General features: G+C 34.8%; 2 protein-coding genes, 2 long non-coding RNA genes and 2 pseudogenes across 7 annotated transcripts in view; 1 reads left to right on the top strand and 5 right to left on the bottom strand.

Moving 5' to 3' along the window:
• LOC131651715 (uncharacterized) overlaps positions 1 to 4,596 on the bottom strand; it is an 8,052-nt gene extending 3,456 nt beyond the window's left edge. The window contains exons 1-3 of the long non-coding RNA XR_009298482.1: positions 4,495 to 4,596; positions 4,236 to 4,395; positions 1 to 2,637 (exon numbers count right to left, since the gene is read on the bottom strand). The exon at positions 1 to 2,637 is cut by the window's left edge and continues 1,290 nt beyond it. This is a non-coding gene — a long non-coding RNA (uncharacterized LOC131651715). The remainder of the gene's footprint in view (positions 2,638 to 4,235; positions 4,396 to 4,494) is intronic.
• Positions 4,597 to 13,925: 9,329 nt separating this feature from the next.
• On the bottom strand, positions 13,926 to 15,837 carry LOC131646537 (putative pentatricopeptide repeat-containing protein At1g26500; annotated as a pseudogene).
• Positions 15,838 to 41,257: 25,420 nt separating this feature from the next.
• LOC131649677 (uncharacterized) lies at positions 41,258 to 42,008 on the bottom strand. The gene is made up of 3 exons (XM_058919427.1): positions 41,748 to 42,008; positions 41,414 to 41,668; positions 41,258 to 41,305 (listed from the first exon to the last, which is right to left on the bottom strand). The coding sequence occupies exons 1-3, from the start codon at positions 42,006 to 42,008 to the stop codon at positions 41,258 to 41,260; spliced, it is 564 nt and encodes a 187-aa protein (XP_058775410.1).
• An 8,591-nt stretch (positions 42,009 to 50,599) lies between these two features.
• LOC131646536 (uncharacterized) lies at positions 50,600 to 52,519 on the top strand. Its single transcript, XR_009297512.1, has 3 exons — positions 50,600 to 50,760; positions 50,891 to 51,048; positions 51,137 to 52,519. It is a non-coding gene; the product is annotated as an uncharacterized LOC131646536 (long non-coding RNA).
• A 3,433-nt stretch (positions 52,520 to 55,952) lies between these two features.
• Positions 55,953 to 57,801, bottom strand: LOC131651713 (delta(3,5)-Delta(2,4)-dienoyl-CoA isomerase, peroxisomal-like; annotated as a pseudogene).
• A 421-nt stretch (positions 57,802 to 58,222) lies between these two features.
• Positions 58,223 to 60,139, bottom strand: LOC131651714 (gamma-glutamyl hydrolase 2-like). 4 transcript variants are annotated; one of them, XR_009298481.1, is made up of 5 exons: positions 59,864 to 60,139; positions 59,581 to 59,670; positions 59,201 to 59,295; positions 58,481 to 59,079; positions 58,233 to 58,357 (listed from the first exon to the last, which is right to left on the bottom strand). XR_009298481.1 is itself a non-coding variant. In XM_058921392.1 (5 exons), the coding sequence occupies exons 1-4, from the start codon at positions 59,946 to 59,948 to the stop codon at positions 59,010 to 59,012; spliced, it is 336 nt and encodes a 111-aa protein (XP_058777375.1). In that variant the 5' UTR covers positions 59,949 to 60,139; the 3' UTR covers positions 58,237 to 58,357; positions 58,986 to 59,009. The 4 variants fall into 4 exon arrangements, 2 of the variants coding, with proteins under 2 accessions (XP_058777376.1, XP_058777375.1); XR_009298480.1 differs by having other exon boundaries at positions 59,868 to 60,139; XM_058921392.1 differs by having other exon boundaries at positions 58,237 to 58,357; positions 58,986 to 59,079; positions 59,868 to 60,139.
• Positions 60,140 to 72,089: the final 11,950 nt, after the last annotated feature.

Here is a 72,089-nt window from a genome sequence, read left to right as displayed (position 1 = left end):
AGAATCAAGCTACTGCTTACTCTGCCATTCCATATAGTTCATCTACCATAACTTAGGTACACGTTTCATCCTCAGGACATTGAAACCCAAACACTCACTGACTTAGAGGTTCGTCCTTGTCACTGATTTCCACAGTGTACATCTGCTATGTTTTTCATTCCAAAAAATCTTTGTTGCTCAGCCGGTATATCAAACCCTTCACGACGTACTGCAGCTCAAGATAACTCTAGCAGTTTTACACAACTACTACCCAACCATACACCTTCATCCTCTTAGCGTGGTATCACCTCTGATACCCGTGCGACTTATTGATATAACGATCCTCCCATAGCCACACTCCATTCACACAGCCATCTAATGTATGTTCCACCTCTGAATCAGACACTGAACTGACTTCCTCAGCGGCTGCATCCTTCATTGCAGTGCTTCCAACGGTCTGAGTGTAGCCACAATGCAAGAAATTGCACTTTGCACTTTGCACTTCGAACATCTCTCCTATAAACTCCTTAGCAGTTCTCAAACCAAAATGTCCATGCTTTACCAAGATTAACACTTATCCACTCAGAGTATCTACAGACACTCTACCAGATACGTCACACATCAAACTAGTCCAAGATACAATTCACATATTCCATCACCGGTTGCCAATGATACATGATAGCCACTCACTATGCTGACCAGGATATCATGACCGCACATGAGTCCCACCCTAGACACTCATGCAAAATTGCCAACTTAACACTTCATGAAACGAGAACGTCCCCAAGGTACAATATGATACTAACTCACGCAATCACGATCAATCAGGGTCTCCATAAGTATAGTATTGGATCTTGATCCATTTCACCATCGGCTGTCTAGTCATTCCTCTACTATCGAGCGTGACGTATGGATCCTTATCCCACATACCTTATGAGAGTCTGGATCTGCATCTCACAAGTTCCAAATCAGAATTCTACCTTGAGCTTCAGATCACCTTTGTCCCACACATGTCGGAAAAAGATGACTCACGCATCTTTGTGCACGATAGCGATACTGTGGCATTATACCCGTCTGGTAGTACCAACATGGTGGTCTAACTCCGAGGCCATGTATTCAGGTAACCTACCTCAGTGGCGTATAATGATCCCCACACGTATCCTATAGTTGTAATCGACAAGTGTCTGAACAGGCCTCCAACAGGTTCATCGTTCCTCAAGTCCTTCGAATCACACTCCTCAGGATGCTAAAACCTGAGAGTGCTACACATCAAGGTTACTTACTCGGAAAGACAAAACGCCAAGCACGAAGATTTGAAGTTCAACTTCGGGTTACCATGCAGTGCGCGTACCCACTCGTCCCACGCATGCATGAGATTCCAAGGATAATTCAGTCCAGATAGGAATACTATGGTTCCTAACAACCAACTCAACAACGATCATCCTACTGACGTTCCAGATAGATCTTAGTTCTTACTCGCCTGAACGCCCAACGCCAAGCGTAATTCCATGGCTTCACTCAGGGTCAGACGAACAACCACTAACAAGAACTTAGGTTATTGTATTTCACGCTTCTACATCATTTCATATTCCATCTAGCGTAGTTCTAGAACTTAAATATAAAATGATAAGAACGGAAATGCATGCCCTCTTCCATCGACAAGGTATTCAAGCTTCGTCCAATCTTAAGTTACCACACTCATACATTCCACCAACATCTACTAGGTAACTACTCTCTCTTAGGGTACTTCAAGTTGTATCAGGATCTAATACTCTGCCCATCCAATCACTCTCCGTACCAGTGTAATCAGAAAGGTCTAACTCTTCTGTCCGCATTTCCAGAGGCCACTCTGTCCTATCAGCTCACCCGTCACACTTAACACCGGCAGCATTATCAGTACTGAATCCTACTAATTCACAGCTCAACACCTTCGGAGAATCTCACTTACAAGGCTCCTACTCAATCCCATTTGGATTTCCCTTGCTATTACCAAGACTTAGAGAAAGCTTCACTTCGTCCAATCAAAATCCTGGGGGTTTTAGCTGCCTCAATCCACACCTTGACAGTTCGGGTAACACTACTTCGCGTCAAACGCTCTCCTTAAGCTTGACGACTCCAATATCCCTTCTACTCACGTCGTCCAATAAATCCAGATTCCATATATAATTCACCACCCAACTAATCCTTGCTACTTGGGTTCACGACACTTACAGGTTTTACGAGTCCTCGTGGCGGCTCTGCCGTAATTCTACTGTCTCACACTCAGTCGATGAGTTGATCAAGTTCAACAACTGAATGAGATTTCAGTAAAATCAGGCTAGAAACGCACACTTGAGAGGAGGAAAAAAGGAATTGCTAGTGATGTCTCATGGCTCGGCCAAGAATCGACCTGCTCTGATACCAACTGTAACACCCCATACATAACTGACTAGTATATTATGCATGAAACGTTAAAATTGATATTGAGTACATACAAAAGCTATAGTTATAGAAAGATCCATATAAAATACAACATGAAATTCTACTAAGAAGCATAATACATGAGTCTTCAATGGATCTTGCACAGCGGAATGTCAAAACCAACGAGGTCTTCGAGCCAACACCACTTCCAAGTCTTTAGTATGAACCTGCTTCTGACCAAACGCTACTAAACTGCACCTGAAAAAATATAAGTTGATTGGGGTGAGATTACTAAATCTCAGTGAGTCCTCCTATCCTATGGGTCCACTCGGATCTACAGGGTACATGCATCAAAACCGAATCCACCATTGATCCGGGGTTTATCCTCACATCCGGTACAAGTACGGAGAAAACAAAGTGACTCGTCCACCATTGGACTTGTCTCAAGCAAATACACACTGTATAGCAAACAAGTATGCAAAGCCGCATCCACACACGGGGAATCCAGAAGTGTAACAACCTCGGCTAGATTATGGAATAAATGCATCCTCGATGAGTAACCTCCTGCCTATATGTCAAGGGACTTGTACAAGCACACTGCAAGACGGTTAAACGGGTTCGCACAAGCCTAAATGGCCGCGAGATGACTTTTGCCTAAATGGCGTCATTGTTCCATTAACCTTCTTCACGCTAGTGAGTTACGCCGAGTACAAACCGCCACCTTGACGCCTGAGTCCATCGGGCGAAAGCCTAGTATTAGTCTACGTGACTTTACTAGAGGTGAGTTACCACATTATGCATTAGCCTACATAGCCGCATAACCCCACCATACTGAGCACGCAAGTGTGTTAACGGCAAGTGAGTAAAACCCCGTACGGAAACCCACGAGCACACTGCAACGGTAGCTCAGATGCACACCATATCGAACAATACACATGAACGGGTTATTCCATTGGACTACACGGTCCGGGAGGGCTCATAGACTACATAGTCGGAGCAGTGTCCCAATCTAGCCTTCCGGCCACTTCGATTCAAGCATACGGAAATATGACGTAATGTCAAGGTCACAAACAATACAATCAATACCGATCGTTTAACCAAAACGACGGTGTCTATAGATTTTCATGTATAAAACATAATGGCATAACGCTTTCAAATATGGTTATCACAATCATAATAAGCAATAAACAAATATGCCATGCTTAACATAAAAATTATTAATCAATTGGTAAAGACATAAGTTCCCATACTAATTCATTGATTCACTAAGTGGGGCTCCACTATTATTAAATCAAACACTCTGGTTTGGGGACTAATTTTATTAGAAAGTACACGTTGCTAGCTTTCCAACGATATAAAGTTTGCGCAATTCCGATACCCGAGCCGAAAGTTACGAATTTCCGAAGTTTGCTGATTTTTGCACTTTTGCCCAGTGTAACCGGTTACCCAGAAGCCAGTAACCGGTTACTGGCATGCAAAATGCCCAGTAACGCAATTTTCTACAGAGTAACCGGTTACCCAAATGCCAGTAACCGATTACCCTGAAGCAGAATCAATTTTCTGCATTTCTAAGGGTTCTAAACCTAATACAACTTCAACAAAACACCTCTAACATCTCAATATTATATCAAGTCAAATTCTAAACCAAATCCAAACATCTCAATGTTCTAAAGGAGTCCAAATCATGTAATATCAGCTATTAGTAGTAATTAATATGGAACACAAACATACTATCAACATGCAATATAGCTTTATCATCAAAAACTCATATCACCAACTAGTCTAACATGCATCAAGTGTATCTCACCATAACCCCATTACATGCAACACCCCCAAGTCACTATCTAAGGACTCACCTTGCATCAATGGAGCTTTGGATGATGAACATGCTGCAATTGAGCTCCTCACTTGACCAAAACTCCAACTCCAAATTCATCAAACCCGTATCCACTCTTTAACACACAATCAGCATGCATATCCCAACTTCAAGCTCAATTTTCTCCTTCAAGACATAAGCTATGAACGCAAACCATAGGTGCAAATCGAAGATAAATTCGTTAGCTATCCAACGGGACCAGAATCGTTACAATCAGAGTTACGAGCAAAGAGATATACCTGATTTAGTGGAGGCTGCCATGGAATACGAAAATGGAAAAGATGAACATGATTCTTCTTTCTCCCACCAACTTCTAAGCTCTTCTTTCCCCAAAATTCTGGTTTGGTAGTGGCAAGTATGGGTCTTCACCAAAACAAGACCTAATATTCCATGCATTTATTCTTTAGTGCCCATGATGCCCTCCAACTTAGTGTTAATTACCATCATGCCATATGGCTGCATCCCAACTAAACACATGTGATTCTAACTACTCCACTAATTCTTGTTATTAATCATTCTTTAGATTAATAGAGAATAAGACCAATGCTTTCTCTCTAATTACCATTTACTCATTTAAATGATAATTATCGGTGTCGAAGGATCGGGATATTACAACTTTATTTAAAAGTGAATTTTTTCAATTTTTCTAACAGAATATAATTATTATTATTTTCATCTTCAGATGGAATTTCAATTTCTTCATTTTCTATTCCTTCTAAGGAGCAAATACTCCAAATTTCAGAGTTGTCTGAAATATCTGAAGTTATTTCTAAGATATCTTCTTTTATAGTAGATACAAGATTTGATTCTCTTGTAAATAAATTTTGTTTGTTTGGACAAACAGAAGATAAATGTCCAGGTTTGCTACAAGCAAAGCAAGTAATTGTATTTCTATAAGTCTTGTTAGGGTTATATTTTCTAACATGTCTTTCTTTGTTTAAATACGGTTTCCTGGCATTAGATTTTCTTAAGTAATTTTTCTTTACATAATTTCTTTTAAATCTAGGCTGATTCTTTTGATTTTTATCATCAGGATGCTTGCCATATTGTTGGGGAGTATAAATTTGTTTACAGAACCCTACATTCTTTTGTTTTAATTCTTTTTGAATTTGAATATTAATGTATTTTAAGTCTTTAATTCCTATGGTAAAATTTGGACATAAATAATGGATTCCACAGTTATTATTCATGTCTACTTCAATTACTCCCATGATTTGTCTATTTAGTTCTGGATACCTAGTATCTAATATGGCTATTAGTACTTTGGCACCATTTTGTTTCATTACTAAACCTCTTACACCGGTTGTAATTAATCCTAAATGTACATAATTCATTTGTTTTTTATTTAATTGATTTATACTGTCATTTGTTAGTAATCCAAACTCTTCAATATGACCATCTGGTAATTCTAACATTTCTGACCTATGTGTTCTAATTAGGCTTGAATTATTTTCAAGGAATCCAGACCTATATAGTTGGGTTGGTCTTAAGAGATTAATGTGGTCATTTGTCATAATTTCTAAGTCTTTATTAGTATCCACAATTTGTTCTAATTGATAAGCATGTTTATTTTCTTTCCTATCTAAAAATTTATTTAAGTAGGAAGTGTTTTGAGTTTGGCTTAAAATGGTAGTTCTAGATGAGCCAGCCTCCTCATCCATTATTGTTCTAGGTCGGCCAATAAAGGAATTCATAATTTTAAATGTTTTTTAACTTCTTCTGTGTTATAAGTTAAGAAGTTTTTGGTTCTAGTGCTCTTTGTCTTTCTTTCAATACTTATTTGTGAAAATTTTTCAGCTAAAGAATCTATAGATACTTTTAACTCTTCTGATCCACTAATTGGAGTTTTATTATTTACCTGCTCCTTTAATATATTTAAATTTTTTTTATTATAATTTATATTTTCTCTTAATAATTGTTCTAAAATTTCTAATTTCTTTTGTTTATCTAAACAAGTTTTGAGGTAATTTATATTAGATTCCATTTATGGCTGGTATCTCAGGTTTTGATACCATTAAATAGTGTGGTAGGTAAAATTGTAAGTAAATAGTGTGGTAGGTAAAATTGTAAGTGTAAAGTGATGTAAATGTCAGATACATGTGATCAGAGTTATGTTGAGATAATTTAGTCTGTCACATATTAAATAGTGTGGTAGGTAAAATTGTAAGTAAATAGGTAAAATTGTAAGTGTAAAGTGATGTAAATGTCAGATACATGTGATCAGAGTTATGTTGAGATAATTTAGTCTGTCTCATATCCATCTTCATCAAAATTTATAGAACCATCAGAATTTGTTGGATTAAACCTCCTAAAATTTAGAGTTACTCTTGGTTGAATTTTTCTATGGTTTCTCATTCTGTAATATACCTGTGAATGATCTCCATAAAAATGTCCTTCAAAAAAGTCTAAATGAAGTGAAGTGGAAGTGAATTCATTTAGATTACTAACTAGACATTTCAATTCATGTTCTTCAAAATCTTTTTCTATTATGTCTTGTAATGTCTCTAATGTTATTTTTTCTTGAAAATAGGAAAATTTTAATTTCTTTAGAATAATTTTAACTAGATCAGGGTATGGGAATGCCTGAAGTAAGTATGTTATTTTTTCATCAAAATTTTGGATAAAAACGAGTCCTGATAATTGTTTGGTGGAATTAAGTTCAGAATAATCAAATCCAAAATAATTTGAAAAATACCTCTGTATTTTGAAATTAGAATTTTTATTTTCTAGTTCCATAATGTAAATTTATTTTCTTTTGAGTAAAAGGTGTTTTTGTTTTATGAAAATATTCCTTCTTCTTATTGCTTGTTTCTCTTGAGGTATAAGTTCTTCACACTTGTTTAACTTATTTATGTATGTTTATTCATATTAATAGTAATTAGTCCTTGTTTATCTAAGAATCTCACCTTTTCATCCCTAACCTACTTCCACAGAGTTTCTTCCAGAGACAACCTCTGCGTCAATGTTCCTTATCGTCTAAGAACTTCATCCTAGCGGTACTATTTTTCTCTCTGGATTTTCCCTATCGGATTATTTCTTTAGACTAGAACACATTCGGTTCAAACAGGATTTACGTCTTTTGATTGTAAGATAAACATGAATTAATACTAGTAATAAGATAATAATTTTCTCTCTGGATTTTCCCTATAGGATTAAATTTAATTTAACTAATGCCGATTTTATTTTTCATCATAAATTTAACCTGAGCTAAATCTTTCTATACAAGATATTTCATTTCTACATTAAAATTCTGGGGTGTAATAATTGTTCTTCTCATTTCTCATTCTAAAACAAGAATCAAAATTCAATCTAATGTGAAAATAATCCATCGAATGCTCCACTTTATTTTCTTTCATGGATCTATTGTCAATTTTCATTTTTTATTTTTTCAGTTTCTATACTAGCAAAAGCAACACATATTAATATTTTAATAGTGAATCTTGTAATATTTCTAACTTATTGGTTCAATCGAGGGGAGGGAAAGGATTTTTATCGAGGGGAGGGGAGGTGAGGGGAAGGGAAGGGAGGAATTTTAATTGGTTTGGTTCAAAATATGAAGGGGGAGGGGAAGGGAGGAATTTTATTTACAAATTTACATTTTTAACCTTATAATTTTACTATAAGATTCACGATATTTATCATTTGTCATTTAAATACAAATTCATTGATGAAAAAAATTTATAAAAACGTAACAGTTATAATATATAGTTTAAAAAAATTATCGAATACAATAAAATCTAACTCAAATATTTAAAACAAAAATATCATAATAATTAAAAAGTAACATAAAAATATAAAAAATAAAATAATTTTTTTTAATTATAATTATAATAAGGGTAAATATGTAAATTTAATTATAATTAGTATGGAGCACCTCCCCTCCCCTCCGAATCCCTCCAAATCGGGGGGAAGCAAAAAGTGGCTCGGGAGAGAATTTGGTCCCCTCCATCTACCTCCCCTCCCCTTCTTAAAATTTGAATCAAACACATAAACTATTAAAAATCCCCTCCCCTCCCCTTCATTTACCTCCAACCATATCAATAGCAACTTTTATAATTTCTTTTTTTCTTTTTGACAGACTTCTTTTCTCCTCTTCATGATAAAAATCAAAATTCCTTTATCTTCTCTTTTCCAATTTGTTCTTGAAATCCTAACTTTTCCTGCCAAAAGCCTGTTGTGATTCTGCAAACATGCTCAAATTCACACGCTACCCTTTGTTTTATTTTACTTCATACACAACCCTACCATCTGTCTCACCAACAAATATTGAAATATCTCTCTACAACAAATATATCCATCTCTTCTCCATCTCTCTCTACAACAAAGGTCTGTAGCTCTCTCCATCATTTCATATGTTTTGTTTCTTCCAATTTTTTCCTTTCATCTCTCTCCACTAGGTTTCAACGAAACCATTTCTCTCCAGATCTTCTTCTCTGCTCCAACCCCAAACCTATTCCTCTTCCAAAATTTCGTTTTGTTTGCACATCAACATGGCAAAGGCTTTTGAGAAAGTGAAGGACATCAATGAAAGTAAGGAGCTTTGGAAGGTTGCGGTCATAATCTATTACAAATGGTCAGTTGTATCGAAGACTAAAGAGCACTTTGAAATGCTTTTGGTTGATAAAGAGATGGATTTTCGTTTTTATGGTATTTTTACTTTTAATTCGGGATGAGATTTTTTATTTTAGGGGTTTTTTAATTTTCATGTTGGTTACTTTGAATATTGTATGTTATTGCAAATGTTGAAGTCTGCCGATTTTATGTTTTCGTTGAAAAACCAAAACATCACAAAGTGGTTCAGAAAACCAATATTTCCAAAGTTTTGGTTTCTTATACAACTGGTTTCTTTAAAAAAAATCTTGGTTGAGACCTAACTACTTTTGTAAAACACAGCAGATCTTCATCAAAAGTTTTGGTTTCATACACTTTTCTGCAGATCTTCATCATTTTTATGTTTCTAAATACTTCAAATAATATATGGTTTGCAGATTTTGTGTTTTCGTTGAAAAATCAAATCATCTTCTTCGCTGAGAGCTAACTGGTTTTGTAAAACACTGATTTTCTGATTTTTTTGGTTTTTCTTATTTTTTGTGTTCCAGTTAAACTATTTCAGGTATGTGCGATTAAAGTCCCTGTTTTTGGTGAAAACGGGAAGTCTGCTCTCCAAGATCTTGCAGTTCTTACAGGAGGCCAAGTAAGTCATCTGTTAGCAACTAAACTATTGATATGTTTTAGTATAATATATTAAACACACGTGAGTAATACGTTTTATCTTCACATTCAGCATATCACAGAAGAGCTTGGCTTGAATATTGAAAAAGTCGATCTTGAAGTGTTTGGCTCTTGCAAAAAGGTACTGGTTTAGCTTATTATTGTACCATTTGAATGCTTCTTCTACTAAATCAAATTATATGATTCCTAATAACAATGGAGCAAATATATGGCTTTAGGAAATGAACCTTATGATTCCTATGGGCTCCTAACCACCGCATACTATCTCACAACATTTATTTTTGTATGGTATGTGAATATTTTTTGAGTGCAAGTTTATTAAGGAATTGTAAAGTCACTAAGCCTAAGAATATGCACTGTGTTTGTTCAGTGTTGTCAATGGCAAATAGCAGAAAATAGTGTTTCATTCAAATTATGGTGCGCAATAGTGCTATAGTACCATTATTTGATAACATATTATACTAAATAGTGTATCGTGAAACAATAACAATATGTTCAAATTCTACTATGGTATATGTAGTATAGCGCCCGCCGCCATTTAACAACTGTGTGTTAGGAATTGTAATCTTAACAAATTCTACTTTGATTTCATTTTTTGACACATCCAAGAAAAATCATAATTTTAAACCGGCTTATGAAATATGTTCTTCCTTCAACTTCTATTGCCTTAATTACATATTATATTCTTTGCTGCTTTCTCTTCTAAGATTTTGATATCAACTCCTGTCATGATCTAAAGGCAAAGTTACATGAGCATTGGATGGATGTGTCAAGAGACCATTCTATCTAAAAGGCCTAAAAGACATAAGCATCATGGATGCATACATAATGCATTCTGTAAGAAAATTTTCATTTCATTCTATATAAAATATGGACTGTTTACATAATTACTTAATAGTTGTTTTGCACAGCTAAATCACGTCTTCCGAACTAGAGATTATGTTAAAAAGAATGACGCTAAACTGTCTAGGCTTGAAGAGAGTACGGATAGTGGGAGCTTCTGAGATCAAGGGTTTCTTCGTCCTAAGGTAATGGATTTTTTGTCTTGACTGTTTCCTCACATGGTACTCTCCAATAATTATTTCACAATGAAGCACAAACACGATACGAGTATCGGATATGATACGTATCCGATACGTAGATACGTTACTAATCAATTAAGACTAGATACGATACGATACGTTTAAGATACGTATATAAAAATTAAAATAAAATACTTAATTAAATCAAAATCTTCATAACAGAATTTTAATGCATTACGATATTACTGAAAAATATTAAATCTAAAAAAATAAAACTCATAATTAAATATGAGTAAATTTCTAATAATGAGAATGGAAAGAAAATAATTTTACTATCGAAATTGAAATGAAATACTAAAAATTAAAAAGTCATCATTATAGTAAGAATAAATATAAATATTACATAGTAAGAATATATATATATATATATATATATATATATATATATATATATATATATATATAATACATATTATTATTATTATTATTATATGAATTGAAAATAAAAAATATAAATAATAAATTGGATAGGACAAAACTTAGGTACAATTCTCTAGGTGTGGTTTTTACTATTTTCCAATGAAAATATGACAAATATACGTAAATATTATTTAGTGAGTGAAAATAGGAGAAATCTGCATACGTGTAAAAGAAAATTATACACTTGTCATATTTTCATTGGAAAATAGTAAGAACCACACTTAAAGAATTGTACATAAGTTTTGTCCAATTGGATATATTGAGAATTGGAAAAAAATTACGGGGATATGAAACAGTTCTTGGAAAGTAGGAATTGGTGAGAAAGAATTTAACATCTGCTGTAATAAGAGTTAAAAAGCATTAATAACAGTGATTAAAAAAATATGAAAAAAATTGAAAAGTCACGTATCGGAGAGTATCGGAAGCGTATCGCTGCCGTATCCGAATTTATTTATTTATTTTTTTAAATAAATAATTTCGGATACTCCTCCGATATGTATCGGTGCCGTATCGGCATATCGGAGCGTATCGGATACGATTCTTACAACATATTTTAAAAATTATTTGTTAAAACTACTATCACATGCTTTTTTTTAAAAGGGACTTGCTAAATTGTGCCATAAAGACACAAGTTAAATATATCATAATTAGAAATTATGAGTAGAATAAAATCATATTTATAGTTTCAAAATATAGATTGCATTCTTTCCAAAAGAATATTTTTACAAATAATTTATTAACTTTTGTTCTTGGAGCACTGATCAGTGCATTTTGATGCACGTTCCTTTATGTTTGTACTTAGGCATGTCTACGGTATGGTTTGTTTATTTTTCTATTTTATTATGTTTTTATATTTGAGTTTATTTTTATTGTTATTTGATTTTCGTACTTATTTTTCAGCTTTAGCAGTATGCATTAAAACGATCATAACTGGAGTTCCGGGAATCCGATCGACGCGTTCTTGTAATCTTCGGAAAGCTAAGAAAACGAGCTACAACTTTTGTGTTGGAGTGGAAGTCAGATTCGGAATGATATTTTCCAGAATTTTGTTTTAAGTTGCAGCCTTAGTTTATTTTAATTCTGGGTCATTATTTTTGGGCTTGGGTTATGTTTGTTTGACCCAGTTGGATTATGACCCGAATTCTTGTTTCTCCCATTTACCTAGGGCTGGCCGCTACTGTTCATGGTTACTTAATTTTGAAAGCTTTTGTACGTTTGTAATGGAGAACTAGTTACAAGGCAAAATCTGCTGATTACAGGTTTCATCATACTTTGAGGTTATAATAATTTTAATCAAGTTTTTATTCCGTTCAATTATATTATATGATTATTGTTTGCTTAATTCAATTTTCATAGAGTATATTGATTTAATTCGATTGTTGTATGATCCTTAACTATAAATACGTTAGCGTTTACTTAATTCGTTATCGTGTTTGATTAATTCGCCTTTGCTTAATTCGCGAGGGCTTAAATCCGTTTGCTTAATTCGGATCATAGGAACTTTCATCACATAAGATTCGTTGCGCTTATCAGAGAGTTTTGTAGTCGAATAGGAATGGATTAGGAGATTGAAATTATAATAATCAATGATAAGTCGGAATCGAAATCAGTAGATTAGCCGTTTTAGTTTATTTGATAATTAATTATTTACTCTGTTTTACAAATTGATTCTAAAATCATAAACCCCCAATTAGATTTCTATTAGTTAATATCAAAACAAGAATCCTTGCGATGCGATACTCGAGTTGTCGTTACTGTTACTACAGTTTTCAAAATAACTCGTTTTTATCCGTGCGCGACAACAGATCAAGCACATATTAACATTTTCCTTTTTTAAAGTATATGAAAATAAGAACAACTTCATTATAAGCGACAGCTTTATTTAAATTTGATTTTTATTAGAAATAATTAATATAGAGTAATAAATAGTTATTATTCAATTGTTTCAACATAAAAATTACTATTATTTTTTTAAAAAAAAATTAATAGTTTACATCTCTTCATTCTATCCATGTTTTGACTACAATGGGTAGCTATTAATGACTTTGAATACTCTAAAACATCATTAATTCCTTTGCTTTTATTTTATGAAAGGTGACAATTTCTAAGTTGAGAATGGTACTCTCAACCAATCACCTATTAGTATTTAATTTTATTATATTTAATTATTTCTTAAATAGTATAATTTTTTTATTATTTTTAATGCATTTTATTCTAAGGTACTTGAATCCAACTTTACTTATATTGGCAAATAAGAATTCACTTTTATGAAATCTCCGTATTAAATAATAAGTAAAAAAAATTTATTAAACAAAATAATAAATGATAATTTTGGATAATCAAGATTACGGATAATAGCCAAATGAAGAGTGATTGATTTTGGACAATATGTTTCATATATCAAGTCATTTTGTCGATCAAGATTAGTCTTCTGTTTGTTAACGTTAATGTCCTAGTTTGTAGGAGTTATTTTCTGTTGTTAATAAGTTATCTAGTCTTTAGGAAGTCCTATTTTTTAGGCTAGTGCGGATTGTTCTCTAATTCTGTTATGTAAGGGTTTTGAATAGCCAACTTCTCAAATGAAATAAACAAGTAGTGTTTAAGGATTACCCCCTTAACATGTTGATTCTACAACCAGAAGTTGTTTTTCTTGTAGTTTGATTTGATACACTTTTGGTACGTTGATTCGACAACAAGAAGTTGTTGTCTTCTAGTTTGATTGAAAATTTTGGATCGAATGAATTGTGCAAGGAAGAATTGGAGTTGAAAGAGGTGACAATTTGGGATGATTGAACATGTTTACGAGATGCCGGTGATTCGGGTTTTGTTATTAGAGCTTCTCTAAGCTTTTTCGATGAGCTTTTCTGAAGCTTTCTTATACAGACCTTAGTTGCGGAAGTGCGAAATAAGATTAAAGGTTGACACCATACTAGAAACCTTGTATAACCATTGAAGCTTGAATTGTACTGTTCTATTCTACTTCATTGTAGTTAGATACAAAAGCATTTATACTGATAGAGTTTTTTTAGTTTGTTACATATAGTTCTAACTAACTGATACTCAACTATTACAAGGCATTGCATTTTTACAGTGTTTAAACTAACTTTTTATTCTTTCTTCTTGAGTTTTTTAGTGATATCTATTACAAATGCATGCCATAGATTAATATTTTTTTTATATATCTATTATAAGAAAATGTTTGATATACATTAAAGACCTACAACCAGCCTTAGATCATCTCTTGAGTTACACACATTTAAACAAACATACATCTATAACTATTAGTTTGTGTCCTGAGTCAGATAGTGGTATATAAAATACAGTTGTCAATAACTCAAAATTAACCTTTTTATATTGCTCCCACTCAGTTCCTCCATTAACTATCTTAATTATTCAATTAAGTGCTCTAAATATCATAGACCTGCCAATGATAACTTAATTTCACATTTGAGATAATTAAAAACCCTTACATGTGTAATATTAGGTTCAACACCAAATTTATTATACCATTTTTCAAATCAGAAATCACAGCTTCAATGAGGAAGCTTCCTTCGAACTTCTCCAAACCTCCAACAAATATAGCATCAAGATTTATAAGAGGATCACTCCCTTTCCTCTCTCCCCTCCCCAAATGACCCTGCAACAACATTATATAAGTATGCATATTCGGTTCGCAACCTCTCTTTATCATCTCCCTAAACACTTGAGTCGCTTCACTTGCTCTTCTCAACTTCAAAAGCCCTTTTATTAATCCATGATAAACACTTATATCCACAACATCAATCTTCTCTCCAACTTGATAAGCCTCTCTAACTCTATGTTTTGCTAGAAGCCCATACACAACATATCCTAACGTCAAATTATCAACCCTAATACCTGTCTTGCACATTTCATCGAACATTTCATGAGCGTGATTCATCATCCCCTTTTTACACAAACACTTAATCACAAGCCTGTAGGTTGAAACATCAAGTTCATTCATTCTCTTCAACCTCATTGTTTCAAATAGCTTCAAAGCCTCGCCGAATTGATTAACCTTGAAAAACGTCTCCATAAATTTCTCAACGGCATCAACATCAGGAACCAAACCTTCATCCACCATCAAATTCCATATCTGGAAAGCTTCAATCAAATCACCCTTTTCACAAAACCCGTTAATCAAATGCTTATAACTAACCCCATCAAGTTTAATCCAATCTTTCATCTTGAAAACAACAAATTTTGCTTCCTCGGCAAGCTTAACCTACACATTTCATCAACAACTTTATTCAATCTCTCAACACTATAACTACACCCATTACAATTCATCAAGTGGAAAAACTCCACGCACTTTTTCAACTCTCTAGCACCACCAAGAGTCTTCAAAGCAATCACAAAGGTCTTATCATTAGCCAAACGACGAATCGCCGTTTCGTTAAGAATGTTCCAGAAGAGATCAATGTTACGAGACTTTGAAACAACATCGAGCATTTTGTTGAAGGAAACAGAGGAGTGAGTGAAAATTGGATTTTTTGTTGTTGTTGTTGTTGTTGTGTGAAAAGGAAGAAGCGATAAACGGGTCGCCATGAATAAGGGGAATTGTTGCAAACTTGGAGGAAGAATTCGTGGGTGAGTTGGAAGTTGGAAGAGGTGAATTTTGAGTGGAAACGTGACTCGGGCGAGTTTTGTTGTTGGTAGAGAATGGTGCAGACTCGGAGGAGATCTTTCTGGTTTACCGCTGAAATGGGGTTTGAGAGGTGGCGGCGGAGTGGTTGAACGATAAGGTTGTTTGTGAATATAAGAGTGGTTGTTCCTCGGAAAAACATCTTCAGTGATGTAATAAGAAAAAAAAATAGAACTGAGGTTTAAGTTTTGAAACCTCGTATAACATCGTCAAATCCATTGAGGTTTAAGTTTCAAAACCTCGTATAACATCGTCAACTCTATTGAGATTTAAGTTTTGAAACCTCGTATAACATCGTCAACTCTATTGAGATTTAAGTTTTGAAACCTCGTATAACATCGTCAACTCTATTGAGATTTAAGTTTTGAAACCTCGTATAACATCGTCAACTCTATTGAGATTTAAGTTTTGAAACCTCGTATAACATCGTCAACTCTATTGAGATTTAAGTTTTGAAACCTCCTATAACATCGACAACTCGTTCAAGTTGAAACCTCGTATAACATCGACAACTCTGTTGAGGTTTAAGTTTTGAAACCTCGTATAACATCGACAACTCTGTTTAAATGATGTTAAACAAGTTCCATGTTGTTTCCAAAGAATGTGACGCATATATTATTTTCAACGGAAGTGATAAAAAATTGCTGGAAAATCCAGTTTCCCAAGAGACAATGAACTTTTCCTTTTTTTTGTGTTGCTATTTTTTTTCTATATAAAACTAATACAACTACAATTGACATAGTAAACATAATTATTATTTTTTTAAATTTTTCTAAACTTGCTCTTAAAATAATTAATGATATAACAAATTTTTATAAAAAAATAACACTATATGATAAATAGGTAATGTAAATATATTTTTTGAATCTATTTAGTGTCTATAATAAAAGAGATATAATAGGATAAATTATTTTATCTATTTCAAATTTACATATCTACTTATAAAAAATATTTTCCTCAACATGAATAACTCTTTTGAATTTTAATAAAATATTTTTTAATTGTGTTGACAAATTATTATTATTATTTACATCATTCTCAATTTAATAAATTTAATTTGTATTAAAAAATAAAGGTGAATACAACGATATATGTTAAAAATATTTTTTAGCAAACGGTCATTCTCAATCAACGATTTTCTATTTTAGATTAACACCAACTCAAATCTTCAATATTGGATCGTCCACAACGTGCAAAATGGACTAACAAACATAGAAATTTAAAATTTTAAACAATTGAACTCTCGAAGGTCCACCATCACCTCCCTAGATCACAATTCAAAAGTGTCGCAGTAGAAATGGACATTCTCAACTAAATTTTTGCCACCCTGGGCAAACACCGTGTTTACCTCGGGTTTTGGAAAACTTCGCTAGTCTCTTTTTAAAGGTTATTTGCGAGATCAAGTAGAGAATCTCAGAATAATGTTTTTGTTTGTAAGAGTTTTTTGTGAGAAGTTCTTTTGTCTTAGTTATGAAAACGAGGGTGTTCGACACGGCGTCTAACACACTTAAGCGATATTTTTGGTAAAATGTATTTGGTGAAAATCAAACCACAAATAAACAAAGGAAAACGACAAGAGTAAATTGTAAATGACACAACATTTAAAGTTTCCAGAAAAAAGTAGATGGTTCAAACATACATAGCGCTTGCTTGACTCATTTCGCTCGTTCGCTTGGGTACTCTGAGTGTACAACATGCATGCGTTTGTAAAATTGTGAACCATTAAAACTATGTACAAAGTCCTTTATTTATAGTGCATAAAACTAACTACTTTGTGGAGGTTGTCGACCTCCTTAAGGACCTCACGTTCTTTAACTTAACTTCCACCCCACGCCTCCACGTTCTCCATTCAGATGTTTTTCCCTTCAAAACTTAATCTGCGTGAAATATACTTTTTATTTGAACCTTTTGGGCCCTTCGTCTGCTTCTTGGGTTTTTTGAGTACTTCTGGGCCCAATAAGCTTATTTTGCCCTTTTGTTTCTTGGTCGACCAAATATGGTTCAACTTGAGAATATTTCCCTCACAATGCTTTTCTGAGTTCTATATTCTCTTTGGCTGAATTTTAGTCCAGGTCAAAAACCCCAGTCGACAAATTTCCCCCTAAAGTGTCCCTTTCGATTGGAAGAAGAAACACACATTTTCAATTGTCGCTCCTAGTGCATGCTGACGTCATTTTAATCATCATTTTCCTTTTAAACGTTAAGTCAGAGCACATGCGGACACTTCCCTACTTTCCTGGTGATTATGCTCTCATTTAAACTCTAACTCTTTACCTAGACGTAGTAAAGGAGAAAATTCCAAAGTCTTGCCACTCATGTTTGACACAAATCGTCTCAAGAAGTTTATTTTCCCCAGCAAAGACTGCAACTCCTTCTTGGTAGTTGGCATTTTGGTATTCAAAATCACCTTGGTCTTGTTTTGATTTATCTCAATGCCTTTTTTATGCACCACGAACCCTAAGAAGTCGCCTGCACGAACATAAAAGCATATTTTAATGGATTCATTTTTAATCCATATTTCCTCATTCTTACAAAGGATTGTCGAAGATGGTCTAAATGACCAGTCCTTGAGGATGATTTAACTACAATGTCATCAATGTACGCTTGCATAAATGTGCCTATGAAATCATGGAACACTGAATTCATTGCTCTTTGATATGTTGCCTCAACATTCTTCGATCCAAAAGGCATTACTACCCATTCTTAGGTTCGTAATTCCCCAGAACATCGAAACAATGTTTTAGGAGTGTCTTCTTAAGCAATAAATATTTGGTTATAACCAGAATAACCATCCAAAAGACTTAAATACTCATGATCTGCGGGTGAATCGACCAACATTTCTACCACATGCATTGGGTATTCATATTTTGGAGTAACTTTGTTCAAGTCCCTAAAATCTATACAGACTCTAAGTGTTCCATTCTTTTTAATCACAAGAACTATGTTAGCAAATCATTTGACATACCTGGCCGTTCTGATGAATTTGCTCTTTAATAAACGCTCAATTTTAGTCTTTATTTTAGACAACACTTATGGGGTGAACCTCCTTGGCTATTGTTTAACTGGTCGTTTGCCCTCACGGATAGGTAACCTCATTTTAACCATGTCTCTACTCAAACCAGACATTTCTTTGTAATCCCATGCAAAATAATCCTTAAACTTCTTGAGCAACTCAATTACCTGTTTTTTCATTACACCGTCGACCTTGGTGTTGATGCACGTGATTCACTTTTTTATTCCGTCTCCCAACTCGACTTCCTCCAGGGGATCTTGCGCTTGCATTTTTTGAATACCATCTCTTGGGTCTTTTTCAAACCCTAAAGGCTCATCATCATAGACGTAATCAAGCCTCAGACTTTCTAAAGTTGTTGGTTGGCCCATTTGGCCAATATTTCCTGTTAATGTGGATTTAGGTGCCATATTTATCATGTTATTATTGGCTTCTAAAGCCACATTTAATCTGTTTTTGGCTACATGCGCCAAAATCCTTGCCAGAGCTTTCGACTCAGACAGTGTCACCATTATTTTCAGCATCCCACCCTGTGGGTGGTAAATCCTTTTCAGCAGCTGAATGTTTGTCCAACTTTTATTGGTCCCAAATGAAACCATGTGTGGGGTGCAAGGTTAAAATACTTTTCACGTCCGGATGTGGCTGGAAAACTTCATGTTCTGGATAACACTGAGGTATTGTCGCCAATGCTTTGTCAAAGTTCCTCCAATTCACCATTTTTGCCTCACCAGGGAAGTAACCATGATCAACTTCTATATTCATAACAATGCCATCTTCGTGCCAAATTGACACTCTTTGATGCAATATTGATGGTAAAACTCCTATCCCATGATTCCATTCGCGCCCTAAGAGCAAACTCACTTGAATACCTCCCATGATTCCATTCGCGCCAATCGACAAACTCACTTGAATACCTCCCAAGATGTGGCTTCTCTTCCCTTCATAGTTTGATAAGACCATGTTGTGTGGGCGCAGGTCTGTGTCGACCTTGCCAATTCTTTTCAGCAATGGTTGAGGCATTAAGTTCATTGTGGCGCCAACAACAACAATGAAGACTTTGTTTACCGAAACCCGTCCACTTTCACCCTTATAAATAAAGGATTTAGCTAGTACACCATGCCTGTGGTTGGTTTTTCAAACACAACTTGTTGCTCTTCTATCACTCTATTACCCATTACATAATATTATAGAGGCTTTTGGTCATTAGCCTATTCAGTTATTACCTCATCTTCAGCTTCTTAAACTTCAGACACATAATTGTATTCCATGGGCAAAACTGACACAATGTTACAATGGATGATCAAGTTATCTTCTGAACTATCCTCGAAATTGTCAGATAACATATCATCATCCTTATTATCGATTGAATTTTTACACTTTGTCGATATCGAACCTGTCGCGCGCTCGGTTTTTTGCCATACCTCTCGCGGAGAGATACGCGAACTGACTCTTTTTGTTTCTGCTTTTGTGCTTGAAAATCAGAGAGTCGCCACCGACCTTTTATTTTATCCAATTAAGGAAAGGTTTATAAAAGAAACAGAAAAAAGACCTTTAAGAAATTCTGGGTAAGGGGGTAAGTTATACAAAGGGAAGGTGTTAGCACCCTTTGTATCCATGGTTATCCATGGGCTCTTTAATTTGCTTAGCTCACTTGTTTTCAATTGCTTTTAAATGCTCGTATGTGGTTTCAAATACCTTTGTAAATTGAATTTGTAATGATCCTTGTGCGGATGTATACAAAGTGTTTTTATCTTTCAAAAGATGCTTTGGAAAAAAGAGCGTTAACTTCGTAATGATCCTTGTTTGGATACATACAAAGTATTGTCTTTTTGAAAGTTTTATTTTGAAAAAAAAAACAATGATATATGAGAGATTTGTTTGTTTTGATTTGAGCAAGCAAATTAGGAGATCTACCCTGAGTTATAAGGTCTTTATCCTATTTCCTTTAAAAATCTATCCTTTCACCGGATATAAACAAAAATTCGATTTTGCGTTTGAAATAATAGAATTTGAGTTTGATTTTGAAAAGAATGAGAAAGGGATTACCCTAAGAGGTGCAAGTGTGATTGTGTTTGGATTCAGATATTTTATCTTTGAAGTTAGTGATCTAACGATTCTATTTTATCTTTGGCATACACGCAGTTTATATGTGCTGGAATTTAAAATGCGGAAAGTAAATCTACGCTATTACATCGATTGTGCAGGAAATGTAAACTACGCTATTTACATGAATTTGACAACCTATACATTTATCTAGGAATTTAAATTGCAAGAAAATAAAAGAAGTGTTTTTGGTTTTTTTATGATTGATTTTAATTATAATTAATGCATGATTAATTAAATTAAAATGAAAAAAGATGAAAATAAATTTAAACCTAAAAATTAAGCTTAAAATATGTTCAAAATGTTTGTTAATTAATTTTAAAACAAAACTAATTTTTTTTGTTTTTTTGAAATTGATTTGAAATCTATTAAGTTAATTAATACATAATTATATAAATAATTACACAAATAATTAAAACTTAAAGAGAAAATTATTCAAAATATGTACAAAATTAGTTCACAATATATAAACAATATTTAATATAAAGAACAATTTTTTTTATGATTTTTGATTGGTTGAAAATAATTAAAAGATAAATATATGCATATTATCTAATTAATTATACAAAATATTTAAATTATGAAGAAAAATAAAATATTTTTATATTAGAAAATAAAACATTATTTTAGAAACTTAAAAATATTTTCATTATATTTTTTTTATTTTTAAAACAATTTTTAATTAATTTAACAAAGAAATTAAAAATAAAATAGAAAATAAAACAAAACAGTGATCCTGTGTGGTGATTTATGAGGGAAAATGGTGTGGCTGCGTGTTTTGGAACGTTGGATGAGATTATGAGGTGATCTATGGCTCAGATTGAGAGTCACATGAGGCGCATGGATAAAGGTGTAGCATGAGATCATGCTGACTTTGAGAGTCCAGCGTGGGGTCCACGCTGGTTGACCAGCGAATGGGAAGAGAAAGATATGCCACGCGTGCTGTCAAAGATTCAACCTCACTATTCATCATCTTCTTCCTTGGTACCTGCGGATTTTCTTGCAGACTTACCTGCGGGTTTTCCTGCGGATTTTCTTTCAGATTTCCCTGCTTTCAAAAAACCTACAAAAATGGTTATTAACAAAAACAAGGGGCACCCAGGTCACCTTAAAATGACCTCCTGAACATGATGGTGGCATTAGTTTTGGCTAAAAACGCTTGCATCATGGGATTCGAACGTTCACATATTTGAAACTTCAAGAATGGTACATGTGTATTCTCACGTTAAAACTTGCATGTAAGTGTTCAAATCTTCCCTAAACCATCTTAGCAACTTGTTAGAAGTGTTAGTTGGTATTAAAACATGTTAAGTTGTGAGATTCGAAAGTTAGAAAAATGCATGAATATGTAACTTTTAAAGCATGAGTTTTATGTACATGTAACCATGAATTATGATCTCAACTTACTATATTAGATCCCAGGAGATGATTGGAATGATTGGTTTGTATTAATAATGGTTGGAATATAGAATTCGAAAATTACAAAGTGTATGGAATTTTTGAGAAATTTTATGGAGTTTATGACTATGCTCTTGCTATATTCGTGTCCCCCCTCTTTTTTTTTTGATGGAGTTTGCAGCTTCATTTATAGGCCATGTTGTGCTTAGAATCCAAGCCAAGAAGCATTGATTGCCTTTGTTGAATTCTTGATTTTTAAATATTAAAAACCTTTGAATTGTTGACCAAGTCTTGCTCCTCTTCAATTCTCTTGCCTTGTACTTCAATCTTCTGCAGAAAATTAAAGATTCTTTGGTGACTCATGCTTAGAAACTAAGCTATGCATTATCCTTCCATTTTCCATTTTCATTTAATCTTAAAATAGGATAAAATTAAACCAAAAATGAATAAAAATGGTGTGGGATTTGTCTTGGTCGTGGGAGGCCCATTATATCATGGCAAACATGTTTGAACTATGAAAACTTGGTCCCAATTGGAAAAAATACATTTTTGAGCAATGTTGGTTTTATGCATTTTCCCAAAATTTAGCCAACTTCAACAAGGTGTAAATCCCTCAATTTTTGTCATATGAAGGAGATCTTGCACTTTTTGGAAACCTAAAAGAGTCCTCTAACCAATGTCTTTGGTCTCATGTCAAAATGATTTTTGATGCTCCTTGTGTATCCTTTTGAAACAAGTGTCTTTTCGTTGACTTTGAAAATGACCTGTAATGTCTTGATTCATATTTTTCAAATGGTGAATCAAATGGCCATGGGACCAATTGCATTTGAAAGATAATTGAATTTCCTTCAAAATGAGCTTTGGTTTGAATTTTTTGGATGAAGGATGAGAGAGTTATGACCAGTCAAAGTTCAGTTGACTTTTTTGGAGAAAACCCTAATTTTGAATCTTAGGGTTTTGTTGATTTTTGATCTTTCCTTGATGAATTATGATCATCCAATGATGAAATGATGAATCCTTTGACAAAATATGGATGTTGACAAAAAATTTCATTTTTGACTGTCTGTTGACTTTTTTTGTCAAACGGGTCGTCTGTTGACTGTTTGAGCTGCTGACGGTGCGTCTGAGTGAATTGAAATTTGAAAATTTGTATGATGGTACTTTGAGATGTATGGAGGTCCATGAAATCCATTTGAGGTCTCAAAAACTTGTTTCTCCTGAAAAAACAATAAACCCTAATCAGGGACTGTTTGTGTAGGAGACAGTTAAGCGTACCTAATTTTTGTGCAGTGATGAGTCTCTGCTAATCATGTGATATTCAGAAGACTTCTAGGACAAAAATCTTGGAATTTTGAAATGCAAAAGTTTGATTTGATTGATGGTACAAAACACGGAGAATTGTACTGTCAGCAGTTTGACTGTCAACTGACTATTCAGGCATGTAACAGTTAGAGTGAAAAATCAACAGTCAAAGTTAATTTTCTTTTTGTTGTTTTTGTTTTATGTGAAAGATGAAAGTTTATTTACATGACTTGTTAAAAAACACAGACATAATAAATAATTAATATTTACTGTACGCGAACAAAATTACCGATAATAACCCTGAAAATCAATTAATGCACAGAAAAATAAATATTTGACTGGCAGAAAACACACAAAATATTATCTGAATAATTAAGCAACAATATGACAAATAGTACAACATTTAATACTGACAGTACAAACATTACATACTATAATGAACAGTACGACGAATAAACGGTACATTTAAGAAAATAAGAGATACGACAAACTTTAAGAATGACGATTAATAACCCATGCTATGACCAACAGAAAATAGATGATCGGGAGTGTAACCATCGCAGGTCCATATTTTTCAGGACTATGCAGACAGAAGAAGGACATGATCACCGTAGCAATGGTGATGACTATAAGAAAACATGTTTCCATCCGCTTCGCCATTTTGCCGGGGAGGAAGAGAGAATGGATATGAAGTAGAAATTTGAGAAATGATTTAGAATTTGATGTGAGATTTTATGAAAAAAAAGGAGAGGTATTTATAGAATGAAAAGAGGGATAGAGACGTTGGGGAATGAAGTGATTTCGTACAAAAAAGGAAAATTTGAGTGGAAGTAAGATTTGAAAGAAAGTGTATGGTAGTGTTGGGAAAAAGAGAGATGTGTGGAATAAAGTTAAGATTTGATTTTTGAAAAAGGGATTTGAAAAGAGATTTTGAAAATAATGGAATATAGTACAAAAGTTAGTGGGAAACAAAAATTAGTAATAATTTACTTGTTACCAGTACAGTCTGAATCCCGGACTCTGCGCCTGCGAAAGATTTAACTCTGTACCAATTGTGTCAGTACTATTTATTTGTAAACAAATATCAAATAAATAGCGTGTGTGAAGCAATAAACAGTACTTGGCGTTTGCGTAAGAGTAAATCCAACAGCGAGCCAAAATACTGTATAAAAAATTCTAAAAACTAAGTATTTCATATGTCAGGATATTTGTGAAATAAAAATCCATGATTATATGAAACTCCTAATTTTTAGATTGGAGTTTTGAAAAAATATGCGGGCAAATTTTGGGGTATAACAGTTGCCCCTATTCAATCTTCTTAAACCTGAAGAGATTGTTTGAAATCTGAAGGTAGAAGGTGATTGAATATTTTAGATGCCCTGAAAATTTGCACTTACCTTGATCGGTTGTTTTTGAATGTTGTCTGAGAAATGTTGTTGGCAGATCGGAACATTACCTGGGATGGGCTTTCAGATGCCACCTGGCAAATGTGTTTGATGGTTTGTTCATCAGAATGAATCCATTGATTATATTTTGATGAAGGGTTTGAAAGTCTTTGTGTTGACTGTTTCGGAACCGTCCAAGGTTACCGCTTTAAGTCTAGGAGGATGATCGTTATGGAACTGTCCAAGGTTTTTCCGCTTTAGATTTTGAAAGTTGATCGTTGTGGAACCGTCTGAGGTATCAGCTTTAGATCTTCGATGGTAGATCGTTCTGGAACCGTTTGAGGTATCAGCTTTAGATCTTTGATGGTAGATCATTCTGGAACCGTCTGAGGTATCAGCTTTAGATCTTTGATGGTAGATCGTTCTGGAACCGTCTGAGGTATCAGCTTTAGATCTTTGATGGTAGATCGTTCTGGAACCGTCTTAGGTATCAGCTTTAGATCTTTGATGGTAGATCGTTCTGGAACCGTCTGAGGTATCAGCTTTAGATCTTTGATGGTAGATCGTTCTGGAACCGTCTGAGGTATCAGCTTTAGATCTGCGATGGTAGATCGTTCTGGAACCGTCTGAGGTATCAGCTTTAGATCTTTGATGGTAGATCGTTCTGGAACCGTCTGAGGCATCAACTTTAGATCTGCGTTGCTTGTTTTTTTGAGTTGATAAGGAATTTTAAAGGAGAGGTCTCTTCAGAACGAATCCTTGGCTTGATTATATCTGAGAGGACCGCTTATTTGAATAGAGTTCAAGGGGAACACTGTATGTGATTGAGAACATCTTTGTTGAAGACATCCGTCTGCCTGAAAAATCAAGTTAGTGATATGCAATGGCATGATGCATGAGATTCTCTAACTAAAGGAGAAATATGCATGTTATGTATGCGTTTGTCATGAAATATTATATGCTGTGTATGAATATGCGTATGACGTATGATATATGATGTATGATGTATAATGTATGATGCATGGTGTATGATGTATAATGTATGATGTATGATTGGGAAAATAAATCCCAGCAAGTCAGTCATTTGGAGATGAAGGTATTGTGATTGTTGATGATCTTTCGAGTGGGAATGAGGAAGATGCATAATCCTCCGATGCACTATTTGACCAAGTCCTGGTGTGGAGACCACACCTTCTGGAGATAGTAATCTGGAACAGCCCTGCTGGGGGATAAGATTTCTCGAATCACTTCGTTTGGAGAGAAAAATCTTATCGAGGAATTTGCTGAGAAATGTATTTCTCTTGGGGATTTTCTTCTGATGCTGGTTTCAGGATGATGTCCAAATGATTGGGACATTACCTGAATGCTGTTCCTGTTTTTCCTGGTAAACATCAATCATATTCAAATGCACATGTTCATTCAAAATTATCATTGGGACGTTTACGTATTCAAAACAAAAAAAAGTGAAAATGTTGATTTTGAGCCTAAGCTGCATTGATTTTTGAAAAAGAGCCATGATAGGCTGGTTAGTTCAAGGAAACAAAAATCCTAGTAGTAGGAAAATATTTATAAAGATAAATAGCTATGTGAAAACAATCCAGTCAAGTTTCAATTCTGCTATTGTCAATCTGTCTTCGAGCATCTCATCCCTCGCTTGTTGGAAGAAAGTAATTGGACTGATCGGTGTCTTTGATGTGTTGAATCTTGAAGGTGAATAGGCAGCTATACAGAACATAGTTGTACGCTTTATTCCCTAACTTTTGCCTAGGCTGCCTTTTCAGGTTTTCAGCCTACCGGGATAGTATTATTTAGTCTCTAATTTTTGCCTGGATCGCCCTTTCGGGTTTTCAATCCACCGAGACGCTCATTTTTGTTGTTGCCTAAGTTGCCCTTTCAGGTTTTCAACTTAGAGAGCTTTTCTTTTCAAGCGAAATACTTTTTGACTATGTCCGCATTTACAGGGTGTGGGAAATCCTCGCCATCCATGGTGGTAAGCAACATGGCACCGCCGGAGAATATTTTCTTGATTACAAATGGTCCCTCATAAGTGGGAGTCCACTTGCCCCTGGGGTCACCTTGTGGTAAGATGATGCGTTTGACAACCAAGCCACCAGTTTGGTATGCTTGACTTTTGACTTTTTTGTTGAAGGCTTTGATCATGCGCTTCTGGTACAATTGACCATGACAAATAGCTGCGAGCCTCTTCTCATCAATCAAGTTTATCTGGTCCAACCGGGTCTGAATCCAATCGTTTTCGTCTAGATCGGCTTCTTTCATAATCCTTAGGGAAGGAATCTGAATTTCAATTGGAAGAACTGCCTCCATACCATAGACTAAGGAGAATGGAGTTGCCCCTGTTGAAGTACACGCAGATGTGCGATAACCATGAAGAGAAAAAGGTAACATCTCATGCCAGTCTTTGTAGGTTACTGTCATTTTTTGTATGATTTTCTTGATGTTTTTATTGGCAGCTTCCACTGCGCCATTCATCTTTGGTCGATATGGAGAGGAATTATGATGTTTGATCTGGAATTGTGTGCAGAGTTCAGTAATCATTCTGTTGTTTAGATTTGTGCCATTGTCCGTGATGATCCTTTCGGGAATGCCATACCGAGAAATGAGATTGTGCTTGATAAACCGGGCCACAACATTCTTGGTGGCAGAAGCAAATGAAGCTGCTTCTACCCATTTTGTGAAGTAGTCAATGGCGACCAGGATAAAGCGATGTCCGTTGGAGGCAGTAGGTTTGATTTCTCCAATCATATCAATACCCCACATTGCGAAAGGCCAAGGATCCGTCACCACGTTTAACGGGGCTGGAGGTACATGTACTTTGTCAGCATATATCTGACACTTGTGACAGGTTCGGGAATGATGATGACAGTCCGTCTCCATGGTAGACCAGTAATAACCTGCTCTGAGGATCTTTTTAGCCATTGTATGTCCACTTGAATGAGTACCAAAGGCACCATCGTGTATGTCTTCCATAATCCGTTCTGCTTCCTTCTTGTTTACACAACGAAGTAAAGTCGAGTCATGGTTGCGTTTGTATAGGGTTCCATTACTTAGAAAGAATTTGGCGGCAAACCTCCTTAGAAACTTTCTGTCGTTGACGGACGCCCCTTCAGGGTACTCCTGAGCTTCGAGATATCTTTTTACTTCATGGAACCATGGTTTTTCTTCTGTTCCTTCGGCATCGATCTCATTGCAATAGGATGGTTCATCTTGTCTGTAAATGGTGATTATCGGCGCCTCATTGTCCCACCTGACTTTGAACATGGATGACATGGTAGCTAAGGCATCAGCTAGTTGATTTTCCTCGCGTGGGATGTGTTCAAAAGTGATTTCTTCGAAATAAGGAATCAGACTCAGCACATATTCTTTGTAAGGAATTAGATTCGGGTGCTTCGTGTCCCATTCCTCTTTGACTTGGTAAATTACCAAGGCCGAGTCTCCGTAGACCTTCAGGAACTTGATTCTTAGATCGATTGCAGCTTTGAGACCCAGAATACATGCTTCGTACTCGACTATATTGTTAGTGCAGTTGAAGCATAATCTGGCAGTGAATGGTGTATAACCTCCTGCAAGAGAAATGATCACAGCTCCGATGCCATTGCCAAGTGCGTTAGAAGCTGCGTCAAAAACCATAGTCCACCGGGATCCTGGCTCGGGTCCTTCTTCTAGTCCTGGTTGTTTGTAGTCATTGACTAGCACAATGTCCTCGTCTGGGAAGTCAAAGTTCAATGCTTGATAATCATCCACTGCTTGATGAGCCAGATGATCAGCTACCACACTTCCTTTGATTGCTTTTTGTGAAGTGTATTGAATGTCATATTCTGTTAGGATCATTTGCCATCTTGCTATTCTTCCAGAGAGAGCAGGTTTTTCGAACACGTACTTGATAGGATCCATTTTGAAGATTAGGAAAGTGGTGTGATTTAGCATATACTGTCTTAGTCGGCGAGCCGCCCATGCTAAGGCACATCAAGTTTTTTTGAGTAGTGAGTATCTTGTTTCACAATCGGCAAACTTTTTGCTAAGATAGTAGATTGCATGCTCCTTTCGGCCGGACTCGTCATGTTGCCCCAGTACACACCCCATTGAATCTTCTAACACAGTTAGGTACATTATCAGAGGTCTTTCTTCCACAGGTGGTAACAAGATTGGCGGTTTTTGGAGATACTCTTTGATTTTGTCAAAGGCTAACTGGCATTTGTCATTCCACCTTTCCACTTGATCTTTCTTCAACAGTTTGAAGATCGGCACACAAGTAGTGGTCATGTGGGTAATAAATCGGGCGACGTAATTCAGACGTCCCAAGAATCCTCTGACTTGTTTCTCGGTACGAGGTATAGGCATTTCTTGAATGGCTTTGACCTTGGCAGGATCAACCTCAATACCTTTGCTACTGACGATGAAACCTAAGAGTTTGCCAGATCTTACTCCAAAGGTACACTTATTTGGATTCAGTCGCAACCTGTATTTCTTGAGTCTGTCAAACAGCTTGTGTAGATGACCCAAATGTTCTTCTTCGGTGTTGGACTTTGCAATCATATCATCGACATACACCTCTATCTCCTGATGAATCATATCATGAAATAGAGCCACCATTGCACGTTGATAGGTTGCTCCTGCGTTCTTTAAACCAAAGGGCATTACTTTGTAACAAAAGGTTCCCCAGGGTGTTGTGAAGGTTGTTTTTTCCATGTCTTCGGGTGCCATCTTGAGTTGATTGTACCCTGAGAATCCATCCATAAAGGAGAATACCTTGCATTGTGCGGTATTATCAACCAGTACATCGATGTGAGGTAAAGGGAAATCATCTTTGGGGCTTGCCCGGTTCAGATCTCTGTAGTCTATACACATTCTGACTTTCCCGTCTTTTTTAGGTATGGGAACGATGTTAGCTATCCAAGGAGGATAACTTACAAATTTCAGGAAGCCGGCATTGAATTGCTTTTCAACCTCGTCTTTGATCTTTTTTGACATATCAGGCCTACTCCTTCGTAGTTTCTGCTTGACTGGAGTGCTACCTTCTTTGATTGGCAGGCGATGAACCACAATGTCCGTGTCAAGGCCTGGCATATCTTCATAGGACCAGGCGAATATCTCGACGTAGTCTTGCAACATTTGAATCAGTCTTTGCTTGACACTGTTTTCTAAATCAGCCCCTATTTTGACTTCTTTCTTTTCTTCGTTGCTGCCCAGGTTGATAACCTCAATTGGTTCCTCATGAGGCTGTATAGCCTTCTCTTCTTGTTCTAGCAGCCTTATAAGTTCTCTTGGTACTTCACAATCTTCCTCACTTTCGTCCTCAGTTTGGTAGATCGGATTTTCAAAGTCATGACGGGCAATAGCAGAATCGTTATCGACTGGATCCAACGTGAATGTGAATCTGCATCTTATTTATGTGAGTGTGTGTAAGAAAACATAGCTATTTGAAAAGAAAAGAAAGAAAAAGGATCATAAATTTTGAATATGCAAACGTCCCATGATCTTATTGAATGCACATGCTCATGATATGATAAACCCTTATAAAAGGACCAGTGTGCTTCGGGCCAGGCACACGGCTTTCAAGCTCATGGTTCGATAGTACAGGAACCATTTTTATCTTTGCACAATATACACGAAGAAAACAGGAAATTGCACTTACTCCTGATCGAAGGAGATCACATCCTCAGTTTTCCAGTTGTTCAATCCATTGTTGTGAGCAGGGAGTATCCAGCTGTTCCAGTTGCAATTGTCTTCTTCATCCTCCACAGCATTGATTTCATTAGTGGGGAAATGAGCCGGTGATCTTTCGGGATAAGTGATATACTCTGCTGGATACGAGAGCCCAGGCTGAGATATCTCTGTTGGCTGAGCGAGATGCTCGATAAGGCCGTCTCATCCAGTCGAGATGATGTCTTTGAGGGAGACTTGTGCAGTCTGCTGAGTAGTGTACTGTGACAGAAAGTAACCCTCGTTATTTGGTGTTTCCCTGGCGTTTTCATGGGTAAAATTGTCATCATAATGTTCATCCCATCCAGTTGGGATAATGTCTTCCATGGCGATTTGTGAGCTCGGAGGAGCGGAATATTTCACCATAAAGTCATATTTGCCACTTGGCTCTCCTAGCGTATCCCAAACTTCTTTAGGTGGATTTTGATATTGCTGAGTGCTGGGACTTGTGAGACTTTTGTCATTTTCAAATTGATCACCCCATCCAGTTGGGGTAATATCTTCCATAGCAATAAAAGAATTCTGAGGTGCGGTATATTGATAATTATATCCGCTGCTTGGTTCTCCCAAAGTATCCCACATTCCCGTGGAAATGGGTGGAATTTCATCTGGATATGGCTGAATGATATGGTTCAAGAACACTCCATCGTCTTCAATGGCGTTTACTCCCTGGATGATGAAATGTGACATTAATCCTCCAGAACAAGGACTTTGATCATTCTTTTGATTTCCACTATCATAGCCCAAGCCAAGCTTGTCGGACTTGTAAGGTATATCGAGGAGCTGTCCCCATACTGTGCAATCACCTTTTTCGATCACAGCTTTGGCATCTTTGAGAGAAGCCATAGTTGTAGTTTGAGTAGCAGAAATATGCTTGGTAGTAGAGACATCTGGAGAGACCACCTCAAAAGATTGGCAGGGAGTTTCGATGAATTCGTCATCCAACTCAACATACTTGGAGTTACTCAGGTGACTAACCAAATATTCCTCTTCGCCATAAACTGTGACAATTTTTCCTTTTACTGGATACTTCAACTTCTGATGTAGGGTAGAAGTTACAGCATTTGCCCCATGTATCCAAGGGCGTCCTAGTAAGCAGGAATATGCTGGGTGAATTTCCATTACGTAAAAGGTAGAATCAAAGATCTGAGAGCCCACTCTGATTGGGAGATTCACCTTTCCGTATACTGTTCTTGTTGACCCGTCGAGGGCTCTTACCACAACATCGCTTGGTTGTAACATAATTTCTTCGAAGTCAAGCTTTTCTAGTACTGTTTTTGGTAATATGTTCAAAGAAGAACCTTTATCTACCAGCACATGAGATAGAGTGGTGCCATTACATTCAATGGAGATGTGTAGGGCTTTATTGTGATTCTTTCCAGCAGGGGTTAGATCAACATCAGAGAAACCGAGGCCATTATTTACTGTTAGACTGGCAACACAATTTTCAAATTGATCGATTGAAATCTCTTGTGGTACATGTGCAGCTTTCAGGAACTTCATCAGGGCTTTGGCATGAGCTTCTGAATACTTTAGCAGAGACAGCATTGAGATTTTTGAAGCAGTATGCCCCAGTTGTTCGACAATATTGTAATCACTCTTGCAGATGATTTTCAATATTTCCTCCATTTCTTGCTTTGATGGATCCTCAACAGTGACTTCCACCGGTATTTGAACTGGTTCAACTCGTGGCTCTTTGCCTCGAGCGTTGATATCTTGATTAGGAATTGGGACCTAGACTGGATTAGTAACCACATTTGGAGAAATTTCTGGTGAAAAGATCCTTCCGCTTCTCGTAATCTTACTGGTACCCACAATATTATCAACAGTTGGAGTAGTAAAATTCAGGGCCTCTTCGGTCAAGGTATTCTGTTTAACTCCATGGACATAAACATTAGTGTCATAACTCCACGGGACAGATTTGTCTGAGGAGTATGGAAATGGAGTTGGACTAGCAATGATTACTGATGCCACTTTGAGTGTAGCGGAAATTTTGAAAGGAGCCTTGGCAGAGATTTTGAATGGTAAGCTGGAGATCACTGAGACATCCTCTATTCTCATCCCGTTTGCAAAGACTTCGCATAAAACATCCATAGAAGGGAGCCTCTCAAACATAATGATACGGCGATCCATGCATTTTTGAATTCCCATTCTCAGATTTTCACAACCATTGGGCAGGTATGAGCAATAAAAGCAATCAGGGTCACAACCTGGAAAGTAGCCAGCTTGGATTAGCTTTCCTTTGACTTCGAGGAGCGGAGTTGACAATTCGGTCACATCATAGATGTAAACAGTGTCTAGGATAGCGTTGACAGTTTTGTCATGCTTCGGCATGGGTGCCGTGATGACATTTGGAGTTTCTGGAGGATCGAACTTAATTTCCCCAGCATCTATCATGTCTTGTATTTTATTTTTCAGGGCCCAACAGTGATCTGCGTCATGTCCTGGACAGTTTGAGTGATACGCACACGCTGCATCGGGGCGATAACTCGGAGAAGAAGTGTTGACATTCTTTGGAGGATCTTTTAATGTGATCAGATCTGCTTTTAGCAAATGCTGCAATGCCTGAGAGATTGGCATATTGATTCTGGTGAAATTTCTTCTTGGCGCATCTGGTCGACGCGTATATTTTGGCTGTTGATCTTTTTGAGGTGCAGATGCGGAGATCAGAACTGCCCCCACAGATTGGTGCTGCTCACTTTTGCGACCTTTCTGAATTTGCATTGTATTGACCTCATTTCTCCCATCAATGGGCCTTTTTGTAGTACCAGAGGAAGAGCTTATTTGAATTTTTCCATTTTGAATGCCGCTTTCGACATGTTCCCCAGTCAATATCAGGTCAGTGAAACCTGATGATGAGCTTCCCAGCAAATGACTATAGAAAGGGCCAGTTAAAGTGCCCATGAACATGTCGACCAGCTCGCGATCAGATAAGGGTGGTTGAACCCTTCCAGCCATATCTCTCCACTTTTGTGCATATCCTTTGAAACTTTCTTTTGGTGCCATGGACATGCCCCTTAGTTGAGTACGGATTGGTGCAAGATCAGCATTGTATTGATACTGTTTGTAAAAAGCAGCAGCTAAATCTTCCCAGGTATGAACTTTTGTACTTTCCAGCTGGTAGTACCACTCGAGTTGTGTACCCGACAGACTTTCTTGGAAGAAGTGAATCCACAATTTGTTATCTGTTGTGTGAGGTTGTATCTTCCTTACATAGGACCTCAGATGTAGTTTTGGGCAAGAAAATCCATCATATTTCGCAAAGATAGGAACTTTGAACTTTGGAGGGATAACAACATCTGAGATGAGTCCTAGATCATTGAAATCTAAGCCAGGTATTTTTTGTATCTCCATAGCTTTCATGCGTTCCTCCAACTGCTGGTACTTGTCATCATCCTGTTTGTCTCCAGAATGATAATCTTCTTCATTAGAAGAGAGAGGGTTTGGCAGAACCCTGGTTGCTGTGATTGTCTCCTTGTTCACCATCACCGACTATTTCAGGGATCGGTGGCTTTTTGAACTTTTTGGCTGGGATTTTGATCTTTCTTTTCAGTTGGCTCAAGCCTACAGATCCTTTGGGCTTCTTTTTCTTTTTGATTATCAGGGCTTTCAGTTCTTGTTGCCCCTTTGCCAGTTCCAGAATTGCCACTTGAACTTGGGCGTTCTGTGCTTCGAGATTCTTGATGCTTAATTCAGATTCCATCTCTTCTGACTGAAATAAACAGCGAGGAGATGAGAAATCCGTCATGTGAACCTGTTATGCAATGTGTATGAATGCAATGTATATGCAATGAATGAAATGTATATGCAATGAATGAAATGTATATGTAATGTTTTCAAGGATCTTAGAGTTTAGATTTGTTAAAACAAAAGAAAAACAAACATTTGTTAGTCAAACAATTATTATTATTTCTTCTCCTTTTTTTTTCTTTTTCTTTTGCCTCATTCGGGCTTACAAAACAGAAAATAAAGAAAATGAAGGATCCTTCAGGTCTCCCATGGACGCTTTCTCTTTGCACCCAAGAATGTGTTGATCTGCTGTTCTTCTTGGAGTTGTCCGGTGAGCTCCAATAATCTTCTCTCATAGTCTTGACAGTGTGCTTTGAAGGTATCTCTTTCCTCTTTTAGTTGAACCCAAGATTTCTGCAACTCTTCCAGGTCAGTTGGCATATCCGGATGTAGAATAACTTGAGGTTCGTCTCCTTCGACTTCTGGCTCAATAGTCATAGGTAGAATAGCAGGATAGGGCATGATGAGTCTCTGAGCATGAGCCCGCACCCATCTGAGGTAAGGTTCCATAGGGATAGAATTCCATTGCCCCAAAGTTTTGCTTTCTATTCTATAGACACTGCCCCACGCATGTATAAACCTTCGTCGGTGTCTATGGGAATCATCCTCGTAATCAAACACAATGCCACGGATAATCATGTCATGAGGACCGTTGCTCCGTGCATATCCGAATTGGCGTAAAGCTAAAGAGGGATTGTAAGTGATGCCCCCTTTGATGCCAAGTAGTGGCACATTAGGGTACTCTCCACAATGATCAATGATAGTAATGTCTCTTTGAAAGAAGTTGTTCCACCGGATATCTGAATGAGACAAAGACATAATCCTGCGAGACCATTGCATCCTTTGTTCATTTCTCAACACTTATCGGGGAAGATGAAATGTAAACCACCTAGCCAGTAGTGGTATACAGCACATAAGAGTTCCTCGTTTCTTCATGGTACGAGTGTGTAGAGAATGTAGAATGTCTCCCAGCAATGTTAGTACCGGGTTACAGGTTAGGAAAAGATTGATAATGTGTACACTTATGAACTGGTCGGGATTAGGGAATAAAACCAACCCATAGATCAAAAGAGCCACAACCTCCTCAAAAGCTGGGTAACTTTTGTTTTCTAGTAGTAATCGAGCCTTTTCTATTAAGAACTTAGCAAGCAAACCCTTAACTCCACTCTTTGTTTCCCAATTGGACTCGATTTCTGACTTTCGCAAATGTAAGGCAGCGACAATGGTTTCAGGTTTTGGAATCCTTTCTAAACCAGTGAAAGGTAATTGATTTCGAACAGGTAATCCAATTAGTTCAGAAAACTCTTCCAAGGTGGGTACTAACTGGTAATCAGAAAAGGTGAAGCAATGATGTTCGGGATCAAAGAACTGGAACAGGACCCGTATCATGTCTTCTTCAAATTTTGAGGTAACCAAATGGAGTAGGTGACCGTGCTTTTCGGTGAATTGCTTAGCTCACTTGTTTTCAATTACTTTTAAATGCTCGTATGTGGTTTCAAATACCTTTGTAAATTGAATTTGTAATGATCCTTGTGCGGATGTATACAAAGTGTTTTTATCTTTCAAAAGATGCTTTGGAAAAAAGAGCGTTAACTTCGTAATGATCCTTGTTTGGATATATACAAAGTATTGTCTTTTTGAAAGTTTTATTTTGAAAAAAAAACAATGATATATGAGAGATTTGTTTGTTTTGATTTGAGCAAGCAAATTAGGAGATCCACCCTGAGTTATAAGGTCTTTATCCTATTTCCTTTAAAAATCTATCCTTTCACCGGATATAAACAAAAATTCGATTTTGCGTTTGAAATAATAGAATTTGAGTTTGATTTTGAAAAGAATGAGAAAGGGATTACCCTAAGAGGTGCAAGTGTGATTGTGTTTGGATTCAGATATTTTATCTTTGAAGTTAGTGATCTAACGATTCTATTTTATCTTTGGCATACACGCAGTTTATATGTGCTGGAATTTAAAATGCGGAAATGTAAAATGCGGAAAGTAAATCTATGCTATTACATCGATTGTGCAGGAAATGTAAACTACGCTATTTACATGAATTTGACAACCTATACATTTATCTAGGAATTTAAATTGCAAGAAAATAAAAGAAGTGTTTTTGGTTTTTTTATGATTGATTTTAATTATAATTAATGCATGATTAATTAAATTAAAATGAAAAAAAGATGAAAATAAATTTAAACCTAAAAATTAAGCTTAAAATATGTTCAAAATGTTTGTTAATTAATTTTAAAACAAAACGAATTTTTTTTGTTTTTTTGAAATTGATTTGAAATCTATTAAGTTAATTAATACATAATTATATAAATAATTACACAAATAATTAAAACTTAAAGAGAAAATTATTCAAAATATGTACAAAATTATTTCACAATATATAAACAATATTTAATATAAAGAACAATTTTTTTTTATGATTTCTGATTGGTTGAAAATAATTAAAAGATAAATATATGCATATTATCTAATTAATTATACAAAATATTTAAATTATGAAGAAAAATAAAATATTTTTATATTAGAAAATAAAACATTATTTTAGAAACTTAAAAATATTTTTATTATATTTTTTTATTTTTAAAACTATTTTTAATTAATTTAACAAAGAAATTAAAAATAAAATAGAAAATAAAACAAAACAGTGATCCTGTGTGGTGATTTATGAGGGAACATGGTGTGGCTGCGTGTTTTGGAACGTTGGATGAGATTATGAGGTGATCTATGGCTCAGATTGAGAGTCACATGAGGCGCATGGATAAAGGTGTAGCATGAGATCATGCTGACTTTGAGAGTCCAGCGTGGGGTCCACGCTGGTTGACTAGCGAATGGGAAGAGAAAGATATGCCACGCGTGCGGTCAAAGATTCAACCTCACTATTCATCATCTTCTTCCTTGGTACCTGCGGATTTTCTTGCAGACTTACCTGCGGGTTTTCCTGCGGATTTTCTTTCAGATTTCCATGCTTTCAAAAAACCTACAAAAATGGTTATTAACAAAAACAAGGGGCACCCAGGTCACCTTAAAATGACCTCCTGAACATGATGGTGGCATTAGTTTTGGCTAAAAACGCTTGCATCATGGGATTCGAACGTTCACATGTTTGAAACTTCAAGAATGGTACATGTGTATTCTCACGTTAAAACTTGCATGTAAGTGTTCAAATCTTCCCTAAACCATCTTAGCAACTTGTTAGAAGTGTTAGTTGGTATTAAAACATGTTAAGTTGTAGATTCGAAAGTTAGAAAAATGCATGAATATGTAACTTTTAAAGCATGAGTTTTATGTACATGTAACCATGAATTATGATCTCAACTTACTATATTAGATCCCAGGAGATGATTGGAATGATTGGTTTGTATTAATAATGGTTGGAATATAGAATTCAAAAATTACAAAGTGTATGGAATTTTTGAGAAATTTTATGGAGTTTATGACTATGCTCTTGCTATATTCGTGTCCCCCCTCTTTTTTTTTGATGGAGTTTGCAGCTTCATTTATAGGCCATGTTATGCTTAGAATCCAAGCCAAGAAGCATTGATTGCCTTTGTTGAATTCTTGATTTTTAAATATTAAAAACCTTTGAATTGTTGACCAAGTCTTGCTCCTCTTCAATTCTCTTGCCTTGTACTTCAATCTTCTGCAGAAAATTAAAGATTCTTTGGTGACTCATGCTTAGAAACTAAGCTATGCATTATCCTTCCATTTTCCATTTTCATTTAATCTTAAAATAGGATAAAATTAAACCAAAAATGAATAAAAATGGCGTGGGCTTTGTCTTGGTCGTGGGAGGCCCATTATATCATGGCAAACATGTTTGAACTATAAAAACTTGGTCCCATTTGGAAAAAATACATTTTTGAGCAATGTTGGTTTTATGCATTTTCCCAAAATTTAGCCAACTTCAACAAGGTGTAAATCCCTCAATTTTTGTCATATGAAGGAGATCTTGCACTTTTTGGAAACCTCAAAGAGTCCTCTAACCAATGTCTTTGGTCTCATGTCAAAATGATTTTTGATGCTCCTTGTGTATCCTTTTGAAAAACGTGTCTTTTGTTGACTTTGAAAATGACCTGTAATGTCTTGATTCATATTTTTCAAATGGTGAATCAAATGGCCATGGGACCAATTGCATTTGAAAGATAATTGAATTTCCTTCAAAATGAGCTTTGGTTTGAATTTTTTGGATGAAGGATGAGAGAGTTATGACCAGTCAAAGTTTAGTTGACTTTTTTGGAGAAAACCCTAATTTTGAATCTTAGGGTTTTGTTGATTTTTGATCTTTCTTTGATGAATTATGATCATCCAATGATCAAATGATGAATCCTTTGACAAAATATGGATGTTGACAAAAAATTTCATTTTTGACTGTCTGTTGACTTTTTTGGTCAAACGGGTCGTCTGTTGACTGTTTGAGCTGCTGACGGTGCGTCTGAGTGAATTGAAGTTTGAAAATTTGTATGATGGTACTTTGAGATGTATGGAGGTCCATGAAATCCATTTGAGGTCTCAAAAACTTGTTTCTCCTGAAAAACAATAAACCCTAATCAGGGACTGTTTGTGTAGGAGACAGTTAAGCGTACCTGATTTTTGTGCAGTGCTGAGTCTCTGCTAATCATGTGATATTCAGAAGACTTCTAGGACAAAAATCTTGGAATTTTAAAATGCAAAAGTTTGATTTGATTGATGGTACAAAACACGGAGAATTGTACTGTCAGCAGTTTGACTGTCAACTGACTATTCAGGCATGTAACAGTTAGAGTGAAAAATCAACAGTCAAAGTTAATTTTCTTTTTGTTGTTTTTGTTTTATGTGAAAGATGAAAGTTTATTTACATGACTTGTTAAAAAACACAGACATAATAAATAATTAATATTTACTGTACGCGAGCAAAATTACCGATAATAACCCTGAAAATCAATTAATGCACAGAAAAATAAATATTTGACTGGCAGAAAACACACAAAATATTATCTGAATAATTAAGCAACAATATGACAAATAGTACAACATTTAATACTGACAGTACAAACATTACATACTATAATGAACAGTACGACGAATAAACGGTACATTTAAGAAAATAAGAGATACGGCAAACTTTAAGAATGACGATTAATAACCCATGCTATGACCAACAGAAAATAGATGATCGGGAGTGTAACCATCACAGGTCCACATTTTTCAGGACTATGCAGACAGAAGAAGGACATGATCACCGTAGCAATGGTGATGACTATAAGAAAACATGTTTCCATCCGCTTCGCCATTTTGCCAGGGAGGAAGAGAGAATGGATATGAAGTAGAAATTTGAGAAATGATTTAGAATTTGATGTGAGATTTTATGAAAAAAAATGAGAGGTATTTATAGAATGAAAAGAGGGATAGAGACGTTGGGGAATGAAGTGATTCCGTACAAAAAAGGAAAATTTGAGTGGAAGTAAGATTTGAAAGAAAGTGTATGGTAGTGTTGGGAAAAAGAGAGATGTGTGGAATAAAGTTAAGATTTGATTTTTGAAAAAGGGATTTGAAAAGAGATTTTGAAAATAATGGAATATAGTACAAAAGTTAGTGGGAAACAAAAATTAGTAATAATTTACTTGTTACCAGTACAGTCTGAATCCCGGACTCTGCGCCTGCGAAAGATTTAACTATGTACCAATTGTGTCAGTACTATTTATCTGTACACAAATATCAAATAAATAGCGTGTGTGAAGCAATAAACAGTACTTGGCGTTTGCGTAAGAGTAAATCCAACAGCGAGCCAAAATATTGTATAAAAAATTCTAAAAACTAAGTATTTCATATGTCAGGATATTTGTGAAATAAAAATCCATGATTATATGAAACTCCTAATTTTTAGATTGGAGTTTTCTTGAAAAAATATGCGGGCAAATTTTGGGGTATAACAGAACCCCTTGCATGAGTTGGAATTGCCAACCTTTCTTTTGCAGGCTTGCGTTGTGCCTCTTTTTTATCTTTTTCATTTCTAGGTGCAGATGCAGTTTCTTGACTTTCTTTCTTCGCATCCTTTTTGTTTCTTTGAAACCTTCTCCACTGAGTTTGTTTCATGGGGTTCTTCCCCCTTGCATGTTGGAGGTATATGATATTTGTTTGAGGTGTTTCATGTTCCGCCAGCTTGAGTCGAACTTGACCCTTTTTCCAACACTTGCCACTTCTATATAGACCCATAACTTATCTCCACTCTTTTCAAGCTATGTGTTACCCCCCAGAATATGTAGGGCGAACCCATTTGTCTTGAGGTGCATTAGTAGGTGGTACAAAAGTTCTTTGATAAGGGAAATTTTCCTTACCTTGAGGTTTTTGGATTTTATAAGTTGCTCTTGAGTGGTCGAACACCACCTTTGGTCCCTTTATTCGTAGGTGTCCCTTCTTAGACTCCTCTTTCTTAAGATCTTCAATATTATTAGCAGTTTTCTCATCATAAATCACGTTGCAATTTGGGCACAACATAGTCCTTAAATTACCCATCTTGCAACAGTTGAGAAAGACGATCAAATCTTCCTTAGGTTTTGGAAAAACTATCTCCATTGATTCTTCCATCTTTTCTTCTGACATTTCTTTCTATTTTCCTCACACCCCATCTTTTATTTGTCGCCTTTATGGTTTTTAGGAACCTCAGTAATCCCCACCATCATTAGTTCCAATGGCTTAACAATGCTTACTTTCCCATCCTCAAGGCCAGTAACCTTTATTATGTTATCTTGCTCGCCATTGAGACTCTTAGTAGCCCCAATCATCTCACTCATGTCATCATCGAAACCATCAGTATTTTCGACCATTAGTACTTCCACTGGTTCGACGAAATTTGCGTTGGCAACATGCAGGGGATCATCATCGGTTTTCATGGAAGCCTTTAGTTTTTCACCAAACTACAACCTTCCATATTTCAATGCTTTCTGCACCAAATTCCTGAAAAGAACATATTGAGAAGTATTATGACAAAAAAATATGATATTTGCAAAAACCTCATTTTTGTTTCTGCTCTAATGGCAGATTTTTAAGGCCTGGGAGCACTACAATCTGCCCATCTGAAACTAAAACATCAAATATTTCATCACATTTAGTAATATCAAACGTGTATGTCTTAGTAGTGACTCTATCATTTTTTGGTTCTTCAACACTTTTTCCTTTCGATGGTTTTAGCACCTTACACACGTATTCATCAACCCATTCTAAAGGGTACTCATCATTCTCAACGTAAGCAATTTTCTCTCTTTTACGACTCTTTGATGCCCTAACTTTTCTATCTTTAGGCGTTCGATTTGTCGAACCCTGTTAGCCAACTGGGCCATATCCCTAAGGTATTGGGTGTCTAATTTCTTCCTAAAGGAATAATCTAACCCCTAACGACCATTTTGATTAACTCATTTTCAGGAACTTTGATAAAGCACTTGGCTTTCAGCAACCTGAACATATTCAAATAATCATCTATGGACTCAGACGATTTTCTCTTAACTAGAGATAACTCTTTCAGACTAATCTTAGATTGTCCCATGTAAAACTGCTCATGAAACACGCGTTCTAATTGTTCCCAAGTCCTCACAGAATTTGGAGCTAACATGGTAAACCAAGTAAAAGTGTTCTTGGTCAGTGAACTAAGTAAGTATGTCATTTTTAATCCCTTATCATTGGCAATGTCGCCAACTTCGGTCTCTCACCTAGCTATGTGTTTTACAATATACTCATTGGTCTCACCTGCAAACTTAGTAAATTTTGGTACTTTGCAACCTCTGGGTATTTCTGCCTGTCAAATATAATCAATAAATGGTGATGAATAGTTGGGCCTGTGTAGGCCAACGTTAACCGCACTACGAGCCAAGACTTCTTCAACTACATTTGGTATGTTATTACGACCTACCATATTATTGGCATTTCTAAGTAGGTGATCAGCATCTTGATACCTCCTAACCACTATCGGCCTAGGCTCATATTGCTCAATAAATTCATCCTCTTCATATGTAGCTGGTTATACCACCTGAGGTCCAACAAGACGCTCTTGGTTTTCAGGAGGTATATTGACCTCTAGTCAATCAATGTTTAACCCTAGCGGCCTATGGCGTGCTGGAAATGGCTGAACCCCGGATGCCTTCAGCATCCTTCCTATCTGGTCAACCATGGGAGTGAAAATAACCCCTATTTGTTTTGTCAAATTGTGCATCAAATCTAAGTTATTCTCATCCATTTGCTGCCTTAAAGCCATAACAGATGTGGTGTTTAAGGATGGTCTCGATTGGGGTAAATAACTGACTCCACCTAAACAACCACTTAACCTTGTGGTTAATGAAGGCATTGTGGCATAACCTCCTTGATGGCCCGTAGCCATAATATTATCAGTGTAAGTAGAAATATTTGACTGAAGTCCAACCATCATGGTTTGGGGCATACAATATTGATATTGTTTGTTAATGCTCTGAATTATGTGATTGGCATTTATGTTTGGCTAAAATACAGTAGCAGCAATATGTAATAGGTTGTATTGAACTTGCAAATAGAAATTTGTACAAAACATGTACAATAGAAAGATGTTCTATGGAATGTTGAGATATGCTCTGTGACAACATGTCTTATGAGATGTCATATACAGAAACTCATGACATTGCGCCTGCTAAGCTGAAATATGAAGATTCAAAATGTAATCAACAGATGTAGAATATTCTATGAAATATTATGCAATCATATGTGGCACGGATGTAAAGGTCAAGAGAATCAAGTCAGGATATTGAAAATTATGTAGTTCCTAATTATGGAGACAATTTAGGAAACTTATGATTAAAGACCTTGCTTTTAGCAGAAGTTTTCTGCTAACTTGTAACATGAAGAATGGTAATAGAAAGAATACTTCACAAATGAAATTGTGAATTAACACAAAAGTAGTATGACATATCATGTACCTTAATGATATTGATGTATGAGAATTGATGTCCTTAAAGTATGATTGACATGTCTTTGTATTGAGAATACACATCATCCTCATCCAATATGCTTAGTTCTCTTCGAATCTTGAAGAACAATTTCTTTGCAAGCGGTTTTATGAAAATATTTGTAAGTTGGTTTTGAGTATCCACAAATGCCAGTTTAACATCACCCTTAAGTACATGATCTCGGAGAAAATGATGTTGAATGTCTATATGTTTGATTCTTGAGTGCATGACATGATTTTTGGTTATGTTTATAGCGCTAGTATATCACATTTCAACGAAATGCATCCAAGCTTAGGGGGTTTTAGAAGGCATAAAGCTTGCTGTTAGAAGAAGTTTCAGCAAGATACATATCTAATCAGACAATAAAATAGTGAATGATATCATTAATGAGAAGAAATCTCTCATAGGAGCTTTCAGATAACATCATAGTTAAATTCATCCATGTTTTCAGAGAAACTCATCAATGTGTCGATGCCTTAGCTAAATAGAGCTTTCAACATGATCTTGATCCTGATTACCATGTTTATAATATTTATCCAGAAGATCTTTTAAGTTTGTTAGGGGTTCCTACCCCACATGAACCCTACATATTATTTCCTTCTAATTTTTTCTTTGGGATTAGACCCTTCATTTTAAAAAATAAATAAATAAGAAAGAGATGTAATCTATTATCTATTATCTATTATAAATATATAAAAATTAAAGTACCTGAAAATTACACATTAACCCCTCTAATTAAAAGCATTATCTAATATAATTATAAGGGTTAAAATTAACTTTTTGAATATTGCTAGCTTTATATTCATTTGGCATTAAATGTCGCTGATGTGTCAACACCAAATTTATTCCAATAATTTTTATTTAATTTAAATCATAATATTATTCCACTATTAATCATTAATTAACCCTATTTTACTGATCACCATTTATTGTATACCACAATTTTACGTATTGAACAAAACAACTCCATTATTGTTTGCATTTGCATTTGCCTTGGAAACGTAACACGCAGTCGTTTTTTTTTTTTGAACTTCCCATTGAAAAGGCACACAATATTCAAATGCAACCACTCTTTCCCAAGATTCATTCAACTGATTTTTCTTCTGAAAAATCACATTGAAAGTCTATAAAGTAAAGAGAAATTGGAACTTAGATCCAATCACTTTTTCCTATTCACAAATCCATCTCCATACCCACATCGATTTTCCCTCTTAATCGATTTTTCTATGTTTTGTTTTTGCCTTAATCGATTATGATTTCACCTCAAAATCTAAATCTAAATGGATTATGACACTTATTATCAAAATCAATTTTGATTTTCTCCAGAAAACTCAAATTGATATCTACCCTCACATCCTTTATAAATTTCTATTTCACTTCGAAAGTTGATTTCTATTTCATATTATTATTGCTTTACCCATTTGTTCCATTTTGAAACACAAATTGATTTGTTCCATCTGTTATCCATTGTTTTGATTTTCGGTTTATGAATTTGTAAGGCTTTTGTTGATGATTTTATGATTTTCTTCCTTTTAAAATATGATGATGTTAGTTGCAGAAGCCCAAGAAAAAATATTGGTGGTTGGTTGCTTCGGAAAGTAGTTTTATTGATATTATGTGATAATAATTCTATTATATTTTGGATGTTATTGGTGATATCAATTGGTGGAAAATAACTGATACTAAGGATGAAGCTATAGAAACAATTTTCCTCATAATGCTGCGTCTAAAATCATTACAAAGATATTAACATGTTGTATCATAGGTACATTATATTAGAAAGTTGGTTATGTTAATCACATTTTAGCAACCTTTTCAAGGTAGATTTTCTGTTTATATGGAAGTCTCTTACCATCTTTAGATACACTTGAAAATATGTGCGCCTTGGATTGCATGGAGGTCTCTTACCATCTTTAGATACTTGTGTGTTACTACTTTGCTATGCTTGCCACATTTTTGCCACACTTTTCTGGACTCTTATTATCATATCATATTTATATGCTACAAATGATTTCAATGTAATATGGGTATAGCACTATAATATGGGTATAACACTCTAACATGGTGGTAATGATTGTATCTTCGGATGAGCCAAATAGTTGGATATGCAGTTAGCTGTGTTAGTTGGAGTAGTTAGTGTTTGTTAGTGAAGTTGGAGTGGAGTAAAATAAGGTCACATTTTGTTATGTTATAGTTCATCCATGCCACACTTTTGTGTACTTGCCACACTTTTGTGTACTGTTATTATTATATTTATAAGCTACAGAGATGGTTTCATTTTTTGGATTATTATATTTATATGTTGCATATGGTTTCATTTTTTGGATTATTATATTTATATGTTGCATATGGTTTCATTGTTTGGATCTAGGTTGTTAATCTCAGATAGTGGCGCGTAGCGCCGGACCTCCCAAATGCTATAGCGGCATAGCGGATAGCGGGATGACCGCTACTGTGAGCTTTTAAAAATCAAGGTAAATACGAAAACATAAATACTAAATTAGGTTCCAACAACATACATAAATACTAAAAATAGGTTCCAACAACATTCATAATGACTTGAAAACAAAAGTTGCAACATACATAAACCAAAAGTTGCAACATACATAAACTAAACATAATCACTCAAATTAGGAATGTACTCAAAATGTCCAAATCAAATTCTAAACGTAAACAAAATGACTAGATCACATCCGCCTCATCTTCACTTCTAAGTTCCACCACATTAATATCATCTTGGAAGCGTGAGAAGGATAAGGAGAAGTTCTTGGAAGAAAAAAATGGAACGTGAATTGAAACTAGGGCAGAATGGAATGGCGGCTGTTTTTCCAGTGAAGAGAGAATATTTATGACCTAATGCTTACTTTTAGCTTTTATAGTAGTTAAATAAAAGGTAAAAATACAAATTTTCCCTTAAAAAATTCAAAGTTACGGTTGTGACCCTATCTTCACAATAGCGGTCTGAAAAGCGCTACATAACTGCTATTGCGCCGCTATTCCACTGCTACGGCACATGAAATCGTGGCCGCTATTTCAGATAGCGCTTAACAGCCCAATAGCGTCGCGGCGAGGGTCTCTACCGCTACGCTACACCGCTATAGCGCTACTATAGCGCGCTATTGAAAACCTAGGTTTGGATGGTTTCATTGTTTGGATTATGTGGTTTTTGGTGTAGAAATATTGGGAAGCAATCTTTGGTGTAGAAATATTGGGAAGCAATTAGGAACTAGAAATATAAACTCTATTCATTTATATTTTTCATAGGAAGAATGTTAGGAATTATTTTATCTTGGTTACACTCTAATATGAAATAAGCAATCATATTTACACTCTAATATGAAATAAGCAATCATATATAAGGCACTACGAGTGTATACACCATTATTGTTATATTTGCAAAAAAAGTTATTTTTTTAATTTATAAACGAGAATAAATTACTAATATATTTGTAAACGAGAATAACTCTACTGTTATATTTATAACCGATTTTTTATTAAGATTTGTTAAAGTACTTTATTTTTAATATTTTATTATAGAATAGTTTTGAAAAAAAACCATTATATGTATGGTAACTTTAAAATTATTTTTAAAAGTTTAATTGACTCTTTAAAATTAATTAATATAAATAAATTATATAATGTTGATATAATTTTAAATAGCATTTAAAAAGTATTTTAAAAAAAATTATATGATTTTGAATGCTATTGATATTTTTTTAAAAGTTGAAACTTTAACCATTACCATAAAATACGTGAATATATTTTTTATATGGACAACTTTTCTACCCATCTTAAAAAGTTGGGTAATGTACATTCAACCAATTATATAATGTCATCTATACACTATAACTATAAATTATGATTTATGATTATAAGTATATTAAAAATCATATAAATTACTACATGATTTATTATTTATTCCAAAATGATAAAATAAATTTATTGAATAACTTGAAATTAAATATATAAAGTGAACCATTGAAATCGATAAAATTTTGTATCACTTTTAAAAAAAAAATATTTTAAAAAAATGAATTTCTTATTAATAATATAAAAAAATTATATTTTTCTCAGAAATATTAATAAGAAAGATATTATTTTATTTTATTTTATTATTTTAGCAAAACTATGATTTGTTTAAAATTAAAAGTAAGTATTATTATAGTTTAAATAACATTTTGTTACTAAAAAAATATTAAAAATGATGTATTTTTATAAAATATTAATAAAAATCACGTATTTTAAAGAAATATTAAAGGTAAGAACTAAAGTATTTGGAAAAACTACTATTACTCTTCTTAATGTAAGTTATAACTTTTTTTGATTCTAAGATTAAATATTTAATTTATCATTCTAAAAATATAAGAATAAAAATTATTTTATAATTATTTAGATCCTTATTTGAGATAAAATATATTTTGAAACTATTTAAATTTTTATATAAAGGTTAATAAAACAAAACAAAACCAATTGAGATTTTGTAATTTTTTTTAAACTTATAAAATAATTAAAACTTATAAGAATCTTTTCAAATTAACTTAATAATTGTAATCATGATAAATAAATGTAAAATGGTAGTCATGAAAATTTAATGATAAATGCTAATCATAAAAAATAAATGATAAAAGGTAAAAATTTATTGATATAGTGAATTTTATAAACCAAATAAATTACCATTGTTTTTATAAGTGGGAATAAGTTACCATTGTCTCAAAATACTTGGTTTATCTAGAATATAAAAAGTTATATTATAATTTTAATCTCCTATTTTATTTTATTTTATTTTATTTACGAAAGTAGTCTCTCTATTTTAAATTAAATTTTTTTTTGGTTATTCTCCTGTTTTTAATAGAAAATTAATGGTTTTTTTTTGGTTTTTTTTATTTTTATTTTTTATATAAAATAGATTAAGTTACTATGTTTGATTTTAATCTCCATGTCGAATAGTTTATTATATTTTAATAGAGTGTTGTCATATATTTTATGTTTATAAAAAATTTAAATCGGAAAGCTGTTATACATTGTAGTTGTAAAAAAAATGTTCATATGATATAATAAGATAGAAAGTTTTAAAACTAAAATTTAATGGGTAGCTGTCATATATTTTAGGATTGGAAAACTCATTTGGATTCCTGGGTAGATGTTAAAGGTATCTATGAGATATTAGTTGTAGACGGTTCATTTTAATGTCCATGTCTAAAAAATTTTTTTTGATGGTGTTTATATAATTGAAGTTAAAAAATCGGGTGTACGATTTATTATAAGTACAAATGAATGCTTAAAAGTTGTAATATATTATTAGCATATATTTACAACTATGTGAATATCAACCAATTAAAAAATAAAATTTATACTTTATAAATGATGATCTACTTTATAAATGATGATCTTATAAACAAACGTGTAATATGAACCCAGAGGAGACCCGTGCGATAGCACGGTTTCTTACTAGTAGTTTTCAAAAGACAAATACATCCTTGACTAATTTTAATTTAATTTTTTATGTGTAAGTGTGGGTCCCACGTTCCGTGTTTCTCTTTTTTCTCTCTTCGACTTGTTGGTCTCCAACTCGTTTCCTTATTTCAACTTCTGTGAAGCAAAAACCAGAGAGTTTTCATTTATCATAACAAACACATACCCAGGAACGCATGGAAGCAAAAATGCTGGAAGCATATATAATGAGGTTATGGTTCATTGTTCCACTGTTTCATCATGGAGAGGTTCCTCATGGAGTTCCTGCTCATAGTTTTTCATATTTTTCATATTTTCATTTTTCTAGCAACATTTTTCCCAGAATCCAGAAGGGTTATCATTGTAAAAATTCTCTATACAATAAATAAATAAATAAAAGTTTCCTTCAAGTTTTTCATCGCCCTGTTGTTATGTAGCCGACAAGGAGCAATTTTGGTTGTGTCAATTATGAGTTGTAGTCAAGAATCACTTGTAGGTGAACTATGTTTGCAAATGCGTCAGTTTACTTAGTTTTTTGAGTTTGTTCAATAAGTTGTTTATGGCTTCATCAATATTTCAGTAGGTGAACTATGTTTGGTGCTTGATCATGTAGCACAATCTTTTGTCTTGTATTCATGCTTCAACACAATAACTTCTTGTACCTGCTTAAAAATATTAACCATATATGTCTATTTGGTTCAATATCATACATAGACATTATGCACCGGTATTTCTAGTCAAGTTTACTTGATGTGATCCTTCAAATTCTATGTCAAAAACCTAAGTATGAGTTTGTTTACTACTTGTGCAATTTGACAGCTGCTTAAAAGAGGTATAATAGAGGACAACGATACGAGTTTCTGCGTCTTTGGCTGTTTGCAGATCGAAGATGCTAACCACCTCTTTCTAAACTGTATACTATTAAGAGGGGTGTGGGAGAAAATCATGCTTTGGTTAGGTTTTGAACCATTGCCTGGTACACACTGTTGCAGTCATTTTCTGCAGCTGGTGGAAACTATGAGGAAACACTCATCTAGGAGAGCTGCAGTTGTTTGGATGGCTACATGCTGGTGTATTTGGAAACAACGCAGTGCAATCAACTATCAAGCCTTTATTATAACATAGAACACTTATGTTTTACTGTGGGTTTTCATTTGAATATATCACCATTACGGGATCTACTTCATTAATATTGTGTTATTGTTTTAATCTGGGGATTTTCCTGTTCTGATAAATCTTGAAGAAGTAAATAACTTTTTTGGTCATAATCTGACGTGTTCTTCTTCCATTCTGGATATTGTTCTCTTAGCTTTTGCCAGTATATTCACAGAACCAAGCCTTTTCCATGGCAGAGTGATTTGTTTGAGGATAGTCTTAGAGCTGTTGGTATTCAAGGAGTAGAAGCTGAGTCAAAGTTGTATGTGTCTAACTTCGACTAAACTATTGATAATATGAGTCTAAACATAACCACTTTATTAATGTAAACATGTAGGTTGAAGGTGTTAATGGAAGTTTCAAAGACGAATCATCGGAGGCCTTTCGGTATTGGTTGGAGGATTTGGGAAACAGCTACCACATGACAGGTTCAGCGGTGGGACCACATCCATGTCCTACAATGGTTCGTTAGTTTCAGTCGGTTATTGGAAAAGAAACTAGGAAACAAGCATTGGAAAAATGGGGAGGAAAGCCTTGTGCTTTCTTACTTGTGTATTCAAACAGATTTTGTGTTGTGGTTCATATGTTGGTGAGCTTTTTTATCTGCTATTTTCTCTGTGATCTGTTGTGCTTATTCCGTATTATATTGCTCTAACAGTCTGTAAATCTGTATTAATCATGACTTCTTAACACATCAGATTTGAAGAGAGGAAGCCATATCCGATAGGTCCGCAAACACTATTACTCAATTCTGAATCACAAGAGGCTTTCAAAGACAAATCTTTCTCCTTTGTTAAAGATGTCAAAACGACTGGGGAGATGATTTATCTGCAGGATGTTAGTATTTTTCCTTAATGAGCAGTCATCCTTACTATATTTATAAAGAAACTTTGTTGTTTCTTGCCTTATGACTGCAATACAATTTCGTTATCATGTTTCTTTAAATTACTCCTATTGTTTTTTGTAGGAAACGTTCTGCAATATAATTGGCCCAACTAAAAGGCTAAAGGCTAATCGATTCAGCTGGTATTATGAAGTTTGTCCAACCTACAAAAAGATTAACAAATCACCTGGTGAGCCCTTTCAATGCGACTGCTCCGGGATTAAGTCTCCTCGCATCACCAAGTAATCATTTCTATTCTCACTTACTGTGATACTATGCATCAATCGTGAATGGTTGTTTCTAATCACCTATCCATTCCTTTTATATTAGGTATAAAATAGAGATTGAGGTTGAGCATGAAAACAAGGTTAGTGGTTTCGTCATGATTTAAGACAAATTATGAAGAAGGTTTGTATTTGTAACTCAAATCTGTCATTCACTATTTTCAAATGAAGTCATCATTATCACTTTCAGCTTTTCTTACCAATGTTAACCTTAACCCCCTTTGATCAATAACAATAATATAATTCATGATTGTTTGGTTTTGTTTATCATATCGGCACATTTCCAGTGGCTGTATACCTGCTTCGATGAATTTTTACACACAAATTATAGCGTATAAATGCCACTGTTGTTATGACCCTAAATTCAGTCGCTCTACACTTAAATCAGAATGCTGTCCTAATTCCTGTTATGACATATATTCAGTTGCTATATACACTTAAAACAGAATGTCGTCCTAATTTTTGCTCTGACATATATTCAGTTGATGTACACTTTCTATTGAATGTTGGCCCCAAATTGCTGTTATGAGTTGTAGTACACTTAAAACAGAATATTGTCCTAAAATTTGTTAACACATATTAAGTTGCTCTTCATTTTCTATTGAATGTTGTCTTATTTGTTGTTATGTCATATATTCAGTTGCTCTACACTTTCTATTGAATGTTGGCCTACTAACTTGCTTATTACCTTATCATGGTCAGTTATTTTTTTCATCCTACCAGTTCTACTTCTGCTGCCCAGAATAGGAGCTTGGATGCTAGATTTAACAATACTCCGTCTAATAGGTTGTCAGAAGATGATTCACATTAAGATTCAGTACCTTCGGATTTCTCGACTCCAAGGTAATCTGCTACCAAGAGGCCTAAGAATGCAAAGCATTCCAAAGCTAAATGGTGGCCACCTTTTTCTACTTATTTTGTGTAAGGATTTATTATTATGTCTATCGGACACTGTTGTTCTGCCACATTAGACTTAGGCTCTACAAGACTTCACCTTAATTTGTAATGACATGTCCATTATTATGGATAACATATTAACATCCTTTCTGTTTTGATAAACCTTACTATTCTAATGTTCTTTATTAATCTATGATCATGTTTCTTCAAATCACATGGATATGTTTAAGAACATCTTAATTCTGTCAAAATATGACCTCAATGATGCAATCCCGACATATGATTATATTAAATGATGATCATTGACAAAGATGTTTGCATATAATGAAGATTGAGTTAACTGAACTACTGATGATCACTTCAATATCCGTTTTATCTGCTTTCAAACTCCTAAGACAGAGTATCATATTTTCTAATGGCATGCTCTCTCATACTTTACAAGTATTGCTTCTTTTTGGATAGTACAAAAAATACTTCACCTTTTCAAGTATTGCTTCTGAGTAGGACTATAATATCTCCTGCTACATATATCCACATCAAATGTATTGTCAAAATGATTTCAACTTGTGTAAAATTCTTGGGTCAATCTCAAATATTATTTGATTAGTTCGGTTTCACTTAAATTTTATGCCCAACTGTATTAGCTTATTTATGTAGTACATGAAACAGTGTTGGGATTATTATATCATTTTCTGTACTAAGTATTTAAAGTGGATCCATTGACTTTTTTCATTTTGCAACTACAAAAGTCAATGCAGATTTTGTTTGAAGAGAAAGCAAAACATGGACTGATTTTAAATCACTAAGCAGGGAGAGAGTACAAAATGCCAGTTAAGTATAATAACATAAATCAACATGATAACATCCTATTGAGCTTCCTAGCCTATCATTATATTAATTCATTGCATCAATACTCATCACAAGTTAGTTTAATCTTCATACTCTAATGTTGCTGGTCCTTTTCTTTTTTACGATTTTAATCATTAACAGTGACAAATGGGAGATAACGACTATCAAGCAGCCCATAACAGGTATGGAAATGTAATTTTCATCCTTCAGGATAATTAGTATTCTCATGAGACTACAATGTACATACCTATTACTTTACTATCATTATTTGTCAAGCACCATGTAAAATCATGTCACTGCATCTAATTTCCATTTTTATATTTGTATCTCAATGCATATTTTTAGTAGACCATTGTATGAAACTTCGTACAACTACATCTCACTCATATTGAACTTTGTTGATTATATGTCCATGGTATGTCAGTGCATGGTGCAATATGTCCATAGTATTACTCATTTTGTTTTTTGTTGAGTCTATGTCCATGGTATGTCACTGTATATATGAATGTCTCCATTCTTTGTACATGGTTTTGGGAATTTTAATTTCTGATTTTTTCACTTTTAGGAATACCTATTTACCTGTTCTTTCAGTTTTGACAGTTTTTGACTCGACTCAACAACACTTATTATTGAAGAGTCTTTTAATCACTTTTGGTTAACTATTACATATAGAACTCCTCAACAACAACCCATGAATTATGATAACTTAGTGGAGAAAATATTCCACTAAAAAGGCTACGTAATACTCTTACACGTTTTGGAAGTTATAGAAAATTTGTGTAGGTAATTTAGTTTACATGGCTTAGGTAATTTGTGACTAGGTATAGTGGTAAACACTCTAACTCTAACGAGAATAGTTTAACTCTATTATATGTTTGTCAAACATAGCTTAACTCTACTATATATTTACCTGACTAAAGCAACAAGGTGAGTTTTTTATGTGAGTGATTTTATAGCTTTTTGTAGAAATGGAATAGAGTGTTTCTGATGTAGGAGGATTGTGCGTATCAAAGAAGAAATCGCGCGTCGGAAAGCATTTTAATATTTAAGCAATTTTAGTTTTAATATTTAAGTAATTTCTATTTTATTTGTTTTATTTAATTTTGTTTTGGATTAAAGGCCCATAAGGCCCAATAGGGTTTATTTGTTTTCTGTATTTAAAGACCTTTGGCATGGCCATAAGGATTATCTCTTTTATTATAATAGAATCCAAAGTTTTCTTTATTCCTGGTGGACTCCAGAGCTTATCTATAGGGTTTGCGCTTGCAACCCTGTTTTCATTCAAGGTTTAGCGCTTGCTATTCCTTGTTCTACGAAACTATGGGAGTGGAGGAGTTTCTTGATTGGCAGATTGACGTCGACATGTTCTTCGACGTTATGGGTGTCCCTGAGAACAAGCAAGTCAAGATGGTTGCGATCAGGCTTAAAAGTACTGCAGTACTGACGCAGTCGGAAGCCGCCCAAAGGAATAGCAAGCGCTAAACAGGGTTGCAAGCGCAAACCCTATAGATAAGCTCTGGAGTCCACCAGGAATAAAGAAAACTTTGGATTCTATTATAATAAAAGAGATAATCCTTATGGCCATGTCAAAGGTCTTTAAATACAAAAAACAAATAAACCTTATTGGGCCTTATGGGCCTTTAATCCAAAACAAAATTAAATAAAACAAATAAAATAGAAATTACTTAAATATTAAAACTAAAATTGCTTAAATATTAAAATGCTTTCCGACGCGCGATTTCTTCTTTGATACGCACAATCCTTCTACATCAGTTTCACTATGAATTTCATTTGTGTTGCAGTTTCAAGATTGTCTACAATGTTGACTTGTAAAAGAACAATGAAGTTCATGTTTGGTGGAAGAATGTTTAATATGGATTTCATAAAAGAAGTGATGTAAGCTCTTGCATATGTGATAGTTATACATGGAATAATTATTGATCATTTGGACTAATCTAATATAAAGTTAAGATTTATTGGGATATGTTTAGTTAATTTATTAGTAATATCATAAACTAATCTATTAAATAATATGAATAGATAGAGTACATATAAGTAACCATTATGTCGATGTACTTTTGTTCCACATTACATTACTATTAGTAATTACAATGAGAAGTTACATTTTAAGAAACTTTTTTCTCATTCATATTCACTAATGTGCCTTGACTAATGATGGATGTAGAAGTTTTTTAATTGGATTAATTGTACAACTAATTTTTCTCCTCAACTTTTGTTGGCAGGATATTGAAAGAGAAAGAGAAGTGATAATCCCGAAGCTATGGAAGAAGATAGTGAAGATGATGAAGTGGCTGAAATCAAAGCTGGAAATTTTAAAGAGTCAATGAAGTACGCCCGCAGGAGTGTTAATGATGTTGATATATGCAAGTACCAAGCATTTTCCCAAACCTTGCAGCAGTCAAGAGAGATCGGAAGCATTATTGTGTACATATTGTAACATTTCAATCAAAAGCTTTTCATAAATAAGCTGTTAGGTGTTTATTTTAAGTGAAGTTTATGCTTTTGTGACTTTTGGTAGTTTGTGTAATCACTACTAGAAATACTCAAATTTCCTGCGGATTTACCTGCGGATTTTGGCTAAATTTCCGCAGGAAACGCATTTCCTGCGGTTTTATGTCCCCAGCTAAAACCTTCGTGGGTAATATTTTCGGCAGCAAATTCCGCAGGTAAATCCGCAGGAAAGTTCAGCAGGTAAATCCGCAGGAAACTTCCGCAGGTAAATCCGCAGGTAATTTCTATCTCAAATTAAAAAAAATTATAAACTTTTGAAACATTATAAAAATCTAAAATATTTTTATAATGTGACTATGTAACCATAATGTAAAAAAATTATAATTTAAAATATTTTGAATTATAATGCAAATTTATAGAACAAATTACTATAAAATCTGCTAGTCAACATTCTGCATTGGAGTGAAGAAACATCAAAATGACTTCCACATAGATTTCAGTTACACTATTTATATTTCTATCAACATGCATTGAAACTAAAAAGATTAGTTAATTATCACAGCTCATTACAAATTAATCGAGGACCGTTGATATCATATAATTAGCGATTGAAATATGAAACTAGACTTAAATAAATACAAATGGAGATTCAATTCAACTATATATTATGTTCCTCAGATATTGCTTTGGATTATGTTATGTTCCTCGAACACTCTCATTCCAAAAGAGCATGAAAAAACTTATTCACACATAATTTTACAACACAAGTGAACAATTCAATGGCAGGTTCAAGGAGATTAGGTGTAGCAATGGATTTCTCTCCATGCAGCATCAAGGCATTGCAATGGATGGTGGATAACATTACTAGAGAAGGTGACACCATCATTCTTATTATCATTAATCCAGAAGAGTATGAACATGGTGAAATGCAGCTATGGGCAGTTACAGGCTCACGTAAGAAACTATTAAACCTTGACTGTATTTCAAATGAATTTAAATTCTCTTTTTAGAATTACAAAATCAGAATCCTTTTATTCTGCTTCACATTCCTTAATTTTAAACATAGCACTACAAATATTCTATACAAAACCCTAGGGAACAGAAGTAAACCTAATTTGAAGAGCGCGGGTACCGAGAATCCTAGCTCGCTCATACTTGGTCATGTATTTCGATGTCCTCTGCTCCTTCCTCGATTTCAGGCTCTGCTGGCTCATCCTCATAACTGCATCATCATCATCAGCATGGTTTTAAACATAAGAAATATTTCAATTTCAATAATAATGATAATTTCAGCAAAGCGAAGAAGCAAAGAGGGAAAACCCAAATTAATTAATTGAGAGAGGGAAAGAGATAGAGAGAACCCCATGTTGATATCTTCATAGTCATCGTCGGCCATCGTGATTAGACCAAGAAAATTGAAAGCTAAAAGCACCAGAATTGAAAAGAGAGATAGACAAATTAAACAGGAAACATATCAAAAAAATGACAAACTGAACAGTCAAAATGCCAAGATATAGCTGCTGATAATGCAGCAAGAGATAGACATGAATCATGAAGTTCTCAATCCAAGACTGAGATCTGGGATTCAAAATTGTGAAAGCTGATTTTCTAAAACCAGGGAAAGGATACCTGAAAACAGGGTTAAAATGAACATTCCAATATACAAGTTTGTTATGGGATTAACAAATCAATTAAGCAAAATTCAATACACTATTACAAGAATGAGAAGCATATTGAAGTAAGTTGAAATGAACATTTCATAATGATTAGTTACTTGCTTTTATAAGTTTATATCCATATACTAGTACTAATTTAAATGCTTTTTCCATTAAATGAATCTAAAATAGCGTTTAGATAAACAACTTAATGATACATCTAACATATAAGTATTATCTACAAATTATTACTACATTTTCAAGAAAAGAAGTGTAATCTCTGCATAAGTTCTATACGAGGTGTTTCATAATTTATTAAAATAAGTTCATAATAGCTTATGGGCAGATCATAAACTTTAAGCAACACAGTCTTTGTTCCAACAACTGCCAGTGGTGACTTGCTAGCAATACCTGTGTAATGATATTGATAAGTCACAAGAATATTCAATTATCTAATTACCACTAATGAGTAACAAAAAGAAACCAACCCTGAGCAAGTTCCCTAACACCTTCATCCAGTTCATGTTGCGAATGAAAAACTCGAGAAACCAGACCCAACTCTTTCGCCTCCAAACCGGAGAACCTTCTCGCAGTCAAAGCCAACTCCATCGCGTTCCCGAAACCAACAATACTCGGCAGCCTTTGAAGCGATCCCAGGTTTACGGCATCGTTCCAGAGCTGTGATTGAATCTTGCATCGCCAGGATCTGTCGACGGAGACTCTCCCCGGACAATTCCCCGGCGGTAGAATTCAAAACGGAAAGATCGATGCCGGAGCAGAAGTGTTTACCAGTGTCGGATAAAATGATAACGTTGACATCAGGGGATACGAAAACCATAATATAAAAAACTCAACAATATAATCAATGACTTAATATATACCACGAATTCAACTAAATCAGACACTAAGATTTATCAAAATTAAGTATCTCAAAACAGAAGGAAAGGCAGAAGAAATGGCTTACCATTAGTGGGCCAAATTCGTGCTTGACCATCATACGAACCTGTTGCAAGTAGTGTTATCTGTAATACAATCTGTTTTAGTTTAGATTAATACTCAATTCTTTGATCTTCTTTTGTTCTACTGTTAACTAGAGGATGAATACATGAAATAATTGCATTGTATTTCTCACACTTTCTTCTAGTTTAACATAACAAGAAATTTTAATATATATCACCAAACCATCTTTAAATTTGTACAAAGCTATATATTATACAAATAAAGTATATACAAAATAGTAAAAGGCGATAATTTCTTATATATTTTGATATCTCTCCACCTTGATTCCATGTAGTTACTTATATGAGTAGGTGCAGCATAAACCCCACACTTGAAGTACAAATCACCTGGCCCTTGATCCTTTGTTTGAAACTTCTTCTCTCCATCAATGAACACTGTAAAACAATTATATTTTTTAGCAAAAAAGGAAATTTTTAATAATTTGATCAGTGTCAAAACTTTATAAAAAATAGAAGATAGATTATTTTATTGAATACATATGATTTTATTAAACTCACTTATAATCCAATAATACTAATTATAGTAGCAAAGTGGTCCACCACATACCGACAGAGAGAAAAAATAGAGGATAAGAAATCATGAAATCAAAGTTATCAAAAAGAAGTGCATGATTAATTCAGTGGTGGTGCTATCACTAATAATCCAACTGCTGATGATGCCAAACATGTTGATCTTTCTCAAGTAAGTTCCTTATTCATCCTCTATCTGTGTTTTCAAACACACTTTTTATAGTGTTTACCTCAAACTAGTTCATACTTGATACCATGCCACTAAAATGTTTATGCTATCAACTTTACATTCACCTATAAAATATTAACATAAATTATAAATACATAATAACATATAGTATATAACTATAGTCTATAATATATCCTAAAGTTGAAAATGAATATACACCACATTTCCAATCATGCAAAAGTCAAGTCCACTGTGTGGTCCTTCCACTAGTGGAAAAATGGTCCCTTTCTTATAGTAATGCCAAACAGAAATGAGTGGTTTCACCATGTGGTGCAAAGAAATTCTCTCTTAGATGAGTGCTACTTCATTGATATAGAGAAAAACCAATGAAATAAAGTTGGCCAATTCCTTTGTACATCTGTTACAGGGAAAAGAGAGACATCAACTTAAATTCAAAGTCCAGTTTCCAACCTCATTGTATGTCCATCGAGAGATCAATGTGCAACTACAAACAGATACAATTGCCATAGATTGTTTACCTTTGAAATACAAATCCTTCTATATTTGTGTTGTCCACAAACTGAAGGCTACTTGCCTCATTTCTTGCTACAAATGCTTCAAGAATATTATTATCCTATCATCAAGAAAAAGAACAGCCAAACATGTAAACATACAAAAAAAAAGGACCAGAACCGGATGTAACTTGTCAAAAGTCTTCAACTTTTCGCAACATTTCAAATCATAAAATAAATAGCTAATCTTTCTACTTTCTCTGTATTGGAAATTTGAAATCAAAAAGAAATCATGAACACTAATTTTTACAGAACAAGGCAACATAATAATATATCCTAACTAGTATAGCTATGGCCACTAGTCATGTATCTGACTCATCCAAACAGCCATAAGAAAGCTAACTCACCTTGCTTACGATCATCGATATAAGTTCAAAGCCTAAGCAGATGCCATATATGGGGAAATAGTCTCCGACATCATATTTCTCTAAAGCTTTCTGCAACAACAAACACAACTTATGTGAAACTATAAAAAAACATTAAATTAATACATGACCAAAGCATTCCTTGTGTGCAAGATGAAAAACTCTTGATTGAGACTTTTCATCAAACACCTTGTGTGCAAGATGAAAAACTCTTTACTTTGAAAGCAATTGGTAGCAAGAACAGAGCATCAATCAACAATAATACCAACATTCGAACCTTGAGCTTCCTTCAGATCTTCTCTAAGCCGTAAAATCTCTTGATTTCTTATCCTTGAGTCGAGCTTCCGCATCAAGCGAAGTGAACCGAAATGGTAGATTTAGCCGCATAAAAGATAGGGTTTGCTGAGATCTTGCAAATGCGATGATTGAAAGCAAACATATTTTAGGAATTCGAGTGAGAATGGAAAATTAAAAGCGACGTGAACTGAAATTGTAGAAATCAAAGACAAAAAATGGAGAAATTTGAGGAAATTGGGGGAGGAAAAACGGAAAATATAATGATTAAATTATTTTATAAATTATTTTATAAATTTAAATAATGAAATGTCAAATCTGTAGGTAACTTCGCAGGAAATTTTCCTGCGGAATTACCTGCGAATTTTGTATTATGTTAATAAAAGTTGATAATCGCAGGAAGATCCGCAGGAAAGTTTCCTGCGAAATTACCTGCGGAGTTTATATTTTTGTTAGATATTTGGTTTAAAATACATTTTCCACAGTAAAATCCGCAGGTATTCCTGCGGAATTTGCTGCCAACGCTGAATCCGCAGGAAATTTATTTTATTTAATAAAGTCCCAGGAAAATCCGCAGGTATACCTGCGGAATATTTTTCGCAGGAAATTCCGCAGGTAATACTAGTATTTCTAGTAGTGAATAAACTAAAAGGATATTGGTAACATGTCATTGAAATAAACTCAACAGGGCCGGCCCAATAAATCTAGAGGCCCTGTTCTAATTTTAAAAGTAGGTCTAAATTTAGAAAAAAAAAATTTCAATAATTGAAAATACAACAATAACAAAATTATATATTAATTAAATGAATCACCAAAAATAAATAAATCTACATTAAATTATTATATTAGTAGAAAGAAAAATCAATTCAATTAAATAAAAAAAATTAACAATTATTAATCAAAATTAAGAATTGGAAATTAGCTAAAAAATACTAAACTAAACAAAAATATAAATTAACAATATTAACTTAAAAGAGTATAAAAAAAAAACAACATGACATGAACAAATTTGGCAATATAATATAATTAATATTCTAATGGATAAATTTTGGAAATTTCTTTATCCACCTCCTAAACCAAAATACCCCTTACTTCGGAAATGCATTTTCGAAACGTTTTTTTTTTTCAAAATTTGTCTTATTTCGGAAATGCATTTCCGAAAACACAAAAAAAATGTGTTTTCGGAGATGCATTTCCGAAAACACCCTTTTTTGAGTTTTCGGAGATGCATTTCCGAAAACACTTTTCTTTGGGAGAGGGGTGTCTTCGGAGATGTATATCCGAAATATTCCAAGACCAAATTGGTCTTGGAATATTTCGGATATACACTTCCGAAAGAATTCAATAATTATTAAAAAATTAAAATCAAGGTGAATCAATACAATTAATAGGTATAAAATCAAGGTGAATCAATAAAATGAAGGTGAATCAATAAAATCAAGGTGAATCAAAATTTCCTAAACAATTTTACAGTTAAAAATTATTTTACTAAATTATATAAATCAAAAACATTTTAATTTCATAAGTAAATTTTGAATTATATAGAAGTAAATATAAAATTTATTCATTAAATAAAATTAAGACAAAATCATTTTTTAATTTTTTTAAATTAAATTAAAAATTATAACTCATTTTTAATTCTGAATCAGAATAGAAATATATAAATATATAATAATAATTATTAATTTTGTAAGTGAAATATATAAATATATAATATATAAATATATAATAATTATTATATAAATATATAAATATATAATAATTATTATAAATTAAAACACTCATTTTTTTTAATTTTTATAATTATTATATAAATATATAAATATATTTATAATTAATATATAATAATTATTATATAAATATATAAATATATAAATATATAATAATTTTTATAAATATATAATAATTATTATAATTATTATATAAATATATAAATTAAAACACTCATTTTTTAATTTTCTTTTGTAAATACATAATAATTATTATAAATATATAAATAAAAAATTATAACTCATTTTGTAAGTGAAATTATTTTAATTATTTTAATTAAAATTATTTTAAATTTTAAAATATGAATCCGAATAAAAATATATAATAATTATTATTCATAACTCATAAATTATATCAAAATATATAATTATTATTATTCATTACTCATAAATTATATCAAATTTATGATATATTAATTAATTAATATCCTAAAATTAATTTTTGGGATTTTTAGATTATTTTTTTGTTTTTTTCGGAGATGTATTCCGAATTAATCAAAATTCTAATTTTTGGGATTTTTTCGGAAATGCACTTCCGAAGTCTGAAAAAATTTAGAAAAAAAAATATTTCGGAAATGCATTTCCGAAGCAGGCGTAAAGTGGGATTTTCGCTGGAGTGACCCCCATAGGGAGGTGGGTAAAGAAAAAACCTTAAATTTTTTAGAGGATTGACACGTAAAAGTTAAAGCAACATCCTATGAACACCTGCAATCTATCTGTGCCTATATCATTATGACACGTAAAAGTTAAAGCAACATGCACTGTTCTTTTTGCATGTATGTTTGGTTGATGCTCTTCGTGATTGTCTTTTGCAGTATAGCATCTTTCAGAGACGAGTCTATCAATAAATGGAAGAGGATGACACAAGTGACAACTGCTGTTTTTCTCAGGTTCTGTGACTGGAATGTGAATTCGACTATGTGACACGAATTATTTTACTCCTAAAAGATATGTCGTATACAAAATCATGATTAAACATTGTCCTTGTCGGCATTTATAAATCCTTCTGTTTTAGTAGAACCACAATGTATCATTTATAAATCATGTTCTGTCCAATTTGAAAGAAAAAAACACCATATATATGATGGAATTTGTGTTTTATTCTGGATGTTCTGAATTTTAACATGATTGCTAAATGCTACTTCAGAATGATATCAAAAATGGTTATTCAGATGAAGGCTAAAAGTTGTGGCTGGGTGGATGGAATGTTGACTGAAAGTTCACTATGACATGGCCATGACACGACTCATGTGCAACAAGGATGTTTTTGGGATTGGGAGAGTGGTTTTTTGGTGACTGCAAGTGATTATTCTAATGGTGAAGGCTATTTCTGTTGATGATTTGCCCAACTCCATTAGTGTTCTTTTTGACTATCTGGTGGTAAAAACAAAAGAGATCCATATTAACTTGTTTCAGTTTTGTTAACCTCATAATGTGTTTGTTGGACTCGGCAGGCTGCTGTTAGCTATTGTCTTTCATAGATTACCAAATTATCATTTTGTGATAAAAGACAAATATTGAAATAAGATTAAGAGTAAATTGACTATCACTTGCAGGCTGGTTGCATTTTTTGTTTCTATTTATTTGGGTTGAATATAAATATATTGTTTCTTTCAAATTGGTTATTAGTGACTAGTGGCCAATTTAGTCACTATGGATGTCTAATGTTTCTTATTATATATATTTTTTGAAATGTATGATGTTTCTTAATTTGGTCTATATGTTACTCTGTAATTTATCAGTGTTAGTAGATGTTGGATCACGATTTTAACAAGTTTGTCACCAAAGAAATTACTGGATCGAGTCGCGGATCAGTACGTTTTCTTTAACACGTTTCGCGGTACTGGCAAAATTATGCAAAACAACTCTTAATAACCACGACGTCTCCAGGATAAAACAATTCAGTTCTATACTATACGGTTACTACTTGCACGGTAGATAATCGGCTTAGAAATACACTCTCAGATGGTACTAGAACCATTCAAATATGGTATAAATACCATCTTAGTATCTGATATAACGATCGGTCATAGTAATTTCTCAAACCAAGAAAAATTTCAATAATTCTCTAAAGAGAATCCAAGAAAAAATTATACTTGATAATTTCTCAATTCAAACGAGGAGAAATTAACATTATTCTTTAAGGAGAATTCAAGAAAGTACTCGGAAAATTCAACGAGTAGAAAGTAGGGATGACAACGGGTCGGGTCGCGTGTGGGTTTCACACTACCCAAACCCGCACCCAAAATAAACACTCGAACCCAAATCCGAACCCAAACCCAAAGGGTGTTCGGGTGGAAAAATAACACCCACGCCCACACCCGTTGAGTTCAGGTTTTTTCACCCAAACCCGAACCCGCAATAAAATACATAAAATATATTTTTTCTACAACAACTTCCCACAATATATATACATATATTAATATATATAATATATATATAAACGGGTGTGATTTCGGGTTTCGGATGCGGGTTTCACACTACCCAAACCCGCACCCGAACCCGAACCCGAACCCGAACCCAAACCCAGTCAATTCGGGTTTTCACCTGTTGACTCAGGTTCGGGTGGGCCCCGTGGGTTTGGGTCTTCTTGCCATCCCTAGTAGAAAGAAAGGGAGAGAAGTTGGCGCTTCGACAATTCGAAAGACGCGGAGTTATGAGAGTGAGGAAGAAAAAACTCAAAATAAGTTTTTGGTGTGTTTTGGAATGAAACAAGTGACTTCCTTATAAATGAAATAAACTAGCCAAAATTTCTAATCTAAGCGATGTGTGACTAAGGAATTTTTTCAATTAACACATAATGTGGGACTTGACTTAGGAACTTTTTCAATTCATCTCCATATTTTGGAATATTGACATAATGTTCTAACAACCCCCTACTTGAATTTAAAAAAGTGTTTCAGAAGTAACGTCAAACATTTATAAGATTGTGCATAAGCAAAGGTGTCTACGGCTTGAACCTTTGCGTAGCAAGTAGGATTCCGATTCAACAAGAGTGACATTATTGTCTTGAACTCTATCTCAAACGTCAGACCCGCACACAACCTTTTCTCAAGGTGTATTCTTAATAGCCCGTGCTTTTATTGGCTTGCACGTGTATCCCGGTTTAGTGAAGGCTCTTGGAATTCTGCCTCGAAATTCCATAGGAACCGGCCTCAGTTCCACAATCACATAGGTGGGTCTATCAAGAGTACTCCTATAGCCCAGGTACTCCCTGTAACACCCCTTACTAACCCCGCGGCAATTTAAAACAATTATTCAGAGTACATGAAATAAGGGTGCCACAATTCATAATAAATAAACATCATTCAGTCATGTCATGCATTCACTGAGGTAATCATCATAAATTAAAACGGTTCATGTTAACACAGCGGAAATTTATCAAAAACGGACTAAGTTTAACATCTTCAAAACTTATCCTTCAAAACATCAAAACATAACTAGAGTCATAATCATAAACTCTAAACAATCGCGTCCCCAGTGTTACAACTATCAGAGCATGACACATGACGCTACTAAAACACTGACTCATGAGCTAATCCTCACCGAGTCGAACAGCCGCTATCCTCAATCTGAAAATGACAACATGTAAGGGTGAGTCTCATCATAATTAACAAATGTTATAAGGTTATAAAGCAATAACACATCACAGTTGCATCATTCACCCAGTTGTTTCATAAACAGACATTCAAAACAAGTCAAACAACAATCAACACATCATCAACATTTACAACACTGGAATACATCCAATCATGTTATAAATTATGCATATGTATGAACTGACACTATGCATGTGGTACCAATCATCATCAAATGGGAATAACCCATGACCGATCCAACATCGTCCAAGATACGGCCCTGTCAGCACAGATTCCACGCGATGGGAATCATGCCCTTCACTGATCCAACACACCCTTATGGATACAGTATCATCAATGAGCATGAATGAATGCAACATATACAACATACTTCTACTATCATCATCATCAATCATCAACATCATCATCATCATTCAAGTATGTTCATATATATTAACATCATTCAATTACAATTCCATAATCATCATACACAAAACATACACGTATTTGCATCAATCATCATACTCAATAAGAATAGCATACATGTATTTTCATCATTCTAAAAACCAATCAATCATCATCATATAGATTATCCTACAAGGTTCGTTTAGCTCAAAACGGCACCTCAAACGGACCAACGGTTAAAAAGTTATGCATCTTTGAACTTTAAAAAAATATCTCAAAACACCAACAGCACGCGGCGCCATCACCAGTTCGCGGCGCGCACTGAGCGTCCCAAAATTCATTGGCTCTCTGCCAAGCTGTTCGCGGTGCAAACATCCACATACGGCGCGAAACGAGAAAAAAAGTTACGCCTTCGCGGCGCGAACACAGGTACGCGGCGCGACCTGAGCGTATCACAACTTCCTGGCATTCTACCCACCTGTTCGCGGCGCCACCCTGTGCACGCGGCGCGAACCGGTAAATTCAGAAACCCCAACCTGCAGAAAACAGCATTCTATGCATTCCAAACACACCCAAACCATACCAGTACGAGCCTAGAGAAATAGAATGCACAAACAACACAAAATACGTCTCATAATACACCAATTACACATCAATTGAGACCATAGCAACGCAGACATCATAGATTCAAACATAGAGATCAAACATCATACAATTGACTCAATCCCTAAACCTATCATATGACTCAATCGACCCGAATTCCACATCTATTCAGTATTATCAACCCCTAACCCGATAATAGATGATAATCAGATAAGTCCCCCCTTACCTTAGACAAATTCTTGATTCTTGGTCTCTCCCTCTACCGTTCTCCTTCACGTTCCTCGTTCCTCAAACTTCTGTTCTTTCACGTTCTTTCTTTCTTCCCAATTCCAATTATTTTATGAAAATAATAATAATATTAGTAAAGGGCCTTCCTATATCACACCCCCCCCCCCCCCTTTTACTATTTCTCACATGGCCCAAATGCCATAAACCATTATTTATTTATTATTTTCACAAAATCCTTAATAATTCTAATTATTAATTCAATATTCTTGATTAAATTAATATTAAAATTATACATGCGTTACAACTCTCCCCCACTAAAAGAGTTTTCGTCCTCGAAAACATACCTCAGGTAAAGAGCTCTGGATACGAATCCTTCATCTGGCTCTCTAGCTCCCAGGTAACATTTCCTTCAGCTGGTCCTCCCCAAGCTACTATGACTAAAGCTATTTCCTTGCCCCGCAATTGCTTCAGTCTTCTATCTTCAATCCTCACAGGTAACGTTTCAACTGTTAAGTTGTCTTTCACCTGTACATCATCCACTTGGATCACGTGGGACGGATCCGAAATGTATTTCCTCAATTGAGACACATGAAATACATCATGCAAGTTGGCAAGCATTGGCGGTAACGCAATACGATATGCCGCTTCTCCCACTCTTTCTGAAATTTGGAATGGTCCAATAAAACGCGGAGTCAACTTCTTTGACTTCAAAGCTCGACCAATACCCGTCATAGGAGTAACCTTCATAAACACATGATCTCCCTCTTGAAACTCAAGTGTCTTCCTCCTCTTATCATAATAACTCTTTTGACGACTCTGAGAAGCTTTCATCTTCTCTTGAATCATCTTAATCTTCTCCGTAGTCTGTTGTACAATTTCTGGTCCAATCACAGCACTCTCACCAGCTTCGTACCAACACAATGGAGTTCTACACCTCCTACCATACAATGCCTCAAACGGAGCCATACCTATACTCGAATGATAGCTGTTGTTGTAGGTAAATTCAATCAAAGGCAGATAACTATCCCAAGCACCTCCTTTTTCTAATACACAAGCACGTAACAAATCTTCTAAGGACTGAATCGTCCTCTCCGTCTGTCCATCAGTCTGCGGATGATAAGCAGAACTCAGTCTCAGCTTAGTACCCAAAGCTTTCTGCAAACCTTCCCAGAACTTAGACGTAAATCTCGGATCTCTGTCTGACACGATACTCGAAGGAATACCATGCAGACTAACTATCTTCTCAATAGATAATTGAGCCAGCTTCTCCATCGGATAATCCATTCTTACCGGTATGAAATGTGCAGACTTTGTCAATCTGTCCACCACAACCCAGATAGCTTCACAATTCTTAACAGTTCTCGGCAAACCCGAAACAAAATCCATCGATATGCTATCCCACTTCCACTCAGGAATAAACATCGGTTGCATAAATCCAGATGGCTTCTGATGTTCAACCTTTGACTTCTGACAAGTCAAACAAGAATACACAAACTCAGCAATTTCTTTCTTCATTCCAAGCCACCAAAATAGCTTTCTCAAATCATGATACATCTTGGTAGCACCAGGATGAATACTTAATCCACTACGGTGTCCTTCTTCTAAAATATTTCTTCGGAGTTCAGCAACATCCGGAACACAAACTCTGTTTCCAAACCTCAGTATACCATTCTCGTCAACTCTGAATTCACCGCTCTTGCCTTGGTTAATCAAAGTCAACTTGTCGACTAATTCGACATCAGCCTTTTGGCCCTCTCTGATCTCTTCAAGAATACCACTGGTCAGCTTCAGCATTCCCAACTTAACACTAGTAGGAGTACCTTCACATACCAAACTCAAGTCTCTGAATTGTTCAATCAAATCCAATTCCTTCACCATTAGCATAGACATATGCAAAGTCTTCCTACTTAAAGCATCCGCAACTACGTTTGCCTTACCCGGATGGTAATTCAAACTAAAATCATAGTCTTTAAGGAATTCCAACCACCTTCTCTGCCTCATATTCAGTTCCTTCTGGTCAAAGAGATATTTCAGACTCTTATGATCACTGAACACTTCAAATCTCGACCCATACAAATAATGTCGCCACAACTTCAAGACAAAAACCACTGCTGCCAACTCCAAATCATGAGTCGGATAATTCCTTTCATGCACTTTGAGTTGTCTCGACGCGTACGCGACCACTTGTTGGTTCTGCACCAATACTCCACCTAAACCCATCAGCGAAGCATCACAATAAACCACAAATGATTCTGTCGGATTCGGCAAAATCAAAATATGAGCACTAGTCAACCTCTTCTTCAGCTCTTGGAATCCTTCCTCGCATTTTACATCCCAAATGAAAGCCTGGCCCTTTCTGGTTAATTTAGTTAACGGCAATGCTAACTTTGAAAATCCTTCAATAAACTTCCTGTAGTAACCTGCAAGGTCAAGAAAACTACGAATCTCTGACACTGACTTCGGAGCTTCCCACTGAGACACAGCTTTTATCTTTGTAGGATCAACAGCAATACCATTCTTAGAAATCACATGTCCCAGAAAACCAACTTCCTCTAACCAGAATTCACACTTCGACAGTTTGGCAAAAAGTTGCTTCTCTTTCAACAGCTCTAACACAGTTCTGAGATGTTCTGCATGTTCTTCCTTACTCTTAGAATATATTAGGATATCATCTATAAACACCACCACGAACTTATCGAGATAAGGATGAAATATCCTATTCATATACTCCATAAATACACCAGGTGCGTTAGTAACTCCAAACGGCATTACCGAATACTCGTAATGTCCATACCTCGTCCTGAAAGCGGTCTTCTGAATATCATCGTCTTTCACACGAATCTGGTGATACCCAGACCTCAGATCAATCTTACTAAACACACATGCTCCAACCAACTGATCCATCAAATCATCAATCCTCGGCAAGGGATACCGATTCTTGATAGTAACCTTGTTCAATTGTCTGTAATCCACACACAGCCTCATTGAACCCTCCTTCTTCTTCACTAGCAACACAGGTGCACCCCACGGAGAGACACTTCTCCAGCAATTCTTCCAACTGCTTCTTCAGTTCTGTCAGCTTAGACGGTGACATACGGTATGGTGCCATTGACACTGGGCTAGTTCCCGGAATTAAATCAATAGAAAACTCCACTTCTCTTTCCGGTGGTAATTCATTCACTTCTTCCGGAAAAACTTCTGGGAATTCACACACCACAGGTAATTCGCTACTCGCCACTTTTTCTTTCACATTCATCAATGCGAACAACATAAACACTGTTGCACCATCCTTGATAGCTTCACCCACTTGTCTAGCCGTCATCTCCAGATCATCAGAATGAACTTCTTCAGGAAAGATTACTGTCTTCGAAAAATAGTTGATGTGAACACGGTTAAATTCTAACCAGTTCATCCCCAGGATTACATCGAGTTGTTTCAATGGAAGGCACACTAAGTCCATCCCGAATTCCCTACCAAAAATATCAACCGGACAATTCAAGCATGCAGACGAAGTAGTTACTGACCCCGACGCTGGAGTATCAATAACCATACTTCCATTTATTTCAGATATTTCCAAATTCAACCTCTCAGCACAATCCAAAGAAATAAAAGAATGAGTTGCTCCAGTATCAATAATCGCAACTAAAGGTGTGTCATGAATAAAACACGTACCTTTAATTAGTCTATCCTCCGGAGTGGTTTCCGATCCAGACAAAGCAAAGAACTTCCCTCCAGCTTGGTTCTTCTTCGGTTTAGGACACTGTGGGCTAATGTGACCCTCCTCACCACAATTGTAACAAGTCACAATCTTCTTCTTACAATCAGCGGCAACATGCCCCACCTCTTCACACTTGAAGCACTTCTTCTGATTCAGCTTGCACTCATTCCTACGGTGCCCGACCTCACCACAGTTATAGCACCTGACAAAAGCACTGGAGTCTCCCCCACTAGGCTTCTTCAACCCACCAGTCTTTGGATTACCTCTACCATATGGCTTACCCTTATCCATAGGCTTCTTCCCTTTCCTGTCAACTAACTCGCGAGAGTGAGATGACTTCAGCTTGAGATTATCTTCTTCGAAGATCCTACTACAGTCCACCAAGTCTACAAATCTCCGGATTCTCTGATATCTGATACCCTGCTTAATCTCATCGCGGAGACCGTTCTCAAACTTGACGCATTTCAAGAATTCACTAGCTTCATCATTGTTGTAGTGGACGTAGTACTTTGCCAACTCAACGAACTTCGAAGCGTACTCTGGTACTGTCATGCTACCTTGAACTAGTTCCAGAAATTCAATTTCGTTTCGACCTCTCACGTCTTCAGGAAAGTACCTTCTCAAAAACTCTCTCTTGAACACAGCCCAAGAAATAGCCACACCATCAGCTTCCAGTTCAGTCCTGGTAGTCAGCCACCAGTCGTCAGCCTCTTCAAACAACATGTGAGTACCATACCTCACCTTCAGATCCTCAGCACAATCGATGACTCTAAAGATTCTCTCGATCTCCTTAAGCCACTTCTGAGCACCTTCAGGATCATGCGTGCCCTTGAATAATGGAGGATTGTTCCTCTGAAAACTGTTCAGCTGCCTGTCAGCACCGATCGCAGCTCCATTGGCATTTCCTCCCAGCACACCAGCAATCATGCCCAGAGCCTCAGCGATAGCATCATCGTTCCTTCCTCCTCTTCCAGCCATTGTTCTGCTTAAATCACAATCAATTTAATTAGAACAGAAGTATCGACCGTTAACTCTTACTAGTCGCATACACAGGAAAGCAAAACTGACACTAAGACTCTGGTCATAACGACCGACTATGCTCTGATACCACTATTGTAACACCCCTTACTAACCCCGCGGCAATTTAAAACAATTATTCAGAGTACATGAAATAAGGGTGCCACAATTCATAATAAATAAACATCATTCAGTCATGTCATGCATTCACTGAGGTAATCATCATAAATTAAAACGGTTCATGTTAACACAGCGGAAATTTATCAAAAACGGACTAAGTTTAACATCTTCAAAACTTATCCTTCAAAACATCAAAACATAACTAGAGTCATAATCATAAACTCTAAACAATCGCGTCCCCAGTGTTACAACTATCAGAGCATGACACCTGACGCTACTAAAACACTGACTCATGAGCTAATCCTCACCGAGTCGAACAGCCGCTATCCTCAATCTGAAAATGACAACATGTAAGGGTGAGTCTCATCATAATTAACAAATGTTATAAGGTTATAAAGCAATAACACATCACAGTTGCATCATTCACCCAGTTGTTTCATAAACAGACATTCAAAACAAGTCAAACAACAATCAACACATCATCAACATTTACAACACTGGAATACATCCAATCATGTTATAAATTATGCATATGTATGAACTGACACTATGCATGTGGTACCAATCATCATCAAATGGGAATAACCCATGACCGATCCAACATCGTCCAAGATACGGCCCTGCCAGTACAGATTCCACGCGATGGGAATCATGCCCTTCACTGATCCAACACACCCTTATGGATACAGTATCATCAATGAGCATGAATGAATGCAACATATACAACATACTTCTACTATCATCATCATCAATCATCAA

Source organism: Vicia villosa, linkage group LG2, assembly GCF_029867415.1.
Source record: "Vicia villosa cultivar HV-30 ecotype Madison, WI linkage group LG2, Vvil1.0, whole genome shotgun sequence".
Lineage (NCBI taxonomy): Eukaryota > Viridiplantae > Streptophyta > Magnoliopsida > Fabales > Fabaceae > Vicia > Vicia villosa.
Note: the sequence above shows the minus strand (reverse complement) of the source record. Positions and strands in the feature narration are given on the sequence as shown.

Excerpts from the sequence above, each read along its gene's own strand:
- LOC131651714 (XM_058921392.1), bottom strand. The coding sequence starts at position 59,948 with ATGCGGAAGCTCGACTCAAGGATAAGAAATCAAGAGATTTTACGGCTT. Across the intron at positions 59,296-59,580 it reads TATCGATGATCGTAAGCAAG|GATAATAATATTCTTGAAGC; the intron begins GTGAGTTAGCTT and ends TCTTGATGATAG. Across the intron at positions 59,080-59,200 it reads GAAGGATTTGTATTTCAAAG|ATGTACAAAGGAATTGGCCA; the intron begins GTAAACAATCTA and ends TCCCTGTAACAG.
- LOC131649677 (XM_058919427.1), bottom strand. The coding sequence starts at position 42,008 with ATGACATACTTACTTAGTTCACTGACCAAGAACACTTTTACTTGGTTT. Across the intron at positions 41,669-41,747 it reads AAAATGAGTTAATCAAAATG|GGTTCGACAAATCGAACGCC; the intron begins GTCGTTAGGGGT and ends GTTGGCTAACAG. Across the intron at positions 41,306-41,413 it reads TAGTTTCAGATGGGCAGATT|GAATTTGGTGCAGAAAGCAT; the intron begins GTAGTGCTCCCA and ends TGTTCTTTTCAG.